This window comes from Lissotriton helveticus, chromosome 6 (assembly GCF_964261635.1).
Source record: "Lissotriton helveticus chromosome 6, aLisHel1.1, whole genome shotgun sequence".
In the NCBI taxonomy this organism is placed as follows: Eukaryota; Metazoa; Chordata; class Amphibia; order Caudata; family Salamandridae; genus Lissotriton; species Lissotriton helveticus.
Window position 1 is genome coordinate 881,234,394 of NC_136067.1, and position 72,089 is coordinate 881,306,482.

The window sequence follows — 72,089 nt, forward strand, 5'->3', positions numbered from 1 at the left end:
GACTCCAGTCCTATATCTGGGCCAGCCCCGGAGTAGGACGGCAGTTGTATCCCGGAGTCGAGAAGCCCTGCTGACGCTGTCGCGGCTGACCCTGAGACGAACTCCCCTTGCTGCTCGACCTGGAACCTGCTGGCGCTGCCGCGGTCCATCTTCGCTGTAACCACCTTGGAGCCTGCTGGCGCTGCCGCGGTCCATCTTCGCTGTAACCACCTTGGAGCCTGCTGGCGCTGCCGCGGTCCATCTTTGCTGTAACCATCTTGGAGCCTGCTGACGCTGACGCGGTCCACACTCGCTGAATCATCTTGGAACCTGCTGGCGCTGCCGCGGTCCACAATCGCTGAACCATCTTGGAACCTGCTGGCGCTGCCGCGGTCCACGCTCGCTGAATCATCTTGGAACCTGCTGGCGCTGCCGTGGTCCACACTCGCTGAACCATCTTGGGACCTGCCGGCGCTGCCGCGGTCCACACTCGCTGAACCATCTTGGAGCCTGCTGGCGCTGCCGCGGCCCAACCTTCCGGAACCCCCCAGCTCGAGGATTGAGAGCTGTGCGTAGGGTCTCCTTGCAACCGACCATCTATAAGACTGTCCCGCTACCTTGCCCCTTGCCACGAGACTTTCCAGATCTCGGGATCTGCTGTATATATTGAAACGATACTTATTGCCCGATAAAGATCGAAAACTCTATCTACGTGTGGTGTATATTTGTAGTGGTGTGGTTACTCTGCTGTACGATTCTAGGAGAGGGCCCTCCCGTCGGAGGCCTCTCGACATCGCTCGGTCCCTTCTCTGAAGGAGGAGTAGACCTGGGGGTGGTCAGTCAGACACCTTCTGCCTCCCCCTGGTTCGCCTTTCTAACATTGAGTTTATAATGTCTATGCAGAGAAGAAAGCACATGTTTGCGTTCCAAGCGGCTTTCGTCTGTTCCATTCCTCGCTCTACTCATCCTAGGCCGTGAACACACAAACACTTCAGTGTAAACACAGGCCAGACACCTCCTCCTCCTGCTAGGTCAGAAGAACAGAACGTGCTAAAAGTGTGCACTCACGTGTGCACACACAGGAGCTCTGGACCACAGTCCTCAGCGAGCAAGCCTCAGTACCTGAGATCCAGGCAGTCACGTGTGCATACGCCGGAGCCCAGTACTCGGCGAGCAGGCCTCTATATCTGAGATCCATCACTCACGTGTGCACACACAGGAGCACGGAAGCACAGTACTCTGCGAGCAGGCCTCGGTACCTGAGATCCACAAATGTCATTTCTAATATGGTAATTGTGGAAGCAAGAAGACGAGTGACGCCCAGTCAACGCTCCAGTGTCCCACTCTTCTCTGATGCACCCTCGCTGGCCTGAATGTACTAAACTGTTGAGGTTGAGTGACAGGGACACGACCCAGCCGTCAGCCGGAGACTACCGGTCACATGTCACCTATTTACACGGACCAGTCACCGGTGGAAGTTATTACCAGGCCTTACCTGGGGAGGGGATGGGGGGGTCTCGCAACACCGTATATTGTGGCACCACGGGTCCTTCTGTCTGTCTCGAGACTTAATTCTTTCACAATTGAAAGTGTCATTTATAACTTTATTCGGTTTCAACAATTTGAAAAACCATAAAAGTACATATACAAAAAATGTTGAACATTTGTGCAGAGAAAAATACACTGAGCTATTACATAAAATACTATTAAGTTAAAATGATCGATATCAATATCAATAAAAAAAAAAACACCATGGTTCATTTATAAAGTCATTCTATGTCGGATACAAAATTTGACAAATCTAGCAATATTCACTGCTAAGTGTTCCGTCTCAAGGAGTTGAAGAGCTATTAGGGCAGGACGACAGTGGCGTAAGCCTAGACTTTTAAAAATTGGAATAATAAATCTCTTTCTAGGCTCCAAATAAAATTTGCGTAAGAAAAGCAAATGTATGGTGGATTGGGATGAAGCATCATCACAGTGGCAGCACGGAAGCAACTGTGACCAGTCATTAGCATTTGGAAATGTGACTAGCCGAAAGATGATGTTTAACCTAAACCTGGTTAACAAAAATATGTCATAGTTACTTAGGTTCCAGGTTAAGTAGGGCTGGATCAGCATTGTAGATTGAATCATGAGAGCATGCTGAACCGAAGATTTGGAGGCTTCCGTGGTCAGGCGTTGCTACGCGATCGCCCATGGCCTATTGCGTGTTCTGTTAAAAAACAACACGCACGCGCGCAAAGGCCAATGAAAATGGACCTTGGAAATCCACACGCACGAGCTATGTGGAATTTCAAGGTCCATTTTCAAAACGCCAGGAATAGGACTCTCGCTGCGCGACACTGCATGCGCCGTGTACGGCAGGCCCGAGCACTAAAAAGTGTAGTATAATACAAGAAATCATACATCACGTGACTGAGACGCTACGGTCAGCGTAACCTCTCCAACACATTATCTTAATCAGTCCTCTTAGCAATGTAATGCACAAGGCCAGCTTTACCATGGGCGAGCTGTGCCCAGGCCCAGGGCACCGACTATCTGAGGGGCGCATGGAGCTGTGTACATTAAGGTTATGCCAATAACAGTGCCCTTCTCATCTAGCTCCAGTCCTGTCCTTGTATCTGCCTGTTTGTTTCTGTGTGCTTATGCAGTTTAAAGTGATTTCAGTCCTTCATTATTATACAGCAGAGATGTTTTTAACACCCCTTCTTTCACCATCTGACCTCTGCTGGCGGTAAACATCGTTTACCATGAATCCGGAACAAAGCATGCCATTACAACTCGTCATTACAACAACCGAGTTGTTACAATGCATGCCATTACAACACAAGTCGGAACAACAACTTGCTCTAAAGGTCAGAAGGTGTTGGATTTAAAATCCAACATCTTCCTTACTGTTGCACAGACTGGAGTTGGAATAGTAAATTATATTATTCCAACATCCAGCGCCCCCCCTAGAGCAAGTCGTTGTTCCGACTTGCGTTGTAATGGCATGCGTTGTTACAACGCGGTTGTTGTAATGACCGCGTTGTAATGGCATGGTTAAAAAAGCATGTGAGGTAACGTGGCATATTCCTACTGGCACACACCAACAAAACCATCATCTGTATGAGGCAACTAAGCTATCAGTCATTTAGGTCAGCTAGGGGAGGGAGATTTTTTTGTGTTCAGGGGTCAGTCTTTGCTCATCTAGGTACTGGCCAACACAAAAGGCCCCCCGCCACCTCATTTAATTCACTACCATCAGCAAGGGTGTCAAATTTCTGTCCACCCACGCCCATGTTACTATCTTGGCAAAGGCCGGCTCTGGTAATGTATTTTTTACTCACTGGTAATCTTCACTAGCCCAATTAAGGTCCTTCTCATCCCAGTCCTTACAGAAGTGAGGCAATCTTGTTCCCCAACAGGCTAGTCTCAACGCTAGACTTTCTTCTATGTTTATTATATAAACCCCTTCCACCCACCGCCATGCCTGTTATCAACAAGACCAGACACAACCACAGCGGGAGGGAGGTAGGGAACAGGACTGGGACGAGGAGGACCTTAATCTGGGTAATGAAGATTACCGGTAAGTAACAAAATATTACCCCCTCAAATGGCCACCTCCTCTCAGTCCTTACAGAAGTGAGGACCTCACAAACAAAAAACGCCAAGAAAATGCATGACGGGCGTGGCTGTGCCGCGAAGCACGGTGGCCGCAGCCTAGCGGAGCTCTGCCAATTCCTCTCCTCCCTCGCCTATCCGTTACACTCATCCGAGACCTAATCTCTCAATCATCGTAGGAGAAAGTATCCACTACATGCTTGAGGAGTCACCAGTGGTAGCAATTTGGCCGTGTGCGGCCTAGTTGTCACGAAGAGACCGGAGCCTGGAGTGGCGGCCGGAGCAGATAGTGAGGTTTGATCCAGAGATACCCCCGGCTGGGGGTTTGGCGCCGGAGTGAGCAGGAGGCGTGTCCCCTGTTGCGGCTGGCTCAGAGCAGTGCCGTGAGTCCTGAAGCAGATTTGGAAGCACCCGGGGCCTGGATGAAGCCCTGGCGCCGGGGCCTCGAATACTGAGGCGACTGGTACAGGGCCGAGATACTCCTGGGACCCAACTGAAGAGCCTAGCCAGGGACCGATATCTGTGGATCGGAATCCGCTCGGGGCTTCCCCTCCCCTCCACCCTCCTGTATCAACGATGCTGTAGCTGGAGGAACTCCCAGGAGTGGGTGAGCTGGGCACCGCAGCGGCGATTTGGGGGACTACAGTGACCCAGACCCGGAGTGACGTCCTGAATTGGGGCCGAACTGAGCTCGCATTGCCTGACACCTGCTGGAAGCAGAATTACCAGCGCCTCAACAGCAGGCGCCTACCTACATAATACGCAGCACTCACAGATGACCCAAGAATTCATGTTGTGCAGGCCTTTTTCTCAAGGGCTGTGACACTCGCAACACTCATCGACATAGACCAGCCGCAATTGTTACACCACCTATTCACCCGCCGTAGCGCCTTCTGTCCATATTTGGTGGCGCTCCTACGGAGAGGCAACTTACTGACCGCCCTTACGGTTGTCCTGGTGCAGTCTGCCCCGCGGTTGTCGTTACTAGTATCGTTCTTGCCCTCGGCCCCCACGTGGAAGGGCCAGATACAGTTCACTGCCGCCTGACGGGCGCAGCTGCCCCTTTGGGAGTGTGGGTTGTAGCTGCCGGGGTGCACACTGGCCTCCCCCCCCGGGCCGCGGAGGGCATACACTGTGTTGGACACCAGAAGAGAGTGCAGGCAAGACATTACCATTACTAAGACCTCCCTACCAGGTCACTGCTTCATAGACCAGAACCCACGTGAATACCGGACAGGTTGGGTGAAGTGACGGACTGACCTACCATCTTTGGGAGCTAAACCCCCCTGTTGCCGCACTGGGAACAACCTAGTGGTACCATGTCTTCATCAAGGGGCAGCAAACCAGTGCAACAGAACCGGCTGGATAGATACACTCTCCCCAAGACCTTGATGCCTGACTCCTCCCCGGGTGCCAAGGGAAGCGCAGCAATGGGAGAAGCAACGCCGGAGCCCACACTGAAGGATGTCCTGGCAGCAATTGCAGATATCAAAACCTCCCTAGAGCACAAGATGGACACAATCACGGTTGAAGTTAATTTACTCCTGACTGATATGAATAAAAACAACGAACGGGTGAAGCAAGTGGAGCTGACAACTGCAAGTCTCGTGGAAGATACCACTGAACTGTAACGAGAAGTCAAAGACCTACAGTAATTCCAGAAATTCGCAGAATCCAAGCTGGATGACTATGAAGGACTCCTGCGTCGCAATAACGTGCTAATCCTTGGCGTGCTGGAGAAATCAGAGGGGTAGTCTGCAGATCTCTTTGTGGAAGATCTTATCCTGAAGCACCTGCAAACTAAGGGGCTTGGGAAATGTTTCATGTTCGAAAGAGCCCAAAGAGTTTCCGGGGGTTGGCCTAAGCCCGGGGCCCCACTCGCCCGATCCTTGCCAGGGTGCTCCACTTTCGTGACCGAGATGTCATACTCCAACACGCCAGGGTGGGACCGTCCCTGAAGTACTAGAATGCAGACATTACGTTCTTCCTAGACTTCGCCCAGCTAGTCCAGAGACAGCGACGCTCCTTTCTGGGAATCAAAAAGACATTGAGAGATCAAGGCTACAAGTACGCCATGCTGTTCCCAGCCAGGCTTCGCGTTGAGGCTGATGGTAAAGCCTGGTTTTTTAAACATCCTGAATCAGCGGCGGAGATGCTGGAGAATTGATTGCTGACCTGTGGAGCATTGGATGCAGTGGTCAGACCGGCGGGGCGGAGTGGGTGGGGGCTGTTGTGCGGGGTGGGTCCGGAAGTGGGCCTCCATGTTGATTTAAGTGAGCCGTGACTGGGATCTGAAAAGAGGCCATGCCAGCAAGTAACTTTGGACATTTTGGGCCCTCTTGGCACATTATATTGTGCAGTGATTCGTTTTATCACAATAAGATTGTGAGATTGGAGATCATCAAGTGGGGGGAGGGGGGAGAGCACCACATACCCAGCATTTCTACCTTTAGTCATCTGACTGGGTGACAGGCACTCTGCAAGTTTAATCATGGGCAGTTCGAAGCCCAGAGTGCAGGGGAGCACGAGGGGGGCAGTTTGGAGGGAATTTTCATGTTGTTTGACTTCGTTTTTCTTGAATGTATGGTTCAATCGACTAGACAGGACGATGACATAGAGCAGGAGTGCGGTGCACACACAATCTCAGATGGGTACTCAGTGGGATGTAGGGGTTAGAGTCCTTAGCAGGAACGTCAACAGGCTGGGAGATAAAATTAAGCGTTGTATGGTGCATCAGTATTTCAAAAGGCAAGACCCAGATATTACCCTGTTGCAAGAAACAAATTTGATCTGCAATACGTGCCAAGCTATGAACAGAGGGGCGTACAAATTGGTTGCATACGCAGGCTTTACTACAGGTTCCAGAGGGGTGGGTATATTGGTAAGGAAGTCATTTCCTTTCACGGCGCAGTCTATCTGGTCCGACAACAGGGGTAGATATGTGGGAACATCAGAGCAACGGGAGGGTCGGACTATCACGTGCGCTTCAGTGTATTTTCCCCCGGCCTTCAGAGTGAGACATTTAAAGATTTGGGTGCAGTGCTGCTGACGTTCCCACTGGGCCTCCTAATTGTAGGGGGAGACTTTAATGCAGTGGTATCCAGTGAGTTGGATCAGCACCACCCACAGGACATTAGGCCTCGCAGCGGTGGCTTTCTAATTTCCATGAGGCAGTGGGTTTAGTGGATGGATGGAGGGTACATAATCCAGACATAACTCAGTACACCTTCCGTTCCGGCGCACATCAGAGTCTGTCCCTCATAGATTATATTTTGGTCGCGGCGGCACAGGCCTGTGATATCCAAGAGGTTCGCCATCTGGACAGGGGCATATCGGACCATTCGCCTGTCTGGATGCGACTGCTTCTAGGTCAAGTTAGCGTAGGGAGAATTGCCCCCACTAACCTGTGGTATATATATGACCCGGACATACGTAAGAAATTAATTCAGACTACAGATCATTATTTCCTGGAAAATGAGGGATCAGTAAACTCTGCCCAGTCGCTTTGGGAAGCCTACAAATCAGTGGTCCGTGGGGAAGCTTTATCCCTTATTACGGGTAAAGAAAAAGACAAACAAAAAGAGTTGGAGATGGCGGAGGATGCAGTGCTTCAACTGGAAGAGGAACTAGAACATATAGTGATCCCTGAAAAAATACACTTACTAAGCTTAAAACAAGACAAATTTAGAAGCATAGCGACTGATAGGGCCAGGGCACAGGGGAGAGAACTGCAGAGTAGACTCTATGAACATGGGGACAAGGCGGGGAAACTGACTGGTGGCTAGATAGGAAGGAATGGGCTTCGCGACTGGTACCCGAACTAACCGGCAAGGATGATGTACTCATCACAGACCCACAGCACATAGCTTACCGGTTTGCGGATCATTATCAGGAAGTTTACATGTTGGAAAGGCGACCCCAGGGGAGACAGAAGATGTCTGACTGTCCGCCCCGAGACCCACCTCTCTGTATGGAATAGGCCGAGCACCGTAGGGAGGCCTCCTTGGCGAGGCTCCTCTCCTACAATCGTAACAGCAGGGTAATCACACTACTTACAGATAGACACTACACAGGAAGGAGGTTCACAAGAATCTTTATATAAGTACTCAAAGCAAGTTCTTGGCAGGATAGCGGCAAGGATCGAGGGATCCGTAATGTCTTGATTTCGGGGGAAAAAGGGGGTAGCGGGACAGTCTTGGCACCCACTGGTGCGTGGATAGTTCAAGGGTTCAGGCCGCGACAGCGTCAGCAGGGCCTCGAAGATAGTTCAGCTTGGTCAGGCCGCGACAGCGTCAGCAGGGCCTCGAAGGTGGTTCAGCTTGGTCAGGCCGCGACAGCGTCAGCAGGGCCTCAAAGGTAGTTCAGCTTGGACAGGCCGCGACAGCGTCAGCAGGGCCTCGAAGGTGGTTCAGCTTGGTCAGGCCGCGACAGCGTCAGCAGGGCCTCAAAGGTAGTTCAGCTTGGACAGGCCGCGACAGCGTCAGCAGGGCCTCGAAGATAGTTCCAGGTGCAAGAGTTCGGATCAGGATCAGCCGCGACGAGGTCAGCAGGGCTTCAACTCCAGATACAACTGCCGTCCTGATCCAGGGCTGGCCCAGATATAGGACTGGAGTCCTTTGATGTCCGGACCCTCGCGCCTGGGGGTCAGAGGGGCCGGGATGAAGGTGTCCAGACACCCAGCAGGGGGGTGGAGCCAGCGCCCAGGGAGGCTGGAGGGCGATCGATACCAGGCATCCGGGGACGGCTGGAGGGCCATCGGAACTTCCCGCCCCTTGGATCTGTCAAGTGGCCACTCGACCACCTGGGAGGATCTTGGTGCCCCGATGTCGGGGCTTCGCTGGGGCCGGGGCCAGGGTGGCGGCGGCCACGTGCTCGGGACATGATGGGCCCAAGATGGAGTTGGGCCAGAGATGGGGCCAGGCATGGTTGCTGGACCGGCGGCGTTGGCGAGCAGGGCCTGCCGGGGGCCAGGAAGAGGGAGAGCCGTAGGTTGCCAGGGGGCGGCCCTCCTTGCGGGTTCGGGAATGTTCGTGTCAGGGGGGTCGACAGCAGATCGACGGCGGCCCGATGTCGTCCGGGGCCCGCCATGTGGGAGGGGTAGGCCCACGCCACGAGGCCGTGTCCAACACACGTCCCCTCCAGCTGAAGGCGGGGAGAGTCACCCATCGTCCTGGGGACTCTCTTCGTCGAGGCGGAAGAATCGGGACAGGCCATCAGCGTTGGCGTGGTCGTTGCCAGGGCGATGCTCCACAGTGAAGTCCATCCCTTGGAGGGAGATGGACCATCGCAGCAGCTTCGGGTTTTCGCCACGCATGTGCATCAGCCACCGTAGGGGCCGGTGGTCTGTCTGCACCCGGAAGTGGGTGCCGAAGAGGTATGGCCTGAGTTTCTTAAGGGCCCACACGACAGCGAAGGCCTCTCTCTCGATGGTGCTCCATCGTTGTTCTCTGGCCAGCAGCCGCCGGCTGATGAAGGCGACTGGATGGTCAATTCCCTCGGGGTCCATCTGAGATAGGACCGCCCCGATGCCGTCTTCCGAGGCGTCGGTCTGGACCACAAACTCTCGGCTGTAGTCGGGGGCCTGGAGCACAGGGGCGGTACACATGGCTGTTTTCAAGGTCTCGAAGGCCACCTGACACGCGGGTGTCCACTGCACTTTCTGTGGCCTGTTCTTCGAGGTCAGTTCCGTGAGGGGCCCCACAATGCTCCTATAGTTCTTGATAAAACGCCGATAGTACCCCGTGAGCCCCAGGAAGGCTCGGACGGCGGTCTGGTTGGCCGGGGGTTCCCAGGCTAGGATGGCGTCGATCTTGGGTTGGAGGGGAGCCACTTGGCCGCTCCCCACTTGGTGTCCCAGATAGGTCACGGACCCTTGGCCTATCTGGCATTTGCTGGCCTTCACAGTTAGCCCGGCCCGGCGGAGGGCGGTCAGGACTTCCCAAAGGTGTTTCAGGTGCTCAGCCCAGTGGAGGCTGTAGACCGCAATGTCGTCTAGGTAGGCGGCACTGAACTCTTCTAGCCCTGCCAGTACTTTGTTTACTAGTCTCTGGAAGGTGGCCGGGGCATTTTTCATGCCGAAGGGCATGACCTTGAACTGGAAGTGGCCGTCGGGTGTGGAGAAGGCTGAGCGCTCCTGGGCGCTAGGGGTGAGGCCGATCTGCCAATACCCGGCGGTGAGGTCGAAGGTACTGAGGTACTTGGCGGCCCCCAGGCGGTCGATCAGTTCATCGGCCCGGGGGATGGGATGTGCATCGGTTCTCGTAACAGCATTCAGCCCCCGGTAGTCGACGCAAAACCGGAGTTCTGGCGGGATGCCAGGGGCGGCGGCCTTGGGGACCAGGACCACTGGGCTGGCCCAGGGACTGTCGGAGGGTTCGACTACCCCCAGGGCCAGCATCTTGGTGACTTCCTTCTGGATGCAGGCCCGAACTCGGTCGGGGACCCGGTAGGCCCGGTGTCGTACTGGCTGACTGTCCCCGGTGTCGACATCGTGGACACACCATTGGGTAACCCCGGGGGTGAGGGAGAACAGATCTGTGAATTGTCCCAACAGTTCCTGACAGTCTCGACGCTGCGCGGGGGTCAGGTCGGGGGAGAGAGAGATCCCTTCGACGGAGCCGTCCTTCTCCGTGCACTTTAGGAGGTCGGGCAAGGGCTCGGAGTCGTCTTCGGTCCCATCGTCGGTAGCGAGTAGCAGGCTCAGTTCTGTGCGGGCAAAATGAGGTTTGAGCCGGTTGGCGTGCAGAACCCGGAGGGGGTTCCGGGGAGACTCCATATTCACGAGGTAAGTGACGGGGCTCTTGCGCTCGATCACCTTGAAGGGCCCCGACCATTTGTCCTGGAGGGCACAGGGTTCGACCGGGGACATAACCCAGACCCGCTGGCCCGGCTCGAACTCGATGGAGGAGGAGTGCTGGTCGTACCAGCGTTTCATGTCCTCCTGACTGGCCTCCAGGTTGGCCTCTGCAAGGGCCCGGAACTTCCGAGTCTGGTTTCGAAGGGTCAGGAGGTATCGGTAGACATCCGGGGGTGCGCCTTGGACGGTAGTTTCCCAGCCCTCTTTGACAAGGCTGAGCGGACCTCGGACAGGGTGTCCGTACAAGAGTTCAAAGGGGCTGAACCCCAGGGATTTCTGTGGTACCTCCCGATAGGCAAACAAGAGGCAGGGCAGCAGGACGTCCCATCTGCGTCGTAGTGGCTCCTCTAGGCCCTGTATCATCCCCTTGAGTGTCCGGTTGAACCGCTCCACAAGTCCATTCCCTTGGGGATGATACGGGGTGGTGAACTTGTATGTGACCCCGCACTGTTGCCACAGGGACCGCATATATTTAGATATAAAGTTCGTGCCTCGATCGCTCACGACCTCCCGGGGGAATCCTACTCGGGAGAAGATCCCCATCAAGGCTCGCCCCACCACGGGAGCGGTGATGGTTCTGAGGGGGATGGCCTCAGGGTAGCGGGTGGCGTGGTCCACTAGGACAAGTATGAAGCGATGCCCTTGCGAGGTTTGAGGGTCCAGGGGCCCCACAATGTCTATTCCCACTCGCTCGAAGGGGGTGGTCACTACTGGAAAAGGTTGGAGCGGGGCCTTCACCTTCCCCCCGCTCTTTCCGCTGGCTTGGCATGTCGGGCAGGTGCGGCAGTGGTTATGTACATCAGTGCGCATTTTGGGCCAGTAGAAATGGGTCACCAGGCGGCTGTAAGTTTTGTCCTGCCCCAGGTGCCCTGCGAGGGGCACATCGTGCGCCAGGTTCAAAAGGAAGTCTCTGAATCGGAGGGGAACCACTAGTACTCGGCTGGCCCCCAGCTCGGCAATTTTCTGTTCACTATATAGGAGGTCGTGGTCCCAGTAGACCCAGTGGGACCCTGAGGTGTCCCCGGTAGCTTGGGCAGCGGCTTGTTGGCGGGTCCCCTCGAGGGAAGGGCAGGTCTTCTGCTCCTGCCGAAACTGTTCTCGGGTGGGACCACCCTCTTGGCGCCATTGGGCGAGTTCGGGGATGTCGCTGAGCTCGTGGTGGTTTTCGGGCTCCGAGGGCCTGGTCTCGGAGTCGCATTCTTCCTGGATGGCCGAGGGTGGTGGCTCGGGCCACTCCGGCTCGTCAGTCGGGGCGGCCTCGGTCGCTGCCGGGGCTCGGGCCGCCATAGATCGGGTCGTCGCACAGACCCACTCTGGTAGTCCCATCATTCCTAGGTGCTCTCTCCGCTCGACTTGGGCCCAGGGAGAGCTCTCGAGGTCGTTCCCAAGGAGGCAGTCCACGGGGGCGTCGTCCCGGACGGTCACCTTGAGGGTGCCCGACACTCCCCCCCATTCGAAGGGAATTCGGGCCATCTGGCATAGAGTTTCGGAGTTGTCGGCGGCCCTCACGGGGCAGCGTACGTTCGGGATGATCTGTTCGGGGGTCACCAAGTGGCAGCGGACGGCGGTCACACTGGCTCCCGTGTCTCGGAGGGCTTCGGTCCGTCGTCCATTGATGTGGACCCACTGACGGTATTTTCGAGTGTTGCTCGGTAGCGGGGCCTGGGGGACCATGTCTCTATTGCCCAGGCAGGCTAGGGCCATGGCGGCCGGTTCATACTCGATTTATTCTTCCTCGTAGACCTCTACGTCTTCTTCTCCCTCTCCTCCCAGAGCTGCAGCAGCGAACTGGCGGGTCGGAGGCCCAGTGGTGCCGGGACGCTGGTTCATGGGGCAGAGGGGGTCACTGGCATAGTGACCGGTCCGCTGGCATCTGTAGCAAGTAATGTTCGGGTGGGGCCCCGGCCGTGCTGGGGGGTCCCTCCTCAGGGACGGCGGAGTGTTACTCGGGGGGGACCCGGTGTAGAAAAATACAAACTGGGGGGCACTACCAACCAGAATATAAGATCCTTAATTATTGCCCGGCGATGTCGCCTCTTGAACCCACAAAGAAGTTAAACTATTGAAGAGGCAGGCGCTGGAGACTGGAAGGCAGGAAACAAGGTTTTTATTCGCTCCGGAGGAGAACACAACGAAAACGGACAGAAGGTATCGTTCTGAGGTGCTCTAACTGCATCCCTGAGGCCTGGCCTCTTATACACACGTTTATCTGTTTATTGCATGTAACACATTCTCGTTGATACTTTGAAGTACGGAAAGACATCCTCAGAATCCCCCCTTTCCCAGCCCGTTCCCACGCAAGGTTACAGTGGAAGTCCCCGCCCCGTTCACAACAGGTGATGATCATCGCGCAGCTGGATATTCCGTCGATTCACGGAGTGTGTGGGTTTCGATCGGATCTCGTGGGATGGGGGCTTTGATCATCTCGGGGGTCCTTTGAGGAGGGAAGCTTTCTATTGTATGGGGAGGGGCAAGGGATTGGTATCGGCAGAGCTAGGTGTCGGCCTGGGAACGGGGAAGACAAACGGGCACACGGGGAAAAGGGGTTTGCATCAAAAGGGCCGGAGATCATGAAAGGGGAAGCAGGGAGGTGTCGCGCTGGGAACAGGATGAGGGCCTGGGGCAGAGCAGCGCCGAAGAGGGGTTTATGACTCAAGGCAGGTGCAAGCAGGGGGGTTGCCAGCGAAGTTAGGAGAGAGAGAGAGAGAGACGCGCTGGCTCTCGGCGAGAGCAGGGAAGCCATGGTGTCCAAAATGGCGGCTGTTTTACGCGCACAAAAGGTTTAAGGAGAGCAAGAGGGCGCCGATAATGTTGACGGTTTTCAGCCTAACTTTTAACAGTCCTCCCTTTTCAACATATCTAGCCAACTTGCTTACTCAATGTCAATTTTCATCAAATTCCTAACTTCGGTATCATACAATGCCCTCATATGTTCGCTTCCAATGTCCACAGTTTTGGGAAAAATACAACTCGCACATAAAGAACACATAGGTGGCAAACATTGAATTCCTAAGCATAGGCCACATATTACAACTACGGGAATCAGGATAATGGTGAGCAGTCTCCAGCCCCAGCTTTTGACGGTGTCCCAGAACCAACCACCAAGCGACCATTCTTCTTGCTCTTGGTGAACTTCCGAAGAGAGTCTGTGAAGATGTTCGATGGCTTTGTACACTGAGGGTGAGTTGTCCGGTATGTATGTACAGCAGCTGGCCCCAATAATGCGGCATGCTCCTCCACGGTCCGCCAGAACCACATCTAGAACGAGGCGGTTCTGAAGAGCCACCAAACGGACCGCTTGGAGCTCGGCAGTGTTGTTGGCAAAGATGCCCGCTGTGATGTTCATGGTTGTCTCGACTGCCTGAGTCAAATGTCGGATGGCACGGCTGTTTGCCATCGGGCCCCAGAGGGGGACGAGTCCTTTCATAGCATCGAGGAACTGTGCTCCTGTTGAGTCGGCTTGCTCAACGTCTTTGGCTCGTTTTTGTCTGTGGTGATTCGCTGGGGCCACATAAGTTGGAGGAAGGACGAAGGAGATGTAGCAAGTGCCCCCCCAGCCTTTGGGGAGCCAGGTGTAGGCCTTCGTGCCACAGATGAAATACATGTTTGGGGATGACACAAAGGAAGGTGGATCCGTGGAGTCCAAAGTTCTGGTAAAGCGGCAAGCGCTGTGACCCACCAGCTGTGTCCCAAGTCCTTCTACACACATGTGGCCTGTGACGTTGATGACCGTCAGGGCCACAGTCAGAGTGGCAGCCGTTCGTTTCCGCAGATAGGAGAAGGTGGGTCTGGTTGGATTGTTGAACACCTGCATTTCGATTCGTTCTTTGGCCGGAATGTCCATTTGGATTGAGTCGCTGGGGGTCAGCGGGCAGAAGTGTGTCTTTGTCTTGTTTCGCCCGGCCCCATGAGAAGAATGTGCTGCAGCTCTGCTGGAGGTGGCATTTCCCGTATAGCTCTCTTGCAGGAGGATCAGCCAGGCAAGGCAGGAGCCGTGGACGGAGAAGGGTGAAGGGATGAATGGTATTGAATGTCCAGTGGCATGGGGTAGCAACCCACAGATCCAGCAGTTGGTGGCGTTGGTGGCAAGATTGTGCTGGTGAAGTAGCTGCACGAAAGAGTTGTTCCAAAACTCCTTTCGCCTCTCTCTTAGTTGAGGAGAGAGCGAAATTAGATAATGTTCCTTCATGGTGGTAGGCTGAGCAGTGGTTAGGAATGTTTCGTGAGCAGGTGCGTGTTCTTCCATAATCCAGAGCGTAGTCATGAGGAGAAAACAGAGGAGGATTACAATGAAGAGTGCAATTGTCTTTGAGCTATGGAGTCTGTCTGTTCTCGGATTTCTGTAGTGGGTATTTCCTGTTGTCTCAGTCGGCTTCTCGTTTGGCGCTTCCATCATCTTCTTATCTGGCGCTTCCATCATCTTCGTCTTCAAGGTGCTCGGTAGTGGGCAGGACCACAGACTTAGTTTTAGCTTCTCTCCAGGTAACCCTTGGTAGTTTGGGTCACCGTTCTGAGATTCTTTAACCTAGTCCGTGGCCTACTTAGCCGAAGCTCCCTCCTTTCGACGCAGGAAATACCCTTCTCGAGATGGCACAGTGGGGTCAGGATGTTTTGAAAGTTCAAGTGTCTCTGTGTCAGGATAGCAGTTCAACGATGGTCGGTCCTGGTTCAGGAGCTCTTCTTGGGTGTTGACGGTGTCTGTCGTGGCCAGGGTTGGAGAGACCTTTTTGCAGTGATGGGCGTGCAGCCAGTGTTTCTTCCCCTCCACTCGAAGTGCGGTCCGAGTGGTGATCAGCACTTGCCAGGGGCCCGTCCACCGGGGTTCCAAACTCTTTGATCGCTGAAAGTTTCGGATTAGCACGAAGTCCCCCGGCTGGATGGCGTGACCCGGACCCCTGGAAGCATCGGGGATGGCCTGCTGCACCTGCTGATGAAGGACAGACAAAGTTTCAGTCAATTTGTACAGATAATCAGACATTAGGACATCCGGAACGTCATGAATGGACGTTGGTTTCGGGGCAGACCAGACGCTCATGGGTCGACCGAAGACAACTTCATAAGGGGTTAAGTGATGTCGGGTGGGGGTAGAGCGCATCGATAGCAATGCCAATGGGAGGGCGTCTGGCCATTTCAGGCCCGTCGTAGCCACTATTTTGGCCAGTTTAAGCTTTAGTGTGGCGTTGTGTCGTTCGACAAGCCCAGCAGATTGAGGGTGGAAGACTGCGTGGAATTTCTGTTTGATACCCAGCCCATTTAGGATGAGCTGGATAACGTTGGCTACAAAGTGGGGGCCATTATCACTCCATAAAACACGACAGAGGCCATAACGGGGGAAAAACTCCTTTAACAGGACCTTTGCAGTGGCCATAGCGGTGTTGTCACGGGTTGGATATGCTTCCACCCATTTGCTAAATGCGCACACCACGACAAGTACATATTTCAGGCCTTGGCATCTGTCTAGTTGGATGTAGTCCATCTGCAGGACTTCAAATGGGTGGTTTGGGACCCCAAATCCCCCCCGGGGTACTACCGTTCCCTTCCCGGGGTTGTGTTGCAGGCATATTAAGCATTGTTGGACCAGGCGTTTGGCGGAATCTGGGATCTTGTCATTGTGCCAAACCCTGGAGACAAGTTCGATCATGGGGGCTGATCCTATGTGGGCAGGGGAGTGTGCCATGGTTAATATGGGAATCAAGTATGAATCAGGTAGCAACCATCTGTTCGTGTCTTTTGTCCGCCAGCAGCCTTCATCGTCTTTCAATCCCACCCGTGCCCATTCAGTCAATTCGTGTTGTGTGCTAGCCGTTTGTATGTCTCTAATTATGTCCTTGGCGTCAGTCCAGTTTTCTGCTTGTGACCTGGTCACGTACATACGTGTTGTCGTTCTATTTTCAGCTGTCGTTCGGGCGGTGATGTCGGCTAGTGCATTTCCCTGTCCAATAATGTCTGTCACCTTCTTGTGTGCCTGGCATTTGATAACGGCAAGTTTGTTGGGGAGGAGGACAGCTTCGATTAAGGCGGAGACTAAATCCCCGTGCAAAATGGGTGTGCCGTGTGAGGTCAAGTATCCTCTCTCCCTCCAGAGGAGCCCAAAATGGTGAACCACCCCGAAGGCATACTGGCTGTCGGTGTAAATGTTCGCCGTGGTTCCTGTTGCCAGGATGCAGGCTCTCGTCAAAGCAATCAGTTCCGCTGCCTGGGCAGATCGCTGGGTGATGCGGGCTGTTTCTACTACAGTTCGAGCCGTGGTGACTGCATAGGCAGCGGAAGTGGTACCATCGGGGAGTTTGATGCAAGAACCGTCCACCCACAACTCCCCGTCGGGGTCAGGGAAAGCTGTGTCTCTGAGATCGACCCTACTCCTGGTCTGTTCGTCCGTAAGAGTCACGCAGTCATGTACGGGGTGCACATTGGGGTCGTTCTCTGGCAAGGGTAACAGAGTTGCTGGGTTCAGTGTGGTGCATCTTTTCAGGGTGATATGGGGGGCAAGCAAGGTTAGTTCGTATCCAGTCAGTCGTGCACTCGTCAGATGTTGCGTCTTGGTTTGGTTCAGGAGGGTGTCGACTGCATGGGGCACCAGTACCGTGAGGGAATTCGAGAGTACAATCCCCTCACTCTGTCGGATAGAGACTGCAGCAGCAGCTACAGCTCGAAGGCAGGCAGGCAAGGCTCTGGCGACAGGGTCAAGAGTGGCAGAGAAGTAAGCGCACGGTCGTTGCTTAGGACCGATGGCCTGGGTCAGGACAGATAAAGCGCACCCCTCCCTTTCGTGAGTGTAAAGGGAGAAGGGCTTTCTGTAATCAGGGGTACCCAGGACAGGGGCTGAGCAAAGGGCATCTCGTAGTTCTGTGAAGGAGGTTTGACACTCAGGAGTCCAAGGGAGTGGGAAAGGGACGTCTTTGTTTAGGAGAGAGAGCAGTGGTTTTACAACGAGGCTGAAGTTTGGCAACCATTGTCGGCAGAAGGAGGTGAGGCCTAATAGGGAGCGAACCTGCTTCTGGGTTTTAGGGACAGGGGTGTCTAGAATGGTCTGGATTCGATCAGGGGTGAGTTTCCTTCCATCTTTGGACAGAAGGTGGCCTAGGTAAGTGACCTGGGGTAGGCAGAATTGCAACTTCTTCTTGGAGACCTTGTGGCCATTTCCCGCAAGGAAGTGCAAGAGTTGAATGGTGGCGGTAACCGCTAGAGGGGTGGTGTCGGCTGCCAAAAGGATGTCATCGACATATTGTACCAACACCACCCCGTCGGGTAACCGGACTTGGTCTAGTTGCCTTTTGAGGGCCTGGCTGTAGATGCTAGGGCTCTCCGTGTAGCCTTGAGGGGCTCGGCAAAACCTATATGAGCGGGATTTTAGGGTAAAGCCGAAGAGATATCGGCTGTCTGGGTGGATGGGGATGGAGAAGAATGCGTTCTTGAGGTCGATGACGGAAAAGGTGGTGGCAGTGGATGGAATCAAGGTCAGGATGGTGGTGATGTCTGAGACCACAGGGTACTGGGGTACCACCACTTTGTTGATCTCTCGGAGGTCGATGATGAAACGGTATGCTTTCTCATCTCCCTCTCCCTGCTTCTTGATAATGGGCAAGATAGGGCTGTTGCAAACGTTGCTAACCACTTCCTCTACCACTCCTGCGTCTATCAGTGACTGGATAATCATTACCAATGCCTTCTCGCCCTCTGGCGATATCCGATATTGTGGGAGTTTTGGGAGTGTTGCGTCTGGTCGGACAGTAATGTGCACTGGGTCAATTAACATACGCCCTACGTCCGAATCCGCTTTGGCCCACAGATACGGAGGTAGGGTGTCAAGCAGGGACGCGTCGACGTCGGTGATGGAAAACATGTGTCGGGGGGAACAATGTTTAAGCAGAACGGGGTTGTCGTAAAGAAACACTCGAACTCCATCTTGAGAACACCTAATCGTCGCTCGGAAGTGTTTCAGTAAGTCAAGTCCCATAATGGCGTCAGGGCTATTGGAGGAAAGCAAGAACGTGGTGTCGGTGGTGTTGTTTTCTACGTCAAAGAGAATCGGGGCAGACAAAGGGTTGGTGGAGGGCGTTCCATCGAAACCTGTCGATGTTATGAGTGAGCCAGACAAGGGTGCCCTTGGAATCAGTCGTTTAGATAACGCACTACGTGTTGCGCCAGTGTCTACCAGAAATGGAGACTTGGTACCCAGGACCTTAGCAGTGACATAAGGGCCCTGCTGGTCAACATAGAGCTCGACTGGATCCCTCCCTCGCCCTTGGCTGTCCTATGCAAAGGTGTGAGTGTCGTCATAGTCAGATTGTTGATATTGGTTCTGTCTGGGTCGATCGAACGTATTCGGTCTGCTTGATCTGTCATTAGTCGCGTCATTTGGGGGCCCTCGTTGTGGTCCCTTAGGTCTCGGTCCGTTTGCTACATCCCTGGGGTCTCTGTTCCTGATCATTTCCAGGAGAACTGGGCACTGGGATTTCCAATGGCCAGTCCCTTTGCAGAAAGCGCACTGGTCATCTCTAAGGTCTGTGCGTCCACTGTAGGGAGTCAGAGTGCGGTCCTGGGGAAATGCGGTCTTAGGGACGTTTGTCTGGTAGTTTCCCCGGTATTGGTCTCGTCCTATAGTCACCCCTTGCAGTTTGGCAATCATCACCCTCTCCTTTAAGTCTTTCTTCTTTTTCTCTGTCGCCCTATCGTTTTCATTTTTCTGATGCTCATAATATTGGGCCATTTGGAGAATCGCTGTAGGTTTGGAGGCTGCCCAACTACTCTCGCTGGCCTGTAGTTTCTGGGAGATGTCCAATGATAGGCCCTTAACATAATTCTGGACAAACAGATGGTGTCCGGTTGCAGTGGTCATGTCCTGGCCGCTGTAATCGGAGAACACCGTTTCAAACCGGGAGAAGTATTCCGATACATCCTCCTGGGGTTTTTGGCGACAGGCTGTTACTATCGACCAGTCCACTTTCTTTTCTGGGATTAGGGTTTTTAATTTCTCTACAATTTTATCTGGGAGGTCTAGAATGGATTTCAACGGCTTTTGTCCTGGTCCCCGTTGTTTGTCCAAGTCATCGAGTTGTGACCAGGTATGTCCGAACAGCTCAAGGTGGTCGACTTTCCGGATTTGCTTCCACACATCAGCTGGTAGACATAACCCGAAGAACAAGTCGATGTCAGCCAGGGTCATGATAGTTGAACCCAGGGCTGTACCCAATTCAGTATAGAAGGCAGTGGGGTTTTTACGTAGGTCGGGTAGAGATTTCCGGAATATCAGTATCTCTTGCCGGTCCCATGGCTGGTAGACCCAGTTGTATACTACCCTTCCCTTTGCATCTTGGTTGTTTGCATCATCGTGAGTCCCTGTACCTCGAGGGGGAACCCAGTAAGGGGCAGCCTCACGTATCGGCATCATGGTGTTAGATTGCTCGGTTGGTGGTTCGGTCACTACGGGGGCCGCGGATTTAGCTCCCGGCTTTCGTTCAGTGAGGTGGCGGAAAACCTCAAGCGTACGCGTAAGGAGGTCCGACACATCACACTCGCCCTCATCCCCGATATCGACCTTCCGGTACAGAGTCCTTAGGCTCTCGGGACCTTTGTCTCGATATCGGTCCTCGTATGCATTCAAGACATGATAACACAGTCGTACGGTAAAATGTCGTCTGTGACTCCCTGTATACGAGCTGAACATATCTGTGATGTACTCTTCATCATCCTTCCTTTCTACCAGTGTCCTTGCTATTTTGTCGATCCCCGCTCGCTCATCTTTGTCTAGCCTGTTTGTTCTTGCAAGGCCAGCCCCTCGAGTCTCATGCTCGTCTAACGTTGTCGTTGATGCGGGTTTTAATACAAGGGGTTCGGCTGGCACAGAGGCCATTGGGGCCGACGCTGTGGCGGTACCTTCGTTTGTACCTGGGGGTGGCGCGTGCTGCGCCAAGGGTTGAGAAGGGGCATATGGAGGGGGCATGTAGATGATAGGGGGACCTAACAGCAGGTCCTCATTGGCTTGTCGTTTCGAGGGTAAATCAGGGTAGAGCATGGAGGGGGTTCTAACCGGACACTGGCTTGGCGTTTCCCTTTCTAGTTTCTGTTTAGCTTTCTCTCTTTCCTCTATCTCCTTTTTTAGTTTCTGAGCAGCTAGGTGGGCTGCTTTTTGCAGCTCTTTTTCCAACCTACTCTCAGTTTTCTTTTTACGCTGTTCAGTTTCTTTTCGCCACATGCCGAAGCTATCAAGCATAGTAGGTGTTGTCTTGTTTTTACCTAGGGCAGTTTCTAGCGTTTTTATTTTATCATCATCGAAGGATCCTATCAGGGGCCATTGACTTTCTTGACCCTGTTTTGTATATTTATGCCATAGTTTACTATAGGCAATAGCGGTCAATCCATGCTTCATGAACATGTCCTTATTAGGGGTGCCTTCCAGTGGGGCTGGATGGTCCATCTCTAATAAGCGGTCCGGGCTAAACAGGCTACTAATCAGTGGGGAGAAGACAGACATGACGGCTCGTAACGAGGGACTAAAAAAAGTCAGCACTGCCTATCTTATCACTAGGTGCAAAGACTAGACAGAATATTTCTATTCTACGTTGTTTGCAGGCAGTGAATACCTCATGGATCACAATAACCAAAGACCAATAAATAACAATGGGGAGAATGAGTAGGTCCGCAAAGATCTGCGTTACCTACCTTTTTCACTATCTGCAAAAAGGGTGGTCTCTTCCCTGTTTGCAGACAGGGAATCTCCAGGAAACAATAATTTTGCGAACAACAGTTCAGTTTCAAGCAATTATAGGGTGGGGGAGAAAAAAATAAGCACGGCTGCTACCCTACCTATCCTCCACTGCTTGCAAAGGGAGAGACCTTTGTTTCTCCGTTTGCAGACAGTGAATCCCTCATAGATCAAGATAACAAAAGACCGACAAATAACAATGGGGAGAATGAGTAGGTCCGCAAAGATCTGCGTTACCTACCCTTTTCACTATCTGCAAAAAGGGTGGTCTCTTCCCTGTTTGCAGACAGGGAATCTCCAGGAAACAATAGTTTGTGAACAACAGCTCAGTTTCAGGTGATTATTGAGTGGGGGAGAAAAATAAGCACGGTTGTCTGCCCTACCTATCCTCCACTGCTTGCAAAGAGAGAGCCTGTTGTTTCTCCGTTTGCAGACAGTGAATCTCCAAATAAACAAAAAGAGCAATACTAGTATTTAACAAACAAGCAATCAAGCAATTTTTTCGCAATTTGTCGTGGTAACACGACCTTACCCGGACCGCATGGACAGTTTCCTGACTTCCGAATCCAGCGCCCGATCGTCCTCTCTTCTTCGTTATCCTCGCGGCACTCCTGATGGTTCCCAGTCAGGACGGTAGATCACTCGAGAGAGGTCTGTTCGGAACCAGTGAAGTTCGGATGATCGGCTGTCAGACGAGGGTCTATCGGACAGACGCGTTCCCGATCGTTGCAGTCGTTCACTTTGTCGTCAGGACCTCTCCCACTGGATCCATGGGTCGCTGATGGGCCCCACGCTTGGGACGCCAATTGTAGAAAAATACAAACTGGGGGGCACTACCAACCAGAATATAAGATCCTTAATTATTGCCCGGCGATGTCGCCTCTTGAACCCACAAAGAAGTTAAACTATTGAAGAGGCAGGCGCTGGAGACTGGAAGGCAGGAAACAAGGTTTTTATTCGCTCCGGAGGAGAACACAACGAAAACGGACAGAAGGTATCGTTCTGAGGTGCTCTAACTGCATCCCTGAGGCCTGGCCTCTTATACACACGTTTATCTGTTTATTGCATGTAACACATTCTCGTTGATACTTTGAAGTACGGAAAGACATCCTCAGAATCCCCCCTTTCCCAGCCCGTTCCCACGCAAGGTTACAGTGGAAGTCCCCGCCCCGTTCACAACAGGTGATGATCATCGCGCAGCTGGATATTCCGTCGATTCACGGAGTGTGTGGGTTTCGATCGGATCTCGTGGGATGGGGGCTTTGATCATCTCGGGGGTCCTTTGAGGAGGGAAGCTTTCTATTGTATGGGGAGGGGCAAGGGATTGGTATCGGCAGAGCTAGGTGTCGGCCTGGGAACGGGGAAGACAAACGGGCACACGGGGAAAAGGGGTTTGCATCAAAAGGGCCGGAGATCATGAAAGGGGAAGCAGGGAGGTGTCGCGCTGGGAACAGGATGAGGGCCTGGGGCAGAGCAGCGCCGAAGAGGGGTTTATGACTCAAGGCAGGTGCAAGCAGGGGGGTTGCCAGCGAAGTTAGGAGAGAGAGAGAGAGAGAGACGCGCTGGCTCTCGGCGAGAGCAGGGAAGCCATGGTGTCCAAAATGGCGGCTGTTTTACGCGCACAAAAGGTTTAAGGAGAGCAAGAGGGCGCCGATAATGTTGACGGTTTTCAGCCTAACTTTTAACACCGGGAGGGGGCCCCCGGCCCGAGGCTGGCGGGAAACTTCGGCTCTGGTTCTGTCCTCCTCCGCCTCCCCGCTGGCGGGGCTGCCCCCGGCCGCCCTGACCGGTTTCTCCTATCGGTGTTCGGGGGACCCGGGTGCTCACCCATCGATCGGCCTCGACGGCGAGTTTCCGGGGCTCGGTTAGCTTGCTGTCGAGTAGATGCTGTCGGAGCTCGACAAAGCAGTTGTTGGAGAGGTGCTCCCAAACGATGAGGTTGAACAGCTGCTCGTAGGTGGACACTTTGCTGCCCTTTATCCATCCTTCCAGGGCCCTGCTATAAAAGTTCACGTACTCGACCCACGTGGTACCGGGGATTTTCTTGCAGTCTCTGAATCTCTGCCGGTACATCTCGGGGGTGAGGCCATACCGGACAAGCAGGGCGTCCTTCATGTGGTCATAGGAGGACATTACGTCGTCGGCCAGCTCCAGCAGGGTGTCTCTTCCTTCGCTGACGAATCTCCCCCATAAGCCGGCACCCCAGTCTGATCGCGGAATGCGGTGCGCGGTCATGGCAACTTCGTACGCCTTGAACCATTGCTGGATATCGTCATTCTTGTAGTACTCCTTTACTATATCCTTCGGGATGTGGACCTTTGGGTCGGCAGGCGGTGAGGGGTTCCGGGCTACCGTGGCGCCAGTTCCTTCGAGGTTGGCTTTGATTTCGAGTTCTTTGAGGCCACGCTCGTGTTCGTATGCGAGTTTTTTTTCTTCCAATTCTCTTTGCCGCCGCCTCTCTTCCAGATCTCCCTCCAATCGCCGTTGTTCAAGGGCCATTTTTTTTTCTGCTAATTGGAGTTCTCCGTCCAGCCGGAGTCGGGCGAGCTCTAGTTCATGGAGCCGACTCCTCTCTCGCTCCCGGGCATCTTCGTGGGAGAGGCCCGGGTCCCTGTTGGCGGTTCTTTCCTCTATGGGGGCTATGACGGTACTCACGGGTACTTCTCGGACAATGTCATCGTTCGGTTGGGGTGGGGTCTCTCTGGTCTCCACCCAGGTTTGCAGCGCTTCTTTGAAATCGTCCTTTGTACTTAGTCCAGTGGTAGCGATACCCAAGTCTTTGCAAAATTGTTTAAGTTCTTTATGGATATACTCCTCTAACAGGTCTTTCTGGAATTCTGCGGTCGTTCCGGCTTCCTTAGTAGTCATCGTGGCTGTGGGTCTCTGTCAGTAGTGACGTGTTACTCGCTGTATGATTTGCGTGGGCTCGGATCCCGTCGCTTGCCACCAATGTTGGAAAGGCGACCCCAGGGGAGACAGAAGATGTCTGACTGTCCGCCCCAAGACCCACCTCTCTGTATGGAATAGGCCGAGCACCGTAGGGAGGCCTCCTTGGCGAGGCTCCTCTCCTACAATCGTAACAGCAGGGTAATCACACTACTTACAGATAGACACTACACAGGAAGGAGGTTCACAAGAATCTTTATATAAGTACTCAAAGCAAGTTCTTGGCAGGATAGCGGCAAGGATCGAGGGATCCGTAATGTCTTGATTTCGGGGGAAAAAGGGGGTAGCGGGACAGTCTTGGCACCCACTGGTGCGTGGATAGTTCAAGGGTTCAGGCCGCGACAGCGTCAGCAGGGCCTCGAAGATAGTTCAGCTTGGTCAGGCCGCGACAGCGTCAGCAGGGCCTCGAAGGTGGTTCAGCTTGGTCAGGCCGCGACAGCGTTAGCAGGGCCTCAAAGGTAGTTCAGCTTGGACAGGCCGCGACAGCGTCAGCAGGGCCTCGAAGGTGGTTCAGCTTGGTCAGGCCGCGACAGCGTCAGCAGGGCCTCAAAGGTAGTTCAGCTTGGACAGGCCGCGACAGCGTCAGCAGGGCCTCGAAGATAGTTCCAGGTGCAAGAGTTCGGATCAGGATCAGCCGCGACGAGGTCAGCAGGGCTTCAACTCCAGATACAACTGCCGTCCTGATCCAGGGCTGGCCCAGATATAGGACTGGAGTCCTTTGATGTCCGGACCCTCGCGCCTGGGGGTCAGAGGGGCCGGGATGAAGGTGTCCAGACACCCAGCAGGGGGGTGGAGCCAGCGCCCAGGGAGGCTGGAGGGCGATCGATACCAGGCATCCGGGGACGGCTGGAGGGCCATCGGAACTTCCCGCCCCTTGGATCTGTCAAGTGGCCACTCGACCACCTGGGAGGATCTTGGTGCCCCGATGTCGGGGCTTCGCTGGGGCCGGGGCCAGGGTGGCGGCGGCCACGTGCTCGGGACATGATGGGCCCAAGATGGAGTCGGGCCAGAGATGGGGCCAGGCATGGTTGCTGGACCGGCGGCGTTGGCGAGCAGGGCCCGCCGGGGGCCAGGAAGAGGGAGAGCCGTAGGTTGCCAGGGGGCGGCCCTCCTTGCGGGTTCGGGAATGTTCGTGTCAGGGGGGTCGACAGCAGATCGACGGCGGCCCGATGTCGTCCGGGGCCCGCCATGTGGGAGGGGTAGGCCCACGCCACGAGGCCGTGTCCAACATTACAGTACAGAAGGGTAGTACACAGAGGGAGACAATGCTGCCCTACTTTGAGATATCGTGCTCCCCACTCTGGCTGCGAAAATCGCGAGTACTTGGAGTCCGCTTTTTCGATAGTTGAGGTTGCTCAGGCTATATGAGCGATTAAGTCCTGTAAAGCTTCAGGTCCTAATGGTATTCCGATCGAGTTGTACAAGTTTAGACTGGACAGGATAGCACCCTATCTGCTTTCGATGTTTATGGACAGTAGAGACACAGGTGCACTTCCAATAGATCAAAGAATTGCTAATGTTGTTGTCATTCATAAAGAAGGCAAACCTAAAACTCTTTGTACGTCCTATAGACCGATATCGCTTCTTAATGCTGAGGTAAGATGCTGGCAACACGACTCGTGAAGGTAATCGCTACCCTGGTATACCCTGATCAGTCCGGCTTCATGCCATGCCGCAACACCGCCTTAAACCTACGTCGACTCCATGGGGTGTTGGGTAGAGCGACAACTATCTTAGAACCCGCTGTCCTGGTGTCACTTGATGCCACCATGGCGTTCGACATGGTGGAGTGGCCATATCTCTTTGCTGTTCTGGAGAAGATGAGATTTGGACACCAATTTGTGACATGGATCTGGTTATTATACGCTAAACCCATGGCCCAAGTGGTAGTGAACAATCATAAATCAGGGGGTTTTGAGCTTGGCCGTGGAACGCGTCAAGGGTGCTCACTGTCACCACTCCTCTTTGCCCTGGCATTGGAGCTGTTGGCGGCATGGATCTGCAGAGATCCTATGATCCGCGGTATGTGCTGGGCCCCTGATTGGGAAGATAGGATCTCATTATACGCAGATGATGTACTGCTGTACTTGACCTCCCCGAGGGTTTCTTTGATAAGCTTGCTTGATATCCTCGCAATATTTGGCAGATATTCCAGATTCACCATAAACTGGTCTAAGTCTGTGATTTATGTCTTGCATGGTGAACCGCCAATTCTCCCTAAAGGCTGGCTGATACAAATGGCTACGGAGGGCTTTTGATACCTCGGTATCTTCATTACATTAAACGCTACGCTCAGGTTTACTCGTAATCTACTGCCGCCCATTCAGAGATTGAAGAGTGATATTAGCCACTGGAGATCCCTGCCCCTCTCCCTATTAGGTAAGGCCATTCTTTTTAAAATGATGGCTTTACCCCGTTTTCTATTCGCCCTCCAGAACTCAATGGACCCAGTCCCCAAATCATATTTTAAAGAAATAGAAACTCTACAACAAACTATTTTATGGGAAGGGAAACCGCGGATTGCATTAGCCAAACTCACCCTCAACTGGTATGATGGTGGCATCAGTGACATTAGGAAATATTATTGGGCAGCCCATCTGGCGGCGATCAATCGGGGGATGTATGGTCGTCCAGACGACCCAGGATACGCCATGGACAGATGGATCCTCCAAGGTAGGAACTACAGTAGAGCACTCTACTCCAGACCCCGTAGATACCCCCTTACGGTTCCGACTGCGCACTCAGTTCAAGTTTGGCATGAAGTGACCAAACACCTGGGGTGGGACCATAGGCTCATGCTGGCAACTCCCCTTTGGAGTTCTGAAAAGCTGGGGAACCTCTGGCAAACTAAAAGATTTGAGAAGTGGGATCTCATTGGTATATCCCAGATTAAGGACCTCTGGGTTAAGGGCGCTATCCTCTCGTTTACCTCTCTCCAATAGCAATATAAACTGGCCAGTACTGAGTACTATAGATATCTGCAGGGCTGACACGCACTCCAGACTCATCTTATTAGTAGATCTCCCCTCTCGAAGATAGGATACTGAACTGCCATCTTCACGAGAGGTCTATCTCACTGATTTACAAAAAATTGATAAACAACATGGTAGACCCCTCCAGTCCCTTAAAGACAAATGGATTAGAGATGGCATTGAACTGGACGACGAAGACTGGCAAACAGCGGTCTCCTCCCCGAGGTAAGTGGCGGTCCAAGCAAGACTGCGGTTGGTGCAGCTAAAGATTCTGCACAGAATATACATCACTGGGCCAGATTTGGTACGGATGGGTAGAATGGATGATGGTGAGTGCAGACGTAGATGTGGGGAGGTGGGTATGTTTATTCACATAATATGGGAATGTGTGAATATATAATCGTACTGGCAAGTTATACATCACACACTCCGAGATGTGCTCGCAGTTGACTTGCAACCCGAAGCCCGCAGGTGCATCCTAAACATTTGAGAACCTACAGACCTCCCTTGTCATACTAAACAATGGGTTATCCGGGCACTAATGGTGGCTAAAAGGAACATAGCGCAAAACTGGGGGGACCGCCAACGCTAGATAAATGGAAGGAAGATTTGGACTGGTGCATGTTCTGGGAAAAGTCAGTGTATGTGGCCAGAGGGTGTCCCAGGAAGTGGAGCAAAGTATGGGGCCCCTGGAACTTGTATAGAGGAAATATATGTATCCCACCAGTGCCATTGAATGACAATGTGACTCTTAAAACCCCCTAACTGTTATGATTTGTATATTTGTGTTTGACTCACTGTAACCCAGATCAGAGAATTGGAGGATGTATTATCTCTTGCTCATATCATGCAATGGTATGTAATGTCGATTTGTTTATAATAAAAAGAACTATAAAAAAAAGAAAAAGAATGACACCAGCGATTCATGCAGATATACAAAAGTTTAATCAAAACATGATTAGAACACAGCAGCGTTCATAACGCTTACAGCAAAATTGTCCACAGAGGCATGCAAGACATCAAGGCGATAATGCCGGACAAAAGTATGATGGGACTGCCAGGTAGCCACCCTACAAATCTCCTGGATAGAAACACAAGTTGCCTCAGCCCAGGAAGCAGACATCGACTGCGTCAACCACCCCTGAACCTCAACTGGAAGAGGCAGACCCACAGACTTATAGGACTGCCAAACGCACCCACTGACTGATGGTGGAAGTAGACACCTTCTTCCCCTTAGCCACACCACCACTGGATACAAGCCGGGTAAGAGAAAGATGAAAACCCTGGGTAATCTGGAGGTACACCAGAAGGGCTCGGCGAAGATCCATGGTAGAAGGAACAAGAGCATCCCCAGGAAATTTAGGAAGAACCACCTCCTGCTGTAAATGGAACTTGAAGGAAACTTTAGGGAGAAAAGCAGCGTCAAGCTGCAACACCACCCTGTCCTGCAAGAACTGCAAATAAGGAAAGGAAACAAGTAAGGCTCCCAATTCACCTAACCTTCGAGCAGGGGTGATGGCCAACAGGAAGGCCAATTTAGCAGACAACCACAGCAAATCCGCCTCCAACAAAGGTTCAAAAGAGGACAACGGGAGACCCCGCAGAACAGTCTGCAAATCCCAGGAGAGCAAAATCACAGGAGTGAACGGACAACGAAGCCGAAAACTCTGTAGGAGCCGACCCAACAAAGGAGCAATACCCTCCAAGGAGGCCTCCAATCCCCTACACGCCCAGACTGCAGTCCTCTGAGCAGACAAAATAGAAGGGGAAAGATCTTTCTAAAACCCATCCCTGAGAAACTCAAGAATAGAGGCCAGAGCACCAACCACAGGATCCACGCCACGAGAAGCACACCAACCCCAGTGCCCCAGTGTTTACTGTAACGCTTAGGGGAAGCAGGCCTACGGGAACGCTGGATATCACAGGCCACCTAGGAAGAAGAACCCAAAGACTACAACGTCAAATGTTGAAGGCCCAGGCCGTCACTTTTGATTGATGGAGACGAGGCAAGAACAGAAGTGGGAACTGAAGCGTAGATGGAATTACAGGAAGCTAGACAAACAAGCCCCCAGACAGCCGCATCAACAGTGGGAACCAAAGGCAGCAGGGCCAAAAAGGAGCAGTCATGAGAACAGACACCTTCTCCACCCGAATCTTCCACGGCACCTTCGGGAGGAGTCAAATCTGGGGAAGGCATACATAAGGCCTGGGGGGCAAGAAATCAAGAGGGCATCCACCACCCACACCTAAGGACAAAGCAGCTCGGAACAGACCCAAGGGAGGAGGGCATTGTGCAGCGAAGAAAAAAGGTCTATCCAAGGTGTTTCGAACTGAAGACAAAGGAAATATGGGAACAGACAGATGGAACAGAACTGAGGAAGGAAGGTGCTGGCTCAAGCTGTCCGCATGAAAGTTCAGGTGATCCTGAATGTAAACAGCCCTCAAGGCCGATAGGTGAGACTACGCCTAGGCACAAATCACGGAAACCAGCAGATTCAGAGACTCGCACCGGGTCTCCCCATGGCAGTTCAAGTAACAGCGAGCCGCCTTATTGTCGGTACAAACCAACAAATTCTCCCCCAGAGGGTAATCTGAAAGAACTGTATCGCCTGCCAAATGGCTGCCAACTGCCGTCAATTCGAGGAATGGGTGCTGTCCGCCCAAGACCCCTGTCTTTTGGCCTCCCTTTGGACCCTCATCCCCAAAGACTGGCATAAGTCGTCAGCAACAGGAGAGAAGGAAGCTGAAAACAGACCACCTTGTCCAGATTCGGAGTGCAAAGACACCAGACCAAGTCCCGAACCAGAACAGGTTGAGAGAGGAACCAGAGAGTCGTAACCTACATGGGAGGGGTACCACAGAGACAACAGATGTTTCACCAAAGGCTTGAAGTGCAGGCGACCCCAGATAAACACAGCCGTGATTGCAGCCATCAACCCCTGGATCCACAACCAAGTCCGAGCCTGAGCAGACTGCTGACTCAACAGGTCCCACAGGAGAAGCTGCAGGGAAGAGATGCGAGCAGGAGGGAAAAACACTGCCCCCAACAAGGTGTCGTAAAGTTCCCCGTTACACTGCAGTCTCTGAACATGGACCAGATGAGACTTCGCCAGATTTAGCTTGAACCCTAGATCCTGGAAAAAGTCTATGGCCTCCTCTAATGCCAGAAAAACCTTAGGAAGGGAGGAAGCAGAGATCAAACAATCATCAATAAAGGAAACACAGAGGAACCCCAAAGCTGCAAACCACCCACAGCAGGAGCCAAAACCTTGGAAAAAGTCCGGGGAGCAGTAGAGAGGCCAAAAGGCAACACCTGTCCACCGCAAACCTCAGAAACGACTGGCTTCCAGGATGGACAGGGGTGTAAAAATAGTCATATTCCAAGTCCAGGGAAGCCAATAAATTGCTCTCTTGGATGAGGGGAATGATGGAATGCAAGGTGGTCATCCGAAAGTGATCCAGCCATACCAACTTGTTCAGAGCTTTGAGATTCAGAATCGGGCAGTATAAACCACCTGGTTTTGGGACCAAGAAGACTGTGGAATAGAAACCCAGGCCTGTTTCTCCTCCTGTACCAGGAGAACGGTGTCCTTCGCCAGCAACATGCCCACTCCTGACAACATAGCAGTTCTCCTGACGGGGACTTTTGACAATGGGATAACCCAATAGCAGGTCTGATGGGAAGGTCCCCGGAACGGAATCTGGTTCCCCTGACCGATGACCGACAGAACCCACTGATCAGAAAACAGATTCGACCACTGATCCAGGAATAAACGGAGCCAGGCACCACCTTGGCATAGTCACTTCTGCCCACCAAGAGGCTGCTGCTGCTGATGAGGACAGGACTTGTTATGGAACACAGCCGCCAACCACAGGCCTATCCACCAAAGGACTGAGAAGAGGAAAGAACACATTGAAAGCTTTGCTTATGGAAAAAGGACTTCTTCTTCTGGACACACTGAAAAGGCTTCAACAACTTCTTCTCTTCCACCGACCGTGGCACCATTGTGTTCAATTTATCCCCAAAAAGCCAGGACCCCCAAAAGGCAGTTTATGAATCAAGGCCTTCTGAGCAGCCTCAAGGCACCAAGTCTTTGTCCACAGAAACCATCTACCAGCCACCGCTGCCTCGGCAGCCGAGGAGAAGGCCCACAGCATATCAAAAGAAAAATCGGAAAGAAACTGTGCCAAGATAGGAGTGGAATCCCCCTGATCCTGAAGACAGTCAAACAACTTCTCAAAATCCTTGATAAGGACCTGGGAGGCATAGGCATAAGTGCTAGCCCAAATCCCAAAATGAGACGCAGCATAGGAACATTTCAAGGCAGTCTCCACCTTCCGTTTAACCAGATCTGCGAGGGAAGCCTCCTCAGAAGACAAGGAAGAGGAAGAAGCCATCAAGGAGAGAATAGAATGGACTTTAGGAACCTGATGAAACTGGACATCAAACTCTGCCAAGCGATACTTCTTGCCCAAAAAATTAGGAATCCCTTGCTTGTCGACCTCAAGCCATTCTTTAGCAAGAATATCCTTAATGATATCATGCAAGGGTACCGAGGTACTACCAAGGTACTATACTGGGAGACAAAGCCATCATCCACCAAACATTTAGGATCAAATCCCAGGACCTCACGAATATGGGCCAGCATTTCCCAAAAAACTTTACCCTGGATATATTTCCCTTTTAGGGGAATTGTCCAAGTCCTCATCCTCCTCCCCTTTAGATATCCTGGGGCCTGGGACCGCGACATTGTGGTGGACTTAGCCGGCATCCGAGATCTGGGCGGGCGGGCAGCCCTTGCATCATCGACCCTGCGTCCCTGGCCGACCGGAGCAAAGTGACTCCGCTCGCTGGGACCCGTAGTAACTGCATGCTTGCGTTTCCGATCCTGGAGCCCCTCGGGTACGGCCTGGGACGGTCTGCTGATTTGATCTGTGCTCCCGCTTGAGAAGTGTTGTTTGACGCACTTATAACATTGTGCATACCGCTATTATCCCTGCTGCTTCCTTTGCTCCCGGACACACCTCTGCCGTCTCCACAACCCGGCACAGGCCCTAAACTAGTCCCCCTCTTTGAGTGCTCTGCAACGTTTAGAACCGGTACGCTGCACTTTCTGCCCGGCCCCTGCTCCATGCTATTTTGAACTCAGAGCCAGTCACACCAGAGCGGGACGCGCTTAGGAGAAAACCGGGCCAAGACAGTCAAGACGGGTCCGTCTGAGACCGAAAGAGCCCGGTCCGGACCAGGTTATTGACATTTTATTGACATTTTATTTTAATCTCATTACTGTCTTCCTTTTTGAGTTCATTTGCATTTAACTGATATCCGGTTTAATTGTGCCCATGGGTTCGCCTCCAATACACTTTGTTATTCTCTGTTATTCTCTGGGTACAATATCAGTAAAAGCAAGAAGCCACCAAGGAAGGGAGTTGTGGGCACATTATATGCATTCCTTATAAGAGCTAAATCCGCCCTAATGCACGGAATCGTCCTGACAGAACGTAGGCTGTCTTTAGACCCTTTAGTATTCATACTTAAATTACTGGCGCTCCCACAGGATGCTAACCACTCTCAAGCATCCAACCCTGAAGCAATTACTCTGTACCATTCTCCTTAAATAAGTAGAGAAAAGGCCAACTCCCCTGTCGTCCAATCGCCTTGTGCGGGTCCATCTAGACCTATTGTTAATACCAGGGCCCAAAAAAAGAGAAATAGTCAAACGAGGGGTGTTACTCCTCCAGCGAAGAAGAGAAAGGTGCAGGGTCCCAACAAACAAAAAACCTGTCGACGCAAACCTACGGTGGATGCGAGCCAGTTAACCCCTTCGCTGCTGGCACGATTCCCCTGCTGTGCTGGGGGGCGGAGGGGCGCGCACAGCGTCCCCATGCTCATGACGAGCTCAGCTCGTCATGAGCCACGGCGCTCGGGTGCTCATGACGACCTGAGCTCGTCACGACCACACCCGTTTAATGGAATGCTCAGCACAGCAGGGGAATCAGCCCAGCGTGCGAGCGTTCCACAGGCCATGACAAACTCAGCTCGTCATGAGCACCGGAGCGCCGTGGTTCATGACGAGCTGAGCTCGTCATGAAGCACAAGAGGGGTTAAATCAGGAGTATGCTCGCTCCCCCGATGCAGGTAATGCAATCAGTAGGCCCCTAACTTGTGACCAAGGGGCTTTCTGGGATAGGCTGGGGGAAACATTCTCCTCCCTTTTAAAGCCCCTATATAATCGGATAAAACATAGAGGGTAGACTGGATGGTAAGATGAGTCATATTAACTCCCTCCTAGAAGTAAGGGGCAATGGTCCAACAGGCAGCTCTATAGCCCCCACTCCTGTTAATAGTGATGTTCATCAGACGGAACAAATTAAGGGTAACATTCCACCTAGTGTTCCGCCACTACATAGTGAGTTGACCCACCTTGCTACATCTAGAAACCCTGTACTATCTGCACCTCGGGCTCAAAATCAGTACCAGCGAGGGTAACACGTCAGGAGATTCCCAATCCTGCACAGGGCAGACCCCAAGGGTATGCTAATAGTATATCTAATCCTGAATGGGTGACAATAGGTAGGGAAGGCTTATTGCTAGGAGAAATGGCTCACAATCAAGCTAGGATGGGTACACAGCTGCCCCCCCAAGGTAGTTTACTGGGCACAGGAAATTTGCACCTTCCGCCAGAAGCCACACCGTATTCAGTAATATTGCTAAATGTTCCCCCATTACCAGAAGGAGAGGCCGAACATTGGTCCACCCTGCGAAATAAAGCCTTGCATTTTTTGAGCGGAAAAGTAGGGCTGAATTCAAGACTTTTTGTGGAATTTAAGATGGCACGAAGAATTGGGTAGGTCGGATCATCAAATAAAACCCTGCCAGGCCATTGTGTTGTGCTATCTTTTAGGTCTCCAGCCTTAATTCAAAAAATTCTAGGTAGGACGGGCAATTGGTTGGTTAGGAGTAATGGGATAAGTGTTGTTCCATTAGGTTTCTTCTACCAACCCCCTAGATCTCAGCGATTTCCACATGATCAGGGTTTTTCAGCAGGGCCAACGCGGTTCGGCTAAGCTGTCCCGATTAATAATTATTTTGATCCCCTGAATAACGTGGAGGAGATTGATTGACCAATTCATAATAATCAGCAGTTAGAACCGGGTGGTGAGGTAGTTTTGGATCAAGAAGAGGGTCTCTCAGAACAAGTGGTCAACTTGGATTGTTGTAAGCAAGTGAAAAGAGTACCGCATATGCAGCTGAAACCTGATCCAACATTAAGGGATGGTGAGCCATTATTTCGGGACCAGCAAACAGACCCATGTGTATATTGCACTAGCCCACGGGAGATGGAGGCTTGGGTCCGATCCTCCCCTCAGGCGTGCTGCCAACTGGTTTTTTGCCCAATTCCGGTGACCCCACTTGGAGGATTACTTCATGGAACATAGAGGCGATGTACTCAAAAACCCAAGATCCTGCCTGGCGTGAGGTCATAGCTAAAGTTGATATATTGGGATTGCAGGAAACATGGTTACTGGACCCAATCCACCTCAACGGTTTTAAGACGTTTAATACTGCAGCAATAAAGAGTTTAGGGGGCAGACCTAAGGGCGGACTCTGTACCTACATTTCGAATAGTTTGGTAACCGGAGATATAGCCTTCGGTGCGGGGGACCCCTATTATCATACCTTAGGTTTTTCCTTGGGCCTTAATCAGCGCATAGTTTTGGCCAACTTGTATAACAATGCACCACCTGGGGAAAGTAGCACCTTGGTTGGGAAGTTATCGGAGACTTTGTCAGATATCTGCAATGCGGACACCTCTGATTGTATGAATATTCTGATGGGGGACTTTAACTTTGCAATATGTAATTCTGAAGACACCACAACATGTGGACTTGAGAATGATGGTGGGGGGCGCAACACTCACTTCTGTCACACGCCACTGGGAGATCTGTTTAATGAGATTGTGTATATGAATGATTTGGGCTTTGTGAATGATCTTATAACCCCCCCTGTACCCATGCCATGTACTTTTAACGGAAGAGGATTAGCGTCTACAATCGATTTTATGTTAGTTTCATGCTCATCTGCGCCCAGGGTTTCCTTTTTTAAGGTCGGTGATAACCCAATGAGTGACCACTTTCCACTTTGTTTGGAGTTTAAATTCCTCCTCGTAAAGCTAAGAAGGTCAAACAAAACCTTCCATTAACAGGCAACCTTGAATGGAGCAGAACGAATGGATTTTCTGTACGCTGGTCCAAAGTGGACGCAGTGGTGGTTATTACTAAACTACTTAAGAAAAGCAAATTATCCTTCGACATCTGTTTGAATGAGACACCCCCCTGTGACAGCATTGTACAGTTTTTTTTAACTATATGTAATGAGATCAGGAGTTTATTAACTGCGAAACATCGTAATAACCATAAAGAACAAGGGTGGTTTGATAAACACTGCACACAAGCACACACTGACCTGAAACAGGAGTTTCAGAGGCAACCTAGATCCTCTGATCGGGTGAGACAGGCTAGATTAGAGTACAAGCAGGCCATCATGGATAGAAAACGTATCTTGAGGCAGGAAGCTTGGGAAACTCTTCACACAGCGGCTTTATTGAAAGACAGTGCAGAATTTTGGAGGGAAGTAAGGGCTCCCTTTTTATCAGACGGTAACGGACCAACAATTGGAATCGCAATTTCGGAGGAGGTATTTATTAACCATTATACTAAGGTTTATAATGGGTGAGGAGCATCTGATCCACAACAGCTCCCTTACGTCACCTCTCAGCCAGGTAGTGTAGAGCTGCAGGTTACACTGGATGAGGTAAACAGAGCGCTCTCTAACAGTCTGGGGGGGCAAGGCCCTGGGACGAGATAGAGTGCCGGTTGATTTATTCAAATCTAACATCTCCCTCTGGGGTCCCATATTAACTCAAGTTATAAATGCCAGCTTTAGAGCATCAATACCAAAAACCTGGGCTGAATCAATAATTATCCCAATATTTAAAAAAGGTAATCGTCATGACCCGGGGTGCTACAGACCAATCTCCCTTCTCGATTCAATGGTAAAAGTGGTGGGCCGCATCATCTTGGAGCGCTTGCAAGACTGGGGAGAATACAAACTTGTATTGTCCGACCTACAGTATGGCTTCAGAGAAGAGCTAGGCACCTCAGAACAAAGCCTAAACCTGTCTATTTTGATTGGCAAATACACCAAAGCAAAAAAGGGCAGTTTGTTTTTGGTGTTCGTGGACCTCACCACGTCTTTCGACTCTGTAAGGCATGGGAGGCTATGGGAGGTCCTGACAGCATTAGGGGTTGACCAAAACATAATAGTGTTATTGCAACAACTGTATAATGGAGCCTCAGCCAGTGTTCGCTATGGCATAGGAGGGGAGCGTACTGATTATTTCCCCATTCGGAGGGGGGTCAGGCAGGGTTACGTGCTGGCCCCCTTCCTTTTTAATTTGTATATAAATGGCCTTGGCGAAGCACTGACTAGGCAGGGACAAGATTTCCCTCAAGCCAGAGGGCGACCTATTCCAGCCCTTCTATATGCAGACAACGCGGTCTTAATGGCGCGGACACAAAATGGTCTGCAGAGGGTCCTAGACAGCTTCAATGACTTCATGAAAGATCTGGGACTTAGTATTAATGTTTCTAAAACTTTTGTCATGAGATGCGGTAAGAGGACTCAGAGAGTAAGTGTTGGACCTGGCCTCGTGGTGTGGTTCCCCCGTTCCTCAGCATCCTGTTAGCCTAGCCCTGCACCCAGAAGCCTCTGGTCGTCCTGCTCCCTGTACGTCCAAACTCCCTGCACGACCCCGCCAGCCGACGAACAGCCCTGCATGCCCCTGGCCTCCTTCCCGCCTCCGAGCGCCCAGAACTTGCATCACCCCACAGGGCCCCCGGCAGCCATTTTTCCTTCCCGAGGTCCCTAACTCCCTGGGCCTAGCATGACCCAGGCCCCAGCGAAACTTAGACTCCAAGGCGCGCCAGTCCCGGCTGGGGGGTAAAGGGCTCGCTGAGTGAGATAAGACAGGGAGTTTCGATTGCACCTCCGGCCTCCCCTGAGAGACCGGTTTCTCTCACACCTCTGGCCTCCCGTGTGGGCCGGTTTCGATCGCACCTCTGGCCTCCCCGAGAGCTGGCTCCAGACCCTGCTGGGCGTCTGGGAATTCCAGGACGCATCTTCAAAAGGATCAAAGGGCCAACCGACGGACCTCTCCAACGACCAGCCCCCAAGGCCTGAGACCTCCGCCTGCGTCCGGACATCAAAGGGCCACTGGACTATATCAAGGCCCGCCCAACAACTAGCGGGCAGTTGTATCCTGGACAAGAAAGCCCTGCTGATCTGATCGCGGCTGAACCTTGGGGAGAACTGAACCTCTGAACCCTTCGAGCCCTGCTGACGCTGTCGCGGCTCCTTCTTGGAACACGGAACTGGAACATCGAGCTCTGCTGACGCTGTCGCGGCTCCTTCTAGTAACACGAGCAAGCCGGGCCGAAGAAGGCTGTGATGCCAGAAACCGGTCCCCGGAAGCTTGTTTCCTTCCCAGTATAAGAATTGGCTTGGTAGTTTGGTTTGCCCTGTTCCCATCATGCACTGGGACAGGAACAGACTAATTTGCATATAGCCAGGTTCTGAGCTGGGATGGTGCAGTGAGCTAAAAAACAGTGATGGATTAAAACCATGATCTATTGACTTGGTAAGAGTATTCTGCATCATTCAGAAACTCTGTCCATCACCTTTTCCAAAATCGATTTTATCCACACTATGTGTGGGAGGGTATACTCAGACGTGAGTCCCTTGCTCATTGCACCATCAGGATTCAAGCAAGCCGGGCCGAAGAAGGCTGTGATGCCAGAAACCGGTCCCCGGAAGCTTGTTTCCTTCCCAGTATAAGAATTGGCTTGGTAGTTTGGTTTGCCCTGTTCCCATCATGCACTGGGACAGGAACAGACTAATTTGCATATAGCCAGGTTCTGAGCTGGGATGGTGCAGTGAGCTAAAAAACAGTGATGGATTAAAACCATGATCTATTGACTTGGTAAGAGTATTCTGCATCATTCAGAAACTCTGTCCATCACCTTTTCCAAAATCGATATTATCCACACTATGTGTGGGAGGGTATACTCAGACGTGAGTCCCTTGCTCATTGCACCATCAGGATTCAAGCAAGCCGGGCCGAAGAAGGCTGTGATGCCAGAAACCGGTCCCCGGAAGCTTGTTTCCTTCCCAGTATAAGAATTGGCTTGGTAGTTTGGTTTGCCCTGTTCCCATCATGCACTGGGACAGGAACAGACTAATTTGCATATAGCCAGGTTCTGAGCTGGGATGGTGCAGTGAGCTAAAAAACAGTGATGGATTAAAACCATGATCTATTGACTTGGTAAGAGTATTCTGCATCATTCAGAAACTCTGTCCATCACCTTTTCCAAAATCGATTTTATCCACACTATGTGTGGGAGGGTATACTCAGACGTGAGTCCCTTGCTCATTGCACCATCAGGCAGACCCTCCAGCATTTCGCGATTTCGCGATTTGCAAAATAATCGCGAAATCAGCAGAGGAGCGCGATTCCCGCGATATTTACCCTTTTGGCCGCGAAAAAGGTCTCCGGCAGACAGCAAAAGAAATGATAACATCCTATTGGCTGTACGCGCATATCGCATACGTCACTACGTGGCTCCTACACTGTAATACTTGCCTGCTTCTTACTGCGGCCGGCCGGCATTAGGCAATCATTTCCTTGTTCCTTCTTTTCACCGAACTTTTCACGAGCTAAAGCTTTTCACAAAAACACCATTGTGTATCCCGCACATAATCAGCGTGTGCACCAGTGAACGGAATAGAACCTAAAATTCAACAATGCGAGGTGCACAGCTCGGCAAATCGAGAGAAGGAAAGCAGGACACGTTTGGAAGCGACAGGCAGCAGAGCACGCGCCCTCCCTTCACTTACGAAGGGCAGGATTAGGATGCGGCTGAGTCCACGGTGAGCTAAGACAGCCAGTTCTTCATCCCTTTTTTATGGATCCATCACTCTGCCTATCATGGTTCCCGGTAGTATCCGTGCCTGCACTTGCGCGCACACTATCTTTCCCTTGCACTCACACTTTATTGCATAGCGCGCACGTCTCTGCTTCCTGCAAAATTAAGACTTTTTGCTGCCCGCAGCCTCCTAAAATACGAGTGCTGTGAAAAGAATGAAAGGTATTTTTCTTGGTGCTGAAATGCAGGGAGAAAGTCTTGTGAGTTTACAAGGCGTGGGGAAAGCGTTCGAAAACGGTCGACATTCCCTGCCATGGGCCTGTGGAATGTCATAACAGAACCCTGAGCAGCCGGAAGTTAAACATCCCATTCGTGTAGGGAAAGATTAATCAGGAGTTGAGAAGCATTCAGGTGCACGTCCAGAAATGTTTGTTTTATATGGCAATACGTCTGCACGATTTGTGTTTGTTTGTCGTTATTGAAGAGAGTCTGGTTCGGCTTAGCAAGCAATTTCTGCAAATCTGTCCAAAGTTTTCAGCTGTTTAAAAGTGCCCCAAAATAAAATGTAGTGGGATACCGGCGCAAATACTTTATTTCACAGAGTTTCCCGTTTGTTTTTCCTCCAATATGAGAGCATGTATCACCCATTAGTTCACCACAACAGCACAGAGAGAAATAAAGGGGAAAGGCACAGAAGAGGATCAGAATATTGTAAGTAGTGATAAGGTAACAAGGGTTAAGGAAGATGGGGGTACAAAGACAAGGGAAAAGAAAATAATCAAAGAAAAAGCAACAGAGAAATGAGAAAGAGAAGCAAAGACTGGAGAGAGGCAGGGAGAAAGTGAAAGCAGAAAGTGGTAGGAGAGATGAGGGAAAAAGAAGGGGTGGAGGAACACAATGGAGAGAAATATGTGATTGATTTATTCTTGGTACTAAATGACACAACATATATGAGTGACCTTTAAACTGTGGAAAGGGCGTAACCACACTAACAACAAACATATCAATGTAGTATTTACAACTAGCTGTGAGTCATGCATTTCAATCTACTGTGTAAACGGGGTTCTTTTCAGAGAGCTGGATTTCACCCTGTAGGTCAGCATTTGAGGCGCCTCAGGTGACACAGCCCTCTAGAGGCAGTGGCGCTTCCCCGCCGTCCAATTTCTGCTTCCTTCTGGCCAAGCGACGTTTGTATTACAAATTCCCATTTCGATTAATGAGAGAGCAAGTCAGTTTCCAGCCATAGGAGCCTTCTGCGGCAGAATAACTATCAGAAGGGAGCGCTGGAGTGCAGACATATGCAGGTCATCAATTGCATGGCCACGTTGAGTTATATATGGATGAATGGACAGAAGCAGCAAAATACCATTTGGGGCAGCACACTATACTAAGTTCAGATTTTTAGCATAAGTGTTTTAAGCCAGGCCCTTAATTACATCGGCCACGCCCCAGTGAGCAACCCCCAGTTTTTCATCCTACTCAAAACCCTGCACACACCCCTCTGCTGTTACACAATTAATCACGTTGTAAATACCCCGCACCATGGTGCATCTTTTGCGCCGCCGCTGCGTCACAAAAGTGACGCAACGGCGGCGTAAAAGCAGCCCAAGGGGCTTGTAAATCTGCCCCAAAGTGTCTACATTGTAAAGAAACCAAATATACATAGCTTCATGTAGTTAAATAACTAAAAAAACGAAGATATCTGTGTTTGTTGTAGGAAAAATGGCCACATAAAATGCCGCAAAATTGCCGCTAAATTTCCATATTTGTGCCGCTAAATTTCCATTTTTGTGCCGCTAAATTTGCTAATCCATGCCGCTATATCCTGGGGGGTCTGATCAGGATTCAAGCAAGCCGGGCCGAAGAAGGCTGTGATGCCAGAAACCGGTCCCCGGAAGCTTGTTTCCTTCCCAGTATAAGAATTGGCTTGGTAGTTTGGTTTGCCCTGTTCCCATCATGCACTGGGACAGGAACAGACTAATTTGCATATAGCCAGGTTCTGAGCTGGGATGGTGCAGTGAGCTAAAAAACAGTGATGGATTAAAACCATGATCTATTGACTTGGTAAGAGTATTCTGCATCATTCAGAAACTCTGTCCATCACCTTTTCCAAAATCGATTTTATCCACACTATGTGTGGGAGGGTATACTCAGACGTGAGTCCCTTGCTCATTGCACCATCAGGATTCAAGCAAGCCGGGCCGAAGAAGGCTGTGATGCCAGAAACCGGTCCCCGGAAGCTTGTTTCCTTCCCAGTATAAGAATTGGCTTGGTAGTTTGGTTTGCCCTGTTCCCATCATGCACTGGGACAGGAACAGACTAATTTGCATATAGCCAGGTTCTGAGCTGGGATGGTGCAGTGAGCTAAAAAACAGTGATGGATTAAAACCATGATCTATTGACTTGGTAAGAGTATTCTGCATCATTCAGAAACTCTGTCCATCACCTTTTCCAAAATCGATTTTATCCACACTATGTGTGGGAGGGTATACTCAGACGTGAGTCCCTTGCTCATTGCACCATCAGGATTCAAGCAAGCCGGGCCGAAGAAGGCTGTGATGCCAGAAACCGGTCCCCGGAAGCTTGTTTCCTTCCCAGTATAAGAATTGGCTTGGTAGTTTGGTTTGCCCTGTTCCCATCATGCACTGGGACAGGAACAGACTAATTTGCATATAGCCAGGTTCTGAGCTGGGATGGTGCAGTGAGCTAAAAAACAGTGATGGATTAAAACCATGATCTATTGACTTGGTAAGAGTATTCTGCATCATTCAGAAACTCTGTCCATCACCTTTTCCAAAATCGATTTTATCCACACTATGTGTGGGAGGGTATACTCAGACGTGAGTCCCTTGCTCATTGCACCATCAGGATTCAAGCAAGCCGGGCCGAAGAAGGCTGTGATGCCAGAAACCGGTCCCCGGAAGCTTGTTTCCTTCCCAGTATAAGAATTGGCTTGGTAGTTTGGTTTGCCCTGTTCCCATCATGCACTGGGACAGGAACAGACTCATTTGCATATAGCCAGGTTCTGAGCTGGGATGGTGCAGTGAGCTAAAAAACAGTGATGGATTAAAACCATGATCTATTGACTTGGTAAGAGTATTCTGCATCATTCAGAAACTCTGTCCATCACCTTTTCCAAAATCGATTTTATCCACACTATGTGTGGGAGGGTATACTCAGACGTGAGTCCCTTGCTCATTGCACCATCAGGATTCAAGCAAGCCGGGCCGAAGAAGGCTGTGATGCCAGAAACCGGTCCCCGGAAGCTTGTTTCCTTCCCAGTATAAGAATTGGCTTGGTAGTTTGGTTTGCCCTGTTCCCATCATGCACTGGGACAGGAACAGACTAATTTGCATATAGCCAGGTTCTGAGCTGGGATGGTGCAGTGAGCTAAAAAACAGTGATGGATTAAAACCATGATCTATTGACTTGGTAAGAGTATTCTGCATCATTCAGAAACTCTGTCCATCACCTTTTCCAAAATCAATTTTATCCACACTATGTGTGGGAGGGTATACTCAGACGTGAGTCCCTTGCTCATTGCACCATCAGGATTCAAGCAAGCCAGGCCGAAGAAGGCTGTGATGCCAGAAACCGGTCCCCGGAAGCTTGTTTCCTTCCCAGTATAAGAATTGGCTTGGTAGTTTGGTTTGCCCTGTTCCCATCATGCACTGGGACAGGAACAGACTAATTTGCATATAGCCAGGTTCTGAGCTGGGATGGTGCAGTGAGCTAAAAAACAGTGATGGATTAAAACCATGATCTATTGACTTGGTAAGAGTATTCTGCATCATTCAGAAACTCTGTCCATCACCTTTTCCAAAATCGATTTTATCCACACTATGTGTGGGAGGGTATACTCAGACGTGAGTCCCTTGCTCATTGCACCATCAGGATTCAAGCAAGCCGGGCCGAAGAAGGCTCTGATGCCAGAAACCGGTCCCCGGAAGCTTGTTTCCTTCCCAGTATAAGAATTGGCTTGGTAGTTTGGTTTGCCCTGTTCCCATCATGCACTGGGACAGGAACAGACTAATTTGCATATAGCCAGGTTCTGAGCTGGGATGGTGCAGTGAGCTAAAAAACAGTGATGGATTAAAACCATGATCTATTGACTTGGTAAGAGTATTCTGCATCATTCAGAAACTCTGTCCATCACCTTTTCCAAAATCGATTTTATCCACACTATGTGTGGGAGGGTATACTCAGACGTGAGTCCCTTGCTCATTGCACCATCAGGATTCAAGCAAGCCGGGCCGAAGAAGGCTGTGATGCCAGAAACCGGTCCCCGGAAGCTTGTTTCCTTCCCAGTATAAGAATTGGCTTGGTAGTTTGGTTTGCCCTGTTCCCATCATGCACTGGGACAGGAACAGACTAATTTGCATATAGCCAGGTTCTGAGCTGGGATGGTGCAGTGAGCTAAAAAACAGTGATGGATTAAAACCATGATCTATTGACTTGGTAAGAGTATTCTGCATCATTCAGAAACTCTGTCCATCACCTTTTCCAAAATCGATTTTATCCACACTATGTGTGGGAGGGTATACTCAGACGTGAGTCCCTTGCTCATTGCACCATCAGGATTCAAGCAAGCCGGGCCGAAGAAGGCTGTGATGCCAGAAACCGGTCCCCGGAAGCTTGTTTCCTTCCCAGTATAAGAATTGGCTTGGTAGTTTGGTTTGCCCTGTTCCCATCATGCACTGGGACAGGAACAGACTAATTTGCATATAGCCAGGTTCTGAGCTGGGATGGTGCAGTGAGCTAAAAAACAGTGATGGATTAAAACCATGATCTATTGACTTGGTAAGAGTATTCTGCATCATTCAGAAACTCTGTCCATCACCTTTTCCAAAATCGATTTTATCCACACTATGTGTGGGAGGGAATACTCAGACGTGAGTCCCTTGCTCATTGCACCATCAGGATTCAAGCAAGCCGGGCCGAAGAAGGCTGTGATGCCAGAAACCGGTCCCCGGAAGCTTGTTTCCTTCCCAGTATAAGAATTGGCTTGGTAGTTTGGTTTGCCCTGTTCCCATCATGCACTGGGACAGGAACAGACTAATTTGCATATAGCCAGGTTCTGAGCTGGGATGGTGCAGTGAGCTAAAAAACAGTGATGGATTAAAACCATGATCTATTGACTTGGTAAGAGTATTCTGCATCATTCAGAAACTCTGTCCATCACCATTTCCAAAATCGATTTTATCCACACTATGTGTGGGAGGGTATACTCAGACGTGAGTCCCATGCTCATTGCACCATCAGGATTCAAGCAAGCCGGGCCGAAGAAGGCTGTGATGCCAGAAACCGGTCCCCGGAAGCTTGTTTCCTTCCCAGTATAAGAATTGGCTTGGTAGTTTGGTTTGCCCTGTTCCCATCATGCACTGGGACAGGAACAGACTAATTTGCATATAGCCAGGTTCTGAGCTGGGATGGTGCAGTGAGCTAAAAAACAGTGATGGATTAAAACCATGATCTATTGACTTGGTAAGAGTATTCTGCATCATTCAGAAACTCTGTCCATCACCTTTTCCAAAATCGATTTTATCCACACTATGTGTGGGAGGGTATACTCAGACGTGAGTCCCTTGCTCATTGCACCATCAGGATTCAAGCAAGCCGGGCCGAAGAAGGCTGTGATGCCAGAAACCGGTCCCCGGAAGCTTGTTGCCTTCCCAGTATAAGAATTGGCTTGGTAGTTTGGTTTGCCCTGTTCCCATCATGCACTGGGACAGGAACAGACTAATTTGCATATAGCCAGGTTCTGAGCTGGGATGGTGCAGTGAGCTAAAAAACAGTGATGGATTAAAACCATGATCTATTGACTTGGTAAGAGTATTCTGCATCATTCAGAAACTCTGTCCATCACCTTTTCCAAAATCGATTTTATCCACACTATGTGTGGGAGGGTATACTCAGACGTGAGTCCCTTGCTCATTGCACCATCAGGATTCAAGCAAGCCGGGCCGAAGAAGGCTGTGATGCCAGAAACCGGTCCCCGGAAGCTTGTTTCCTTCCCAGTATAAGAATTGGCTTGGTAGTTTGGTTTGCCCTGTTCCCATCATGCACTGGGACAGGAACAGACTAATTTGCATATAGCCAGGTTCTGAGCTGGGATGGTGCAGTGAGCTAAAAAACAGTGATGGATTAAAACCATGATCTATTGACTTGGTAAGAGTATTCTGCATCATTCAGAAACTCTGTCCATCACCTTTTCCAAAATCGATTTTATCCACACTATGTGTGGGAGGGTATACTCAGACGTGAGTCCCTTGCTCATTGCACCATCAGGATTCAAGCAAGCCGGGCCGAAGAAGGCTGTGATGCCAGAAACCGGTCCCCGGAAGCTTGTTTCCTTCCCAGTATAAGAATTGGCTTGGTAGTTTGGTTTGCCCTGTTCCCATCATGCACTGGGACAGGAACAGACTAATTTGCATATAGCCAGGTTCTGAGCTGGGATGGTGCAGTGAGCTAAAAAAACAGTGATGGATTAAAACCATGATCTATTGACTTGGTAAGAGTATTCTGCATCATTCAGAAACTCTGTCCATCACCTTTTCCAAAATCGATTTTATCCACACTATGTGTGGGAGGGTATACTCAGACGTGAGTCCCTTGCTCATTGCACCATCAGGATTCAAGCAAGCCGGGCCGAAGAAGGCTGTGATGCCAGAAACCGGTCCCCGGAAGCTTGTTTCCTTCCCAGTATAAGAATTGGCTTGGTAGTTTGGTTTGCCCTGTTCCCATCATGCACTGGGACAGGAACAGACTCATTTGCATATAGCCAGGTTCTGAGCTGGGATGGTGCAGTGAGCTAAAAAACAGTGATGGATTAAAACCATGATCTATTGACTTGGTAAGAGTATTCTGCATCATTCAGAAACTCTGTCCATCACCTTTTCCAAAATCGATTTTATCCACACTATGTGTGGGAGGGTATACTCAGACGTGAGTCCCTTGCTCATTGCACCATCAGGATTCAAGCAAGCCGGGCCGAAGAAGGCTGTGATGCCAGAAACCGGTCCCCGGAAGCTTGTTTCCTTCCCAGTATAAGAATTGGCTTGGTAGTTTGGTTTGCCCTGTTCCCATCATGCACTGGGACAGGAACAGACTAATTTGCATATAGCCAGGTTCTGAGCTGGGATGGTGCAGTGAGCTAAAAAACAGTGATGGATTAAAACCATGATCTATTGACTTGGTAAGAGTATTCTGCATCATTCAGAAACTCTGTCCATCACCTTTTCCAAAATCAATTTTATCCACACTATGTGTGGGAGGGTATACTCAGACGTGAGTCCCTTGCTCATTGCACCATCAGGATTCAAGCAAGCCGGGCCGAAGAAGGCTGTGATGCCAGAAACCGGTCCCCGGAAGCTTGTTTCCTTCCCAGTATAAGAATTGGCTTGGTAGTTTGGTTTGCCCTGTTCCCATCATGCACTGGGACAGGAACAGACTAATTTGCATATAGCCAGGTTCTGAGCTGGGATGGTGCAGTGAGCTAAAAAACAGTGATGGATTAAAACCATGATCTATTGACTTGGTAAGAGTATTCTGCATCATTCAGAAACTCTGTCCATCACCTTTTCCAAAATCGATTTTATCCACACTATGTGTGGGAGGGTATACTCAGACGTGAGTCCTTTGCTCATTGCACCATCAGGATTCAAGCAAGCCGGGCCGAAGAAGGCTGTGATGCCAGAAACCGGTCCCCGGAAGCTTGTTTCCTTCCCAGTATAAGAATTGGCTTGGTAGTTTGGTTTGCCCTGTTCCCATCATGCACTGGGACAGGAACAGACTAATTTGCATATAGCCAGGTTCTGAGCTGGGATGGTGCAGTGAGCTAAAAAACAGTGATGGATTAAAACCATGATCTATTGACTTGGTAAGAGTATTCTGCATCATTCAGAAACTCTGTCCATCACCTTTTCCAAAATCGATTTTATCCACACTATGTGTGGGAGGGTATACTCAGACGTGAGTCCCTTGCTCATTGCACCATCAGGATTCAAGCAAGCCGGGCCGAAGAAGGCTGTGATGCCAGAAACCGGTCCCCGGAAGCTTGTTTCCTTCCCAGTATAAGAATTGGCTTGGTAGTTTGGTTTGCCCTGTTCCCATCATGCACTGGGACAGGAACAGACTAATTTGCATATAGCCAGGTTCTGAGCTGGGATGGTGCAGTGAGCTAAAAAACAGTGATGGATTAAAACCATGATCTATTGACTTGGTAAGAGTATTCTGCATCATTCAGAAACTCTGTCCATCACCTTTTCCAAAATCGATTTTATCCACACTATGTGTGGGAGGGTATACTCAGACGTGAGTCCCTTGCTCATTGCACCATCAGGATTCAAGCAAGCCGGGCCGAAGAAGGCTGTGATGCCAGAAACCGGTCCCCGGAAGCTTGTTTCCTTCCCAGTATAAGAATTGGCTTGGTAGTTTGGTTTGCCCTGTTCCCATCATGCACTGGGACAGGAACAGACTAATTTGCATATAGCCAGGTTCTGAGCTGGGATGGTGCAGTGAGCTAAAAAAACAGTGATGGATTAAAACCATGATCTATTGACTTGGTAAGAGTATTCTGCATCATTCAGAAACTCTGTCCATCACCTTTTCCAAAATCGATTTTATCCACACTATGTGTGGGAGGGTATACTCAGACGTGAGTCCCTTGCTCATTGCACCATCAGGATTCAAGCAAGCCGGGCCGAAGAAGGCTGTGATGCCAGAAACCGGTCCCCGGAAGCTTGTTTCCTTCCCAGTATAAGAATTGGCTTGGTAGTTTGGTTTGCCCTGTTCCCATCATGCACTGGGACAGGAACAGACTCATTTGCATATAGCCAGGTTCTGAGCTGGGATGGTGCAGTGAGCTAAAAAACAGTGATGGATTAAAACCATGATCTATTGACTTGGTAAGAGTATTCTGCATCATTCAGAAACTCTGTCCATCACCTTTTCCAAAATCGATTTTATCCACACTATGTGTGGGAGGGTATACTCAGACGTGAGTCCCTTGCTCATTGCACCATCAGGATTCAAGCAAGCCGGGCCGAAGAAGGCTGTGATGCCAGAAACCGGTCCCCGGAAGCTTGTTTCCTTCCCAGTATAAGAATTGGCTTGGTAGTTTGGTTTGCCCTGTTCCCATCATGCACTGGGACAGGAACAGACTAATTTGCATATAGCCAGGTTCTGAGCTGGGATGGTGCAGTGAGCTAAAAAACAGTGATGGATTAAAACCATGATCTATTGACTTGGTAAGAGTATTCTGCATCATTCAGAAACTCTGTCCATCACCTTTTCCAAAATCAATTTTATCCACACTATGTGTGGGAGGGTATACTCAGACGTGAGTCCCTTGCTCATTGCACCATCAGGATTCAAGCAAGCCGGGCCGAAGAAGGCTGTGATGCCAGAAACCGGTCCCCGGAAGCTTGTTTCCTTCCCAGTATAAGAATTGGCTTGGTAGTTTGGTTTGCCCTGTTCCCATCATGCACTGGGACAGGAACAGACTAATTTGCATATAGCCAGGTTCTGAGCTGGGATGGTGCAGTGAGCTAAAAAACAGTGATGGATTAAAACCATGATCTATTGACTTGGTAAGAGTATTCTGCATCATTCAGAAACTCTGTCCATCACCTTTTCCAAAATCGATTTTATCCACACTATGTGTGGGAGGGTATACTCAGACGTGAGTCCCTTGCTCATTGCACCATCAGGATTCAAGCAAGCCGGGCCGAAGAAGGCTGTGATGCCAGAAACCGGTCCCCGGAAGCTTGTTTCCTTCCCAGTATAAGAATTGGCTTGGTAGTTTGGTTTGCCCTGTTCCCATCATGCACTGGGACAGGAACAGACTAATTTGCATATAGCCAGGTTCTGAGCTGGGATGGTGCAGTGAGCTAAAAAACAGTGATGGATTAAAACCATGATCTATTGACTTGGTAAGAGTATTCTGCATCATTCAGAAACTCTGTCCATCACCTTTTCCAAAATCGATTTTATCCACACTATGTGTGGGAGGGTATACTCAGACGTGAGTCCCTTGCTCATTGCACCATCAGGATTCAAGCAAGCCGGGCCGAAGAAGGCTGTGATGCCAGAAACCGGTCCCCGGAAGCTTCTTTCCTTCCCAGTATAAGAATTGGCTTGTTAGTTTGGTTTGCCCTGTTCCCATCATGCACTGGGACAGGAACAGACTAATTTGCATATAGCCAGGTTCTGAGCTGGGATGGTGCAGTGAGCTAAAAAACAGTGATGGATTAAAACCATGATCTATTGACTTGGTAAGAGTATTCTGCATCATTCAGAAACTCTGTCCATCACCTTTTCCAAAATCGATTTTATCCACACTATGTGTGGGAGGGTATACTCAGACGTGAGTCCTTTGCTCATTGCACCATCAGGATTCAAGCAAGCCGGGCCGAAGAAGGCTGTGATGCCAGAAACCGGTCCCCGGAAGCTTGTTTCCTTCCCAGTATAAGAATTGGCTTGGTAGTTTGGTTTGCCCTGTTCCCATCATGCACTGGGACAGGAACAGACTAATTTGCATATAGCCAGGTTCTGAGCTGGGATGGTGCAGTGAGCTAAAAAACAGTGATGGATTAAAACCATGATCTATTGACTTGGTAAGAGTATTCTGCATCATTCAGAAACTCTGTCCATCACCTTTTCCAAAATCGATTTTATCCACACTATGTGTGGGAGGGTATACTCAGACGTGAGTCCCTTGCTCATTGCACCATCAGGATTCAAGCAAGCCGGGCCGAAGAAGGCTGTGATGCCAGAAACCGGTCCCCGGAAGCTTGTTTCCTTCCCAGTATAAGAATTGGCTTGGTAGTTTGGTTTGCCCTGTTCCCATCATGCACTGGGACAGGAACAGACTAATTTGCATATAGCCAGGTTCTGAGCTGGGATGGTGCAGTGAGCTAAAAAACAGTGATGGATTAAAACCATGATCTATTGACTTGGTAAGAGTATTCTGCATCATTCAGAAACTCTGTCCATCACCTTTTCCAAAATCGATTTTATCCACACTATGTGTGGGAGGGTATACTCAGACGTGAGTCCCTTGCTCATTGCACCATCAGGATTCAAGCAAGCCGGGCCGAAGAAGGCTGTGATGCCAGAAACCGGTCCCCGGAAGCTTGTTTCCTTCCCAGTATAAGAATTGGCTTGGTAGTTTGGTTTGCCCTGTTCCCATCATGCACTGGGACAGGAACAGACTAATTTGCATATAGCCAGGTTCTGAGCTGGGATGGTGCAGTGAGCTAAAAAAACAGTGATGGATTAAAACCATGATCTATTGACTTGGTAAGAGTATTCTGCATCATTCAGAAACTCTGTCCATCACCTTTTCCAAAATCGATTTTATCCACACTATGTGTGGGAGGGTATACTCAGACGTGAGTCCCTTGCTCATTGCACCATCAGGATTCAAGCAAGCCGGGCCGAAGAAGGCTGTGATGCCAGAAACCGGTCCCCGGAAGCTTGTTTCCTTCCCAGTATAAGAATTGGCTTGGTAGTTTGGTTTGCCCTGTTCCCATCATGCACTGGGACAGGAACAGACTCATTTGCATATAGCCAGGTTCTGAGCTGGGATGGTGCAGTGAGCTAAAAAACAGTGATGGATTAAAACCATGATCTATTGACTTGGTAAGAGTATTCTGCATCATTCAGAAACTCTGTCCATCACCTTTTCCAAAATCGATTTTATCCACACTATGTGTGGGAGGGTATACTCAGACGTGAGTCCCTTGCTCATTGCACCATCAGGATTCAAGCAAGCCGGGCCGAAGAAGGCTGTGATGCCAGAAACCGGTCCCCGGAAGCTTGTTTCCTTCCCAGTATAAGAATTGGCTTGGTAGTTTGGTTTGCCCTGTTCCCATCATGCACTGGGACAGGAACAGACTAATTTGCATATAGCCAGGTTCTGAGCTGGGATGGTGCAGTGAGCTAAAAAACAGTGATGGATTAAAACCATGATCTATTGACTTGGTAAGAGTATTCTGCATCATTCAGAAACTCTGTCCATCACCTTTTCCAAAATCAATTTTATCCACACTATGTGTGGGAGGGTATACTCAGACGTGAGTCCCTTGCTCATTGCACCATCAGGATTCAAGCAAGCCGGGCCGAAGAAGGCTGTGATGCCAGAAACCGGTCCCCGGAAGCTTGTTTCCTTCCCAGTATAAGAATTGGCTTGGTAGTTTGGTTTGCCCTGTTCCCATCATGCACTGGGACAGGAACAGACTAATTTGCATATAGCCAGGTTCTGAGCTGGGATGGTGCAGTGAGCTAAAAAACAGTGATGGATTAAAACCATGATCTATTGACTTGGTAAGAGTATTCTGCATCATTCAGAAACTCTGTCCATCACCTTTTCCAAAATCGATTTTATCCACACTATGTGTGGGAGGGTATACTCAGACGTGAGTCCCTTGCTCATTGCACCATCAGGATTCAAGCAAGCCGGGCCGAAGAAGGCTGTGATGCCAGAAACCGGTCCCCGGAAGCTTGTTTCCTTCCCAGTATAAGAATTGGCTTGGTAGTTTGGTTTGCCCTGTTCCCATCATGCACTGGGACAGGAACAGACTAATTTGCATATAGCCAGGTTCTGAGCTGGGATGGTGCAGTGAGCTAAAAAACAGTGATGGATTAAAACCATGATCTATTGACTTGGTAAGAGTATTCTGCATCATTCAGAAACTCTGTCCATCACCTTTTCCAAAATCGATTTTATCCACACTATGTGTGGGAGGGTATACTCAGACGTGAGTCCCTTGCTCATTGCACCATCAGGATTCAAGCAAGCCGGGCCGAAGAAGGCTGTGATGCCAGAAACCGGTCCCCGGAAGCTTCTTTCCTTCCCAGTATAAGAATTGGCTTGTTAGTTTGGTTTGCCCTGTTCCCATCATGCACTGGGACAGGAACAGACTAATTTGCATATAGCCAGGTTCTGAGCTGGGATGGTGCAGTGAGCTAAAAAACAGTGATGGATTAAAACCATGATCTATTGACTTGGTAAGAGTATTCTGCATCATTCAGAAACTCTGTCCATCACCTTTTCCAAAATCGATTTTATCCACACTATGTGTGGGAGGGTATACTCAGACGTGAGTCCCTTGCTCATTGCACCATCAGGATTCAAGCAAGCCGGGCCGAAGAAGGCTGTGATGCCAGAAACCGGTCCCCGGAAGCTTGTTTCCTTCCCAGTATAAGAATTGGCTTGGTAGTTTGGTTTGGCCTGTTCCCATCATGCAGTGGGACAGGAACAGACTAATTTGCATATAGCCAGGTTCTGAGCTGGGATGGTGCAGTGAGCTAAAAAACAGTGATGGATTAAAACCATGATCTATTGACTTGGTAAGAGTATTCTGCATCATTCAGAAACTCTGTCCATCACCTTTTCCAAAAGCGGCTCCTTCTCGTAACACAGAACTGGAACATCGGAGCCCTGCTGACGCTGTCGCGGCTCGTCCTCGCAAAGACGGAACAATAACCTCGGAGCCCTGCTGACCTTGTCGCGGCTCGAGCTTGAACTCTAAAGAGATCTTCGTGAAACCTCCTGAGCCCTGCTGACGCTGTCGCGGCTCCTCAAGAACGCCTCCGGATCGAGCCCTGCTGACCTCGTCACGGCTCGAGGAGTACTCTGGTCCGGCTGGACCATCGATGCTACCAACACTCGAAGTGAGTGAAGCAGCCAGTACGACCATCATCTTCCGTATCCCCCGGCTCAAGGATTGAGAGCTGTGCGCAGGGTACGCTTCATACTGGCCTAAAGACTGAGACTGTCCCTCTTCCCTCTTCCCGAGTTCCTGAGACTTTACGATCCCTTGATCGCTTGTAAATAAGAGTGCTGATTCCTTTTTACTGTTCATAAAGAACTTGTTACTGAAAACCTACGGTGTGGTGTCCGTTCGTAAGTGTGGTGTGAGCTAAGTGTGTACGATCCTAAACCCGACGTCCTCCCCGGCGAGGACCTCACGTTAAGACTCGGCATTACTTGTGGGAAAGGTGGGTCCCGGGGTGGTCGGGTGAGCATAACTTGGCCCTCGGAGATCGCCCCTTCTAACATTGGTGTCAGGCGACGGGATAAGAGCCTACGTCTAGGGATCGTACAGTAAACGACTGACACACTACCTGAACGAAGAACAACCATGAGTCTCATTGTGACAAGCGAAAAGACCACATTCCAGAAGGATCTTCTGGAAGAGTACACCCACCGAGAACTGAAGCAATTCTGCAAAGATTTCCATATCGCTACCACTGGGTTAAGTACCAAAGAGGACTTCCAAAAAGCCCTGACAGCATGGGTAGAGGCCGGAGCCCATCTTCCCCCGCCAGAAGGAGACGGTGGAGAAGGAGGGGCACAGACCGAAACCCGCGATCAAGAGGGTGAGGGAACCGACTCCCTGACGCAAAGTCCCAGCACGGAGAGAGGTCTGTCACCGGAGGAGATGACAGACCGAGAATGCAAACGAAGCCACGAGCTAGAACTGGCACACCTTAAAATGGAAGGAGAGCTCAAGTTGGCTGATAAGAAACTGGCCATCGAGCAGTTACGGCTGCAAGGAGAACTGGAGGAGAAGAAGCTCCAGAGGGAACACGAAGGCAAGAGACGCCAGCTGGAGCATGAGCGCGGCCTGAAGGAGATTGAACTAAAGGCCCGGAGCGGAGGCAACCGAACCTCGGAGAACCGAGAAGCCGTTCCCCCGGCAGAACCAAAAGTCCACATCCCCAAGGATGTGGTAAAAGAGTATTACAAGAACGATGATATCCAGCAATGGTTCAAGGCTTACGAAGTCGCCATGACCTCCCACCGAGTTCCTCAGAAGGATTCGGGAGCTGGGTTGTGGGGTCGATTCCTGAGCGAGTGGAGAGACACCCTACTCGATCTACCATCCTCCGAGCAAACCTCCTACACCACATGAAAGAGGCCCTCCTCACGAGATATGGGCTCACCCCAGAGATGTATCGACAACGGTTTAGAGACTGCAAGAAGATCCCCGGCACCACATGGGTAGAATATGTGAATTTCTACAGCCGGGACTTGGAAGGGTGGATCAAGGGTAGCAAGGTGACCACTTTTGAAGGACTCCTTGATCTCATCGCCTATGAACATTTATCCACCAACTGCTTTGTGGAACTGAGACAGCACCTTCTGGACAGCAAGCTGGCCGACCCCCGGAAGCTGGCGGTCGAAGCAGACCGCTGGGTGAGCACCAGAGTCCCCCGGGGCCCGGGGGAGACTATGGCCGACACGAGCAAGGATCTTCCCGCCAGAGGGGAGGGGGAGGTCAGGGTAGACTGAGGGTGTCCCAGGCAGGGCCCCCACGAAGCCCCCCCAGAAACCAGTCCGGAACATCTCCTCCCGCAGCGAGAGCAGGGTTCCCCCCCAGCTAGACAAGGACCCAGAATCACCACTGCCTGCTACAGATGCCAGCAAACCGAGCATTATGCCAGTGACCCCCTGTGCCCCATGCTCAGGAAACCCGCTGCTGCAGGTCCCCCAGCGCGCCAGCTAGCCACAGTAGCCTTAGAGGAGGAAGAGATCGAGGATCTAGAAGGGTGGGAACCAGCAGCCATGACTTTAGTCTCCCTGGGTGATAGGGAGATGGTCCCCGGAGCCCCCATGCCAGACAACACTGAAAAATACCAACAGCAGGTGACTGTCAATGGGCACCGCATAGGGGCGCTCCGAGACACAGGGGCCAGCATTACTGCAGTAAGGTGTCACCTAGTCACAGAGGACCAAATTGTACCCCACGCCTCCTGCAGGGTGATCTCAGCAGACAATTCCGTCCGCACCTGCCGAATAGCTCAGGTCCCGTTCGAGTGGGAGGGCGTCTCCGGGGAGTTACGAGTAGCGGTCCGCACTGACATGCCCGTGGACTGCCTACTGGGTAACGACCTAGAGAGCTCCCCGTGGAAGCAGGTAGAGCGAAGAACTCACCTGGAGATGGTGGGCCTGCCCGAGTGGGCCTTTGTGAACACCCGATCCATGATCGCCCGACTGTCCACCCCCGAGGGGGTGGAACCCGAGAACCCTCGCCCGGTCTCTGACGACCCGGAGGGCAGCGGGCCATCCGAAGTCCCCGAGCTTCCCCCCAGTGAGAGCATTGACCCCAACGCAGATCCCCTAGGCCCTGTCGTCGAACAGGCCACAAACTTGGACGACCTTCCTGAGTTAGCACAGTGGTGCCAGGAAGGCGGACCTTCCCGAGAAGAATTCTGCCTGGAACAGACATCCTGTCCTTCCCTGGTTGGGCCGCAGCAGCAGGCCGCCGCCCAGGCCGCCGGTGACCAGACCTGCTCCCACCTTGTCTATTGGGAAAACGGCCTATTATATAATGAACAGAAGTCTGCCGAGCTAGGGTCAGCCCGGGTGCTGGTGGTACCCCTACGCTTCCGCGGCCTCCTCCTGAACCTGGCCCATGATGTGCCCCTGGCGGGACACCTGGGACAAGACAAAACCTACCACCGCCTCGTCACTCACTTTTACTGGCCCGGCATGCGTTCCGATGTGGAGGCCCACTGTAAGTCCTGCCCCTTGTGTCAGGCCAGCGGGAAGTGAGGAAGGAGGCGCAAGGCCCGCTCCAACCCTTCCCCGTGGTCAGTACCCCCTTTGAACGGGTGGGAATAGATATTGTGGGCCTCTAGACCCCCGGACCTACCTAGGCCACCGGTTTATCCTCGTCCTGGTGGACCATGCCACCCGATACCCCGAGGCCATTCCCCTCCGAACGGTGACGGCCCCCGTAGTGGGGCGGGCAATCATGGGGATCTTCTCCCGAGTGGGATTCCCACGAGAAGTGGTGAGCGATCGACGGACGAACTTCATCTCCAAGTACATGAAGTCCCTCTGGCAGCAGTGTGGGGTGACGTACAAGTTCACCACCCCATACCACCCCCAAGGTAACAGCCTGGTTGAGCGATTCAACCGGACCCTCAAGGGAAGGATCATGGGTCTCGAAGAGCCCCTGAGGCGCAAGTGGGACGTCCTCCTTCCCTGTCTCCTGTTCGCGTACCGAGTAGTCCCCCCAGAAATCCTTGGGGTTTAGCCCCTTTGAGCTGCTCAATGGGCACCCCGTCCGGGGGCCCATCAGTCTGGTCAAAGAAGGTTGGGAAACGGCGGCCCCAGAGCCCCCTCCAGATGTGTTTCGATACATCCTGGCCCTCCAAAATCAGACTTGGAAGTTCCGAGAACTGGCCGAGGCAAACCTCGAGGCCAGTCAGGAAGAGATGAAACGCTGGTATGCCCAGAATGCCACTCTGGTCGAGTTTCAGCCCGGACAGCAGGTCTGGGTGATGGCCCCAGTGGAACCTTGTGCCCTGCAAGACAAGTGGACAGGGCCCTTCAAGGTGGTGGAGCGCAAGAGCCAGGTGACATACCTCATAGATGTGCAGTCCCCCAGGAACCCCTTGAGGGTCCTTCATGTGAACCGCCTCAAACCCCACTTCGTGCGGTCCGAGTTGAGTTTGCTCCTCGCCACCGACGACGGAGTGGAAGAGGACAGGGAGCCCCTCCCCGATCTCCTGTGTGAGAAAGAAAAAGATGGCTCCGTAGAGGGAGTGAGTCTCTCCTCCTCCCTCACCCACGAGCAGCGCGAGGACTGTCGCCAGTTACTGGGACTGTTCTCTGAACTTTTCTCCCTCATCCCCGGTGTCACTAGCTGGTGCGTCCACGACGTGGACACCGGGGACAGCCCTCCGGTACGGCACAGAGCCTACCGAGTCCCTGACAGAGTCCGGGCCTGCATCAAGGCTGAAGTCTCCAAGATGCTAGCCCTGGGAGTGGTCAAAGCCTCTGACAGCCCATGGGTCCTGGTTCCGAAGGCGGCCGCCCCCGGCGCTGTTCCCGAGCTGAGGTTCTGCGTAGACTACCGCGGGCTCAATGCAGTCACCAGAACCGACGCCCACCCCATTCCACGAGCAGACGAGCTCATTGACCGCCTAGGGTCTGCTCGCTATCTCAGCCCTTTCGACTTGACCAGCGGATACTGGCAGACCGCCCTCACCGAGGGGGCCAGAGAGAGATCGCCTTCTCCACCCCGGATGGTCACTACCACTTCCGGGTGATGCCCTTCGGGATGAAAAATGCCCCCGCCACCTTCCAGAGGCTGGTTAACCAGGTACTGGCTGGGTTGGAGGAATTCAGCGCCGCATATCTAGATGATATTGCGGTGTTCAGTTCCCACTGGTCCGAGCACCTCCAGCACCTCTGGGAGGTGTTGATGGCCCTGCGGAGGGCGGGCCTCACAATTAAAGCAAGCAAATGCCAAATCAGACAAGGGTCCGTGGTCTACCTGGGGCACCAGGTCGGAAGCAGCCTAGTAGCTCCCCTCCAGCCCAAGATCAATGCGATCGTGGGCTGGGAGGCCCCCATGACCCAGACGGAAGTGCGGGCATTCCTAGGGATCACGGGGTACTACCGAAGATTCATAAAAGGGTACGGCAGCATCGTAGTCCCCTCACGGAGTTGACCTCCAAAAACCAGCCGAAGAAAGTCAGCTGGACCCCCGCCTGCCAAGAGGCGTTCGAAGCATTGAAAGACGCCATGTGCACTGCTCCTGTACTCCAGGCCCCCGACTACTCCCGAGAGTTCGTGGTTCAAACGGATGCGTCCGAACATGGCATCGGAGCGGTCCTGTCCCAGATGAACGAAAAAGGCCTAGACCAGCCAGTGGCATTCATTAGCCGGAGGTTACTCCCTCGAGAGCAAAGGTGGAGCACCATCGAACGGGAGGCCTTCGCGGAGGTTTGGGCCCTGAAGAAGCTGAGGCCCTACATGTTCGGTACTCACTTCCGGGTCCAAACCGACCACCGACCCCTCCGGTGGCTAATGCAAATGAGAGGAGAAAACCCCAAACTGTTGCGATGGTCCATCTCCCTCCAGTGGATGGATTTCACTATCGAGCACCGGCCTGGTGTTGACTACGCCAACGCAGACGGCCTGTCCCGATTCTTCCGCCTCAGTGAAGAGAACCCCCAAGGGGATGGGTAGTTCTCTCCGCCTTTCAGCTGGGGGGGACGCGTGTTGGACCTGGCCTCGTGGCGTGGTTCCCCCCTGTTCCTCAGCACCCTGTTAGCCTAGCCCTGCACCCAGAAGCCCCTGGTCGTCCTGCTCCCTGTACGTCCAAACTCCCTGCACGACCCCGCCAGCCGACGACCAGCCCTGCATACCCCTGGCCTCCTTCCCGGCTCCGAGCGCCCAGAACTTGCATCACCCCACAGGGCCCCAGGCAGCCATTTTTCCTTCCCGAGGTCCCTGACTCCCTGGGCCTAGCATGACCCTGGCCCCAGCAAAACTTAGACTCCAAGGCACGCCAGTCCCGGCTGGGGGGTAAAGGGCTCCCTGAGTGAGATAAGACAGGGAGTTTCGATTGCACCTCCGGCCTCCCCTGAGAGACTGGTTTCTCTCACACCTCTGGCCACCCCTGTGGGCCGCCTTCGATCGCACCTCTGGCCTCCCCGAGAGCTGTCTCCAGACCCTGCTAGGCGTCTGGGAATTCCCGGATGCATCTTCAAAAGGGTCAAAGGGCCAACCGACGGACCTCTCCAACGACCAGCCCCCAAGGCCTGAGACCTCCGCCTGCGAGGGTCCGGACATCAAAGGGCCACTGGACTATATCAAGGCCCGCCCAACAACTAGCGGGTAGTTGTATCCTGGACAAGAAAGCCCTACTGATCTGATCGCGGATGAACCTTGGGGAGAACTGAACCTCTGAACCCTTCGAGCCCTGCTGACGCTGTCGCGGCTCCTTCTCGTAACACGGAACTGGAACATCGAGCTCTGCTGACGCTGTCGCGGCTCCTTCTCGTAACACGGAACTGGAACATCGGAGCCCTGCTGACGCTGTTGCGGCTCGTCCTCGCAAAGAAGGAACAATAACCTAGAAGCCCTGCTGACCTCGTCGCGGCTCGAGCTTGAACTCTAAAGAGATCTTCGTGAAACCTCCTGAGCCCTGCTGACGCTGTCGCGGCTCCTCAAGAACACCTCCGGATCGAGCCCTGCTGACCTCGTCGCGGCTCGAGGAGTACTCTGGTCCGGCTGGACCATCGACGCTACCAACACGACCTCAGTCGACTCGAAGTGAGTGAAGCAGCCAGTACGACCATCATCTTCCATATCCCCCGGCTCGAGGATTGAGAGCTGTGCGCAGGGTACGCTTCGTACTGGCCTAAAGACTGAGACTGTCCCTCTTCCCTCTTCCCGAATTCCTGAGACTTTACGATCCCTCGATTGCTTGTAAATAAGAGTGCTGATTCCTTTTTACTGTTCATAAAGAACTTGTTACTGAAAACCTACGGTGTGGTGTCCGTCCGTAAGTGTGGTGTGAGCTCAGTGTGTACGATCCTAGACCCGTCGTCCTCCCCGGCGAGGACCTCACGTTAAGACTCGGCATTACTTGTGGTAGAGGTGGGTCCCGGGGTGGTCGGGTGAGCATAACCTGGCCCTCGGAGATCGCCCCTTCTAACAGTAAGGGAAATGTTTGTGGATAGCAATAGGTTAGCCACAACAAGGAACTTTTCGTATCTGGGCATTTTATTTAATCAGAATGACACCTGGTCCCAAGCGATAACTACTAAAAAGCTCGCGTTTACAAGAGCATCCACAGCCCTAGCATCTTTTGCTAAGAAATTGGGGAAGAAGCCGTCAGGGGAGCTTTTGCACATTTATAATGTAAAGTGCATCACAACCGCTATGTATGGGGCAGGGGTGTGGGGCTTCGCTAATACCATCCCACTGCAGCAGGTGGAAAATTCCTTCTTGTGGTACATTTTATCTGCTCCTCAGAGCACGTCCTCCTTTGTTTGTCATGAGGAGCTGGGTCATCCTTTTATTTCCTGACCTCATTAGATTGGAACCAGTACTCCTTTGGCATAGGCTTTGGACCAAAGAGCAGACAAAGTTAAATAGGGACATTATGAAGGAAAGTTTGGGTCTGGATGGGGCCTTAAAGATCCTGTGGATCAACTTTATATGTAATTTCATGAAGAATGTAGGTCACCCAGTAACAAAGTATCTAAAGAATGCTATCCTGCAGCGAAATCACATGATATTTGATGATCTGTAAACCCTGGGCACCTCCTTTGCAGTAAACATCTGTTTTTTGTTTTTGTTTTTTTTAATGAAAAATTTGTATTCGTATGGTTTTATGGCATCTTAAATATATTATTGTATATTTTTTGATTTTATCTTGTGTAATTTCTAATGACATTTTATATGAATATTCCTGATGTATTTGTGCTTTTATGATTGGTACAATAACAATCGAATAAAGCTTTCAATGACTTGACTTGATATCTTAGCAGAAGGCTCAAGCAGCGCAGCCTGAAAAACAGGAGAATTCATCAAATCCTGTAAATTCGACCTGGAAATCTGCAATAGGTCATCCTCCTGCAGGTCCTGCACAATTTTCCGTTTGGAAAGAGTCTTGGCAGGTACTGGGACTGACTCCTCATCCCCCATGGCCAAGGATGTAGGAATAAGCACCAAACAGTAACCAACAGACAAAGTAGAAGTGCCCAGCAACTCCCAATAACAAGCATTTGCAATGCAATAGGTCTCGCATTAATTAAGTTTGAGCTATTGGCATTGCTAAATATTGCAACACTAATTGCATCAAAAGTCTATAAATTGGAGGCCAAAAAAATGTGTATTTATTTTTGTAGCAATGGTGGCATGCTGCGCTTTAGATGAATATGTTTAAAAGTAAAGTGCACCATACTGCGATTGCTACAATAGTTAATTCGGGATGCGTTAACAATTGCTGTGTGCACCGATGGCTGGTGGTGTGTGTGCCTGTAGAAATTGTGAACTGATGGCTGGTGGTGTGTGTGCCTGGTGAAAGCCTGCACTGACGGCTGGTGGTGTGTGCCTGGTGAAAGTGTGCACTGGCAGCTGGTGGTGTGTGTGTGGGGGAACATCTTTTACAACGCAACTATTACAACGAAGTACCTTTACGATGCAACCATTACAACGCAACTTTTACAACGAATTGCGCTGGGGGGCGCTCTAGGATAGGGAATAGTTTCCAACTCCTTCCCTACTATCCACGGGGACTGGAGTTGGAATAGTAAATTAAACTATTCACTATCAAGCACCCCAAACGCAAGTCGTTGTAACGACTTGCGTTGTAAAATTTGCATCGTAAAGGCATGCGTTGTAATAGCATGCGTTGTAACGTCATACATCCGTGTGTGTGCCTGGTGAAAGCGTACACTGACGGCTGGTGGTGTGTGTGTGTGTGCCTGGTGAAAGCATGCACTGATTGCTGGTGGTGTGTGTGTGCCTGGTGAAAGTGTGCCCTGACGTCTGGTGTAGTGTGCCTGGTGGAAGCGTGTGCTGACAGCTGGTGGTGTTGGTGCCTGGTGAAAGTGTGCACCGACGGTGTGGTTGTGTGTGTGGTTGTGTGTGTGTGTGGTTGTAAGTGTTGTTGTGGTTGTGTGTGTGGTTGTGGATGTGGTTGTGTGCGTTTGGTTGTATGTGTGGTTGTGTGTGTGGTTGTAAGTGTTGTTGTGGTTGTGTGTGTGGTTGTGGATGTGGTTGTGTGTTGTTGTGTGTGTGGTTGTGTGTGTGGCTGTGTGGTTGTGTGTGTGGTTGTATGTGTGGTTGTGTGTGTGGTTGTGTGTGTGGTTGTGTTTGTGTGTGGTTGTGTGTGTGGTTTCATGTGTGGTTGTGTGTGTAGTTGTGTGTGTTTATGTGTGAGTTTATGTGTGTGTGGTTGTGTGTGTGGTTGTGTGTGGTTGTGTGTGGTGTGTGTGTTTATGTGTGTGTGGTTGTGTGTGTGGTTGTATGTGTGGTTGTGTGTGTGGTTGTGTGTGAGTGGTTGTGTAGTGGTGTGTGTGGCTATGTGTGTTTGTGCGTGTGGTTGTGCATGTGGTTGTGGTTGTGTGTGTGGTTATGTGTGTGGTTTCGTGTGTGTGTGGTTGTGTGTGTGGTTGTGTGTGTGTTTGTGGTTGTGTGCGTGTGGTTGTGTGTGTCTGGTTGCTTGTGGTTGTGTGAGTGGTTGAGTGTGTGTGTGGTTGTATGTGTGTGGTTGTGTGTGTGGTTGTGTGTGTGGTTGTGTGTATGTGTGGTTGTGTTGGGGTTGTGTGTGTGTGGTTGTCTGTGGTTGTGTGTGTGGTTGTGTTTGTGTGAGGTTGCGTGTGTGGTTGTGTGTGTGGTTGTGGTTGTGTGCGTGTGGTTGTGGTCGTGTGGTTGTGTGTGTGGTTGTGTGTGTGTGGTTGTGTGAGTGTGTGGTTATGTGTGGTGTGTGTGTGATTGTGTGTGTTTATGTGCATGTGGTTGTGTGTGCGGTTGTGTGTGGTTGTGTGTGTGGTTGTGTGGTTGTGTGTGTGTGGTTGTGTGCGTGTGGTTTTGTGTGGTTGTGGTTGTGTGTGTGGTTGCGGGGTTGTGTGCGTGTGTGTGGTTGTGTGTGTGGCTGTGTGTGTTTGGTTGTGTGTGTGGTTGTGTGTGTGTGTGGCTTTGTGTGTTTATGTGTGTGTGGTTGTGTTTGTGTGTGTGGTTGTGTGTGTGGTTGTGGTTGTGTGTGTGCTTGTAGTTGTGTGTGTGGTTGTGGTTGTGTGTGTGTGGTTGTCTTTATGGTTGTGGTTGTGTGTGTTGTGTTTGTTGTTGTGTGTGTGGTTGTGTGTGATTGTGTGTGTGGTTGTGTGTATGGTTGTGTGTGTGGTTGTGTGTGTGTAGTTGTGTGTGTGGTTGTGTGTGGTTGTGTGTGGTTGTGTGCATGGTTGTGGCTGTGTGTTGTTGTGTGTGTGGTGGTGTGTGTGGTTGTGGTTGTATGTGTGTGGTTGTGTGTGTGGTTGGGTGTGGTTCTATGTGTGTGGTTGTGTGTGTGGTTGTGTGTGTGTGTGTGTGTGGTTGTGTGTGGTTGTGTGTGTGGTTGTGTGTGGTTGTGTGTGTGGTTGTGGTTGTGTGTGTTGTTGTGTGTGGTTGTGTGTGGTTGTAGTTGTGTGTGTGGTTGGGTGGTTGGGTGTGGTTGTGCGTATGGTTGTGCATGTGGTTGTGGTTGTGTGTGTGGTTGTGTGTGTGGTTTTGTGTGTGTGGTTGTGTGTGTGGTTGTGTGTGTGCTTGTGGTTGTCTGTGTGTGGTTGTGTGTGACTGGTTGCTTGTGGTTGTGTGTGTGGTTGAGTGTGTGTGGTTGTGTGTGTTTATGTGTGTGGTTCTGTGTGTGTGTGACGTTTTTGGGGGTTGTGTGTGTGTGGTTGTCTGTGGTTGTGTATTTGGTTGTGTGAGGTTGTGTGTGTGGTTGTGTGTGTGCTTGTGGTTGTGTGCGTGTGGTTGTGTGGTTGTGTGTGTGGTTGTGTGTGTGTGTGGTTCTGTGAGTGTGTGGTTGTGTGTGGTGTGTGTGTGCTTGTGTGATTGTGTGTGTTTATGTGTCTGCGGTTGTGTGTGTTTATGTGTATGTGGTTGTGTGTGCGGTTGTGTGTGGTTGTGTGTGTGGTTGTGTGTGTGTGTTTATGTGTATGTGGTTGTGTGTGGATGTGTGTGTGGTTGTGTGGTTGTGTGTGTGTGGTTTTGTGTGTGTGGTTGTGTGTGGTTTTGGTTGTGTGTGTGGTTGTGGGGTCATGTGTGTGTGTGTTTGTGTGTGTGTGGTTGTGTGTGTGGTTGTGTGTGTTTGGTTGTGTGTGTGGTTGTGTGTGTGTGTTCATGTGTGTGTGGTTGTGTGTGTGTGTGGTTGTGTGTGTGGTTGTGTGTGTGGTTGTGTGTGTGTGGTTGTGTGTGGTTGTGTGCGTGGTTGTGGTTGTGTGAGGTGTGTGTGTGTGGTTGTGTGTGTGCTTGTGGTTGTGTGTGTGCTTGTGGTTGTTTGTGTGTGGTTGTCTGCATGGTTGTGGTTGTGTGTGTGTTGTGTTTGTGGTTGTGTGTGTGGTTGTGTGTGTGGTTGTGTGTAGTTGTGTGTGTGGTTGTGTGTGTGGTTGTGTGTGTGGTTGTGTGTCGTTGTGTGTGTGTGTGGTTGTGTGTGGTTGTGTGTGGTTGTGTGTGTGGTTGTGTGTGTAGTTGTGTGTGTGTGGTTGGGTATGGTTGTGTGTGTGTGGTTGTGTGTGTGGTTGTGTATGTGGTTGTGTGTGATTATGTGTATGTGGTTGTGTGTGTTTATGTGGATGTGGTTGTGTGTGTGCGGTTGTGTGTGGTTGTGGTTGTGTGTGGGTGTGGTTGTGTGGTTGTGTGTGTGGTTGTGTGTATGTGGTTGTGTGTGTGGGTGGTTGTGTGTGTGGTTGTGGTTGTGTGGTTGTGTGTGTGTCGTGTGGTTGTGTGACTGTGTGGTTGTGTGTGTGCTTGTGTGATTGTGTGTGTTTATGTGTATGTGGTTGTGTGTGTGTGTGCGGTTGTGTGTGGTTGTGTTGGTTGTAGTTGTGTGTGTGGCTGTGTGTGTTTGGTTGTGTGTGTGGTTGTGTGTGTGTTTTTGTGGTTGTGTGTGAGTGGTTGTGTGTATGGATGTGTGTGTGGTTGTGTGTGGTTGTGTGTGCGGTTGTGTTTGTTTGGTTGTGTGTGGTTGTGCGAGTGTGGTTGTGGTTGTGTGTGGTTGTGTGTGTGGTTGTGTGTGGTTGTGGTTGTGTGTGTGGTTGTGTGTGGTTGTGGGTGTGTGTGGTTGAGTGGTTGGGTGGTTGTGTGTGGTTGGGTGGTTGTGTATGGTTGTGTGTGTGTGTGGTTGTGCGTGTGTGTGGTTGTGTGTATGTGGTTGTGTGTGAGTGTGGTTGTGTTGTGTGGTTGTGTGTGTGGTTGTGTGTGTGTAGTTGTGTGTGTGTGGTTGTGTGTGTGCTTGTATGTTTGTGTGTGTGGTTGTGTGTGTGGTGGTGTATGTGGTCGTGTGTGTTTATGTGTATGTGGTTGTGTGTACGGTTGTGTGTGGTTGTGTTTGTGTGTGGTTGTGTGGTTGTGTGTTTGTGGTTTTGGTTGTGTGTGGTTGTGGTTGTGTGTGTGTGGTTGTGTGTGTGGTTGTGTGTTGTGTTTGTGGTTGTGTGTGTGTGCTTGGGTGTGGTTGGGTGGGTGTTGTTGTGTGTTATTGTGTATGTGCTTGTGTGTGTGGTTGCGTGTATGTGCTTGTGGTTGTGTGTGCGGTTGGGTGGTTGGTTGTGGTTGGGTGGTTGTGTGTGGTTGTGTGTGTGTGTGTGGTTGTGTATTTGTGTGGTTGTGTGTATGTGGGGGTGTGTGTGGGTGTGTGTGTGGTTGTGTGTGTTTATGTGTGTGGTGGTGTATGTGGTTGTATGTGGTTGTGTGTGTGGTTGTGTGTGTAGTTGTGTGTGTGTGGTTGTGTGTGTGTGGTTGTGTGTGTGGTTGTGTGTGTGCTTGTGGTTGTGTGCGTGTGGGTGTGTGTGGTTGTGTGTGGTTGTGTGTATGGTTGTGTGTGTGGTTGTGTTTGTGTGTGTGATTGTGTGTGGTTGTGTGTGTGGTTGTGTGTGAGGTTGTGTGTGTGTGGTTGTGTGTGGTTGTGTGTGTGTTTGTGGTTGTGTGCGTGTGGTTGTGTGTGTGTGGTTGTGTGTGTGGTTGTATGTGTGGCTGTGGTTGTGTGTGTGTGTGATTGTGTGAAAGGTTGTGGTTGTGTGTGTGTTGTGTTTGTGGTTGTGTATGTGGTTGTTAGTGCTTGTGTGTGTGGTTGTGTGTCTGATTGTGTGTGTGCTGGTGGTTGTGTGCATGTGGTTGTGTGTGTGGTTGTGTGTGGTTGTGTGTGTAGTTGTGTGTGTGGTTGTGGGTGAGTGTGTGGTTGTGTGTGTGGTTGTGGGTGAGTGTGTGGTTGTGTGTGTGTGGGGTTGTGTGTGTTTATGTGTGTGTTTATGTGTGTGTGTGGTTGTGTGTGTGTGGTTAAGTGTGTGGTTGTGTGTGTGTGGTCGTGGTTGTGTGTGTGGTTGTGTATATGTGGTTGTGGTTGTGTGGTTATGTCTATGTGGTTGTGTGTGTGTGGTTGTGTTTGTGTTTGTGTGGTTGTGTGTGTGTGGTTGTGTGAGTGTGTGGTTGTGTGTGCTTGTGTGTGTGCTTGTGTGGCTGAGTGTGTGGTTGTTTGTGTGTGTGTGTGGTTGTGTGTATCTGGTTGTGTGTGAGTGTGCTTGTGTGTGTGCGTGTGTGTGTGTGGTTGTGTGTGGTTGTGTGTGTGCTTGTGTGGTTGTGTGTGTGGTTGTGTGTGTTTATGTGTATGTGTTTGTGTGTTTATGTGTATGTGGTTGTGTGTATGTGTGTTTGTGTGTGGTTGTGTGTGGTTGTGGTTGTGTGGTTGTGTGTGTGGTTGTGTGTGTGTGTGTGGTTGTGTGAGTGTGGTTGTGTGTGTGTTGTTGTGTGTGTGTTGTTGTGTATGTGGGTGTGTGTGTGGTTGGGTGTGGTTGTGCGTCACAACAGAGGCTGGTAGACTAACCTGGATAAGTCGGGTACAGCAGGAGTGATGAAGAAGCTAGATAACCCCATTCCCTGTTTGTGGCGCTACCTGCAGGTAGTAAATAAACACTCCACAGATATCACCTCTGCAAGGGAAGGGGAAAAAGGGAGAAATAAAACATAAAGCTGTGGCAGCCAGAACACTCAAGGGCGTGGGATGAAAGAGTTGCAGGCATCACTCCTATTACCGCCTCTTGTTTCCTGTAGGAGAGACACAATACAACAGGCATGAGATTCCCCCCTAACCCACATAAGAAAAGTTATGTACATATATGTTTAAGGTGAATCACTGACATAATATCGAAGGACACAATATCGTCCTACAAAAATATCGACACAAAATTATCGACAACAATAATATCGATATCCTATACCTATCTAAAAACATACACAAATATCGGAGACACATTATCGAACTACATAAACATCGATCTCACCAAAATCGACAACATACATATCGAAATAATTAAATATCGACTACTCAAAATATACAGTAAGTAAAAAACATCGACAGTAAAATTATCGACAACAATAACATCGTTAATTTAAAAATATCGAAAAATATTAGAATTGTATAATAATACTAAAAATCAAATTAACACAAAAATACACATCTCTCATAACATACAATAAATAGAATTACATTTCACAATTACAAAACATTAAAAACAAATAAAATTGAACTAAAACTATTTAAATAAATAATATAAAATTAACTAACCAAAATATTAATTAGCGTTTGCCTTATATGGAAACTAAATACCCAAACATATTTTCAAAAATACAAACTAACCAATAAAAAAACTGCAAATAAACATTGACCAATAGCAAAGTAATTTCTAACTCTAAACCACTATATAAACAATTAAACACTAAACACAAACCACAAAAAAACGACAAGAGAAAACACTGTGGATGACTTCAACTACACCTACAAGAACATCAAGATTCAACCTAAAATTCAGTGGATTAAAAGTAAGTAACTAAACTAAACTAAATAAAACTAAGTGCTAAAATGTAAAAAATAACAAACATGATCCAATTACTGATGCATATCTACTTTTTATTTTCTCCTACCACTACAGAATACTCTACTGAAAAAAAAAACAAAGAACAGAACTCAGAAAACCAATATACAACTAACAAAGTAAGTATCTCCAAAGAATTTTATAAACACATTTAATACATCTAAGCTAAAACTTATAGCAAAAACGGTTACTGCAACCTAAAAATATATCAGAACAATTAATACAAATAAATGCATATTTTTTTCAGATAAAGAAAACACAGAAAATACAGGCCATAACTGAACAGTAAAGAACATCAAAATCAAATACAGATTTTTCAACAATGTAAGTATATACTACAGAAATGTTTTTAAATGTAACTTAAAATACATACAACAATATTTTAAATAACTATAAAATATATTTCTTATAGAATAACAAACAGCAAAATGACAGAAGGAGCAGAATTTGTTTCCAGCCAGAAAGGAAAACTATTACTCTGCTACATGGGTTACACTTATACCCAAGAAAAACAATTTGGGAGGAAAGTTAATTGGAAATGATGTATATTACTCCAACAAATGTTATGGGAGGGCAACAACTAGGGAAGCAACAGTACTTTATACTACGGAACACAACCACCCACCAAACGTAACAGAAATCGAAGTTAAAACAGCTTTAGAAAACATAAAATAAGCTAGTACAGGTTCCCAAAAACCAACAAGCGTCATTTTAAAAGAACAGATTCACCAAATACCTAAAACAGCCACCACACAAATGCCAAATATGGTTTCCCTAAAAAGAACAATATCCCGTACCAAAAGATCAACTACCACTACCACTCCACCTCCTAGAACATATAGCGAAATCACTTTAAATCCTGACCAAATTATAACTTTAAACAAACAACCATTTGTCATTTATGACAACAAAAACAATGACAAAAGACTGATAATTTTTGGCACAGCTATTAACCTCATAAAACTACAGAAAAGCCAATATTGGATGATGGATGGGACTTTTAACATCTGTCCCAAACCTTTTTTCCAATTATATACAATACATATCAAAACTGCTACATACCTCTAATTTATGCACTACTACCAAATTAAACTAATTCCACATATATGGAATTATTAAACACAATCAAACAAAAAACTAATGACTATTCCCCATAAAAAATAATACTAGATTTTGAACAAGCAATGCTTTCAAGTATCTTAAAAATACATCCCCATACCTGTATCCAAGGCTGCTATTATTACTTTAACCAGTGCCTATGGAGACACTTACAAAAGACAACCCTAAGCATAGAATATGCAACAAATTCATATTTTGCATATCAAATAAAAAAGCCAACAGCACTAGCTTACGTCCCAGAAACAGACGTGGCAGAACACTACAGCATTTTAATTGATAGCACCTTTTACAAACAAAATGAAGATAAATTAAGTCCACTCTTAGACTATTTTGAGGACACATGGGTGGGTATACTCCATAGATCTGGCCACAGGAGAAATCCTAAATTCTTAATACCCTGATGGAACGTTTACCAAAGTACATTAAATGGAGAATCAAAAACAAACAACGCTAATCAAGGCTGGCACAATGCCTTCCTTCAATCAACAGGCCGAACTAAACCAAGTTTAGAAAAATGTATTAAATGCCTACAAAAGGAACAAAGCTATCAAGATTTCCGAATGGAACAATCCATTACTGAACTAACTCCCAAAACATCTAAATAAACCAAACAAATGCACAAATACCTAGAACAACAAGTAAAGTTGTACCCTAGCACAAAAGGCATTGAATACCTCAACATAATAGCCAAAACACTACTTTAAATTACTCTAAACAACAAAACAGTAATAAAAAAATACAAACAATAACATGTAAATAACAATAATATATTTTATCTCAAAAATAATTAATGTGTGCAATATATATGTAATATTTTATAAAATATATATACACACATTAATAATATTTGAAATAAATAAAACATAACAATAATAATAAAAACATTACCCACCCACAATAAATACATTTTAAAAACTTACCAAGCATATCCTAAAGGCTGTAGAATCCATTTTCACCAAAACAATCCATTTTTGAAAGAAGTTTGCCCAAAAAAAAATGAAAAAATACAACTGTCCCAAAACTGAATAATCCATGCAACGAAGGTCCTTCGAAAAGCCATAAAAAACCCGAAAAAATATAAAATATAGAACAAACGCTCCAGGAAAACCGAAAAATGTAAAGAAGTGTTAAAATCCATTAGTTAATAAAACTAACAAACACTTCTTTAAAAAAAAACAAAATGACTCCTTCCGATATTACGAACTCCTGAAATAAAAATACAGAAAACATACATTCCCACCCACATAAAACAACATATAAACACCTACTAACAGAAATACTAACATTAGATTTCAACTAAATACACTTAAACATCGAAACACTAACTCTACAAACAAGCCTAAACAACGCTAAAAATACGTACATCTACCACATGTAAATACAACATATAAAAACGCCTAATACAACTAACTTACTTCTAACTACACTAAATAGAACCAAACTACTATCAAAATTAATATCAAATACACTTAAAACATATAAAACAAACCTTACCTTCAGCGACGTGAAGTGTCTCCCAACCGCGAGCTGCTCTTCATCCAAATGACACAAAACGACCTAAGGCGGTTACAAATTAAATGACCCAAAACAAAACAAAAAGATTAACATCACAAACATATTATTTAATCAATTAAAATATTCCTTTACACAAAAAAATCAATACTGTGTCAAAAATAATGTCTTATTTTTTACTTGTATAAAAATACTTAACAATATACATATATATTGTAAAATTATAAAAATAAATATTATAAAATAAATAATATTTATTAATATAATTAAAGAAATCTGGAAAAATTTACAAAAATCAATACATATGTTTTGCAAAATTTATATAAATAAACATGTGTTTAAATGTTTTCTTCATTTAAATATATTGTTAAAAAAATTAATATTAATATTTTAAATATTAATATTAATTTTAAAATACTATGTACAACCAACACGTATAACGATATTAAAATTGTATACATGTGAAAAAAATTTACTTAATTTTTATAATTTCAGACAATACTTACAACTGTATTAAATATGATTTTTTTAATGAAATGTACAATTTAAATGAAAATAAAAAATTTAAAATAACCATAACATCTATTGCCAAATATATGCCAAATATATGCCTCAATGTATTTGTATGTAATACTAATGTTTTCTGTTTCATTTTTGTCATGTTAATTAAAAAACGAAACATCACAACTCTACAAAAATTGTATGAAATCTATTTATTAACATAAAAATTAAGGGGCACATTAGGATGGCGGGCGGACTTTGTCCGCCCGCCACCCTAACGGAGATCGGGACCGCCCGCCATTAGGACGGGGGTTCCGTTGGGGGTATTAGGATGTGCCCGCCACAGTGGCGGGTAAATCCTATATGTTTTGCATTGTGGCGGGCGGTGCTCTCTGCACCGCCCGCCACAATGCAAAACAGAAGTTGACGCATTTACATATGCAAAGCGGCAGGCACCACGCGGTGCCAGCCGCTTTGCATATGTATATGTGGGGGGTACCATAGGTACCCCCCATGTGCCCCCCGACAGTGCTGGCAACCTGGAGGCCCTGCAGGGGGCCCCCGCAGCAATCTCCGCCTGCCTTTCTGTGGCGGCATTGCCGCCACAGAAAGGCCCCTACATTTTGGCGTTGTAATATGGCAGGCGGTGTCCATTGGACACCGCCACCATATCAATCTATTACCGCCGCGGTAAAGCGGCGGACGGTCTTTCCGTCCGCCGCTGTCCCCTCCGTCATCCTAATCTGGCGGAGGGGAAAACAAGAGGTTGTCGGGTTGGATTGCCTCCTCCCGACATCCCAATGACCCCCTTAATATTCCCACACCAATATACATAAATGTAATGTAGGTGTTGGACAGTAATTAAAAAATTATTTACCGTTCCCACTCCAATCTACATTAATTTAGGGTAGGTGCTAGACACTAATTAAAATTAATTTACTATTCCAACTCCAGTTTTCATTAATTTGGAGTAGGTGCTGGACACTAATTAAAATGTATTTACTATTCCCATTCCAGTCCACATTAATTTGGGTATGTGCTGGACACTAATTAAAATTATTTTACTATTCCCACTCAAGTCTACATTAATTTGGAGTAGGTGCTGGACACTAATTAAATATAATTTACTATTCCCACTCCAGTCTACATAAAATTAGGGTAGGTGCTGGACACTAATTAAAATTAATTTACTATTCCCACTCCAGTCTACATTAATTTGAGTAGGTGCAGGACACTAATTAAAATTAATTTACTATTCCCACTCCAGTCTACATTAATTTGGAGTAGGTGCTAGACACTAATTAAAATTATTTTACTATTCCCACTCTAGTCTACATTAATTTGGGTAGGTGCTGGACACTAATTAAAAATAATTTACTATTCCCACTCCAGTCTACATTTATTTGAGGTAGGTGGTGGACACTAATTAAAAATAATTTACTATTCCCACTTCAATCTACATTAATTTGGTGTAGCTGCTGGACACTAATTAAATATAATTTACTATTCCAGCTCCAGCCTA